Source organism: Pseudopipra pipra, chromosome 5, assembly GCF_036250125.1.
Source record: "Pseudopipra pipra isolate bDixPip1 chromosome 5, bDixPip1.hap1, whole genome shotgun sequence".
Taxonomy (NCBI): Eukaryota; Metazoa; Chordata; class Aves; order Passeriformes; family Pipridae; genus Pseudopipra; species Pseudopipra pipra.
Window position 1 is genome coordinate 31,520,331 of NC_087553.1, and position 54,772 is coordinate 31,575,102.

The 54,772-nt window shown below is 35.4% G+C and overlaps 2 protein-coding genes across 2 annotated transcripts; both read left to right on the top strand.

Annotated features, from left to right (window-relative positions):
• The first annotated feature begins 2,289 nt into the window (after positions 1 to 2,289).
• LUM (lumican) lies at positions 2,290 to 11,992 on the top strand. Its single transcript, XM_064655472.1, has 3 exons — positions 2,290 to 2,468; positions 5,336 to 6,232; positions 10,966 to 11,992. The coding sequence occupies exons 2-3, from the start codon at positions 5,356 to 5,358 to the stop codon at positions 11,118 to 11,120; spliced, it is 1,032 nt and encodes a 343-aa protein (XP_064511542.1). The 5' UTR covers positions 2,290 to 2,468; positions 5,336 to 5,355; the 3' UTR covers positions 11,121 to 11,992.
• A 12,821-nt stretch (positions 11,993 to 24,813) lies between these two features.
• KERA (keratocan) lies at positions 24,814 to 31,031 on the top strand. The gene is made up of 2 exons (XM_064656922.1): positions 24,814 to 25,699; positions 30,791 to 31,031. Exons 1-2 carry the CDS (start codon positions 24,814 to 24,816, stop codon positions 30,961 to 30,963), a joined length of 1,059 nt encoding a protein of 352 aa, XP_064512992.1. The 3' UTR covers positions 30,964 to 31,031.
• The last annotated feature ends 23,741 nt before the right edge of the window (positions 31,032 to 54,772 follow it).

Below are 54,772 nucleotides of genomic sequence, written 5' to 3' on the forward strand. Positions count from 1 at the left end.
GAATATGTCTCAGCTGAAGTTTATGTGACTCAAGCTTTTATCACATGTTAATTGCAAAATACCGTCACATTTGCTTAAGAAGATTTTTTATACAAGTTATAAAGATATGCATGTTTCGTGTTTCTGTTAATAGAATGAGAAGAAGGATATATACTGGATGTACAGAAATCAGTGTAACAAAAAACTGGTGCATAAATACAGCTGTGTCAAAAACATATTAAGAAGGATATATACTGGATGTACAGAAATCAGTGTAACAAAAAACTGGTGCATAAATACAGCTGTGTCAAAAACATATTAAGCCTAGACTATCCTGTACTTGCAGACAATGTACAATACTATTTGTACTGCAAATGCAAAATTACATCTATTACTGAAAGTTCAAAATATGTATTAATTTATCATAATATTGAGCTTTTCCTTCAAAACAAATCCATAAATGTAAAAAACTCAACTAGTGCCTTTCCCGTGATTTTAAAAATTCTCTTTACAAATATTATGCTCCATTCATTGCTCAGCTTGATGTACTTTCTTTCACAGAGAAAACTTCAGTATTGCCTTGAAAGGTCTCTTTCTGTGTTAAAATTATTTTCCTTATTCCAGCTGATCTTTTGCTGAGTGCTTCTGCTTGTTGCCAAATTTTCAGTCAAGTCTACAGTTTAGGTTTTCCTTGGTCAACTAAAACTAATGGAGTAGTGTTCAAATAAATATTGTTCTGTGTGTGAGAAATTCCATCTGGTCTTTGTTTGTCCACACACAGAACAACAGCAGCTTTGTCCAATTCTACATTTCTAGTTCTGATACCATGCACAGATTTTCACTTACTTAGATTAATTCACTGTTGTAATACCACTTCTTCACATTCACTTATTTGCACCACTCAAATAGTACTGTAGTTATGATCTGTCACCAACATGTTTCCCAATGTGTAAATGGTTCTCCCACACCAGGGAGACAGGCATTATGTCAGAACACCAAAAGCACCACATTCACTCCCTGTAAGCTGCACTGGTACTTGGCACTCTGTCTTGAGCAAATTTGTTTGCTAATTGCGGTATTGCAGAAGTACAGAGGTCTGTAATTGTTTGGTGTCTTTCCTGTTCTCAGGGAAAGGCACTGGCTTTTCTCTGCTCCCAGAAACCTTCACTGGTGTGGAGAGCGAAATGCATCAACGGCAGATTTTGGGGGACGCCCACGCCCAGGTTCCTCTTCTTCAGGAAGCTGCTAGAGTTCTCAGCCCAGCCACATTCTGTACCATAAATTTTCATAAAGATAGTGGGTTGATAATGGACAAAAACCCCCTAACTTCTACACCCAACAATTACAATCAAATGCAATTAAACATACAAGTCACTTTAAAATGGCTTGTGCATTTTAAACACTCACAAACATGTGCAAACATATGCATGTTTGACATTTGCCCCCATCCGACGTTTTTTAAAAAAAAGATACCTCCCACTAAAAGGGAAGATGTACACCTTTTAGAGATAAGGGAACGTTCTTATGGAAGTTTTTACACCCACTTTAAATAGTTGCTGTCTTAATGCATTATTTTTCAACACTGCTTTGTGAAAATAACATGTCATCCAAGCCTTAAGAGGAATTCTTGAACTACATCCATGGAATAAGAAACAGACAACATAAAGCTGAGTAGTTCCAGATTCTGAAAAGCAGGAGAAAGCTGTAAGTGCAAAAATGAACAAATGTATGAAGGGAGTTTACAGTAACTGCTGAAAAACCATTCCTGGGATGTGTTTTTATTAAACAAACACACATTCAACCACCAACGAAAATCTCCAGACCAAATCAATTCCAATGATTTGCAGAAGAATCTTTGAATTCAGTATGTAAAGTGGAAAAGGTTATGATTGGAACACAATGCTGCATCTTTTGGATCTGATCCTTAAACTAAAGCTTCTATTAAGGATATTTTACTGTGGTCATAAGATAGTTAAAGAAAAAGGCAGAAAAATGAATGAGTCACTTGGCTGAAGAAGCCCAGCAGCATTGAGGTCTGACTGCTATGTGTTAGTTCATGTCTAGCAGTATAAAATAAGTTGGAAAACAAAAGCCTGTTTGCAATTTGTTTTACAATCTGAAATGTTTTCCCTCTAAAATACAAAAATTACTGCATAAGCCTATGGCTTATAAACTTTCTCAGGTTTGTGAAATATCATTCGGTCATCCTACAGGAATAACAGATGGGTTGTCCTTGTACGAAATATGGTATCCACCTGCACTTCATTAGAGAGCTGCATTTTTGTACATGCGACACCACAAGATCACCATGATGACATAGCAGCTTCAGAGAACAGCGTGACTAGGGCTTTTTTTTCTTTTCCCCTCTTGTAACACAGAGGATCTGGCAGACTTTTATCTCCTGACACTGTTAAGAGCATATATTGGTCGATACAGTCTCTTATTGCATCTGCTCTGGGAATTAAGGAAAGCAGCTTCAAGGCAGTAAGGTAAGTGCTGCTGCATGTTTTTACTGTAATGTTCAGCTATTTAACTGTAGCTGCAGTGGGAACATGAAAACATGACAGGATAAGTTTGCCAATTTGTAAACTGAGCACAAATCAGCAGTTGCTTAGTGGATTTGCTTTCTCAGTTTCCTTAAAACAGCTTCACATATTTTGTAGATCAGTGTTGCCTCTTTTTACAGTCTGTTTCATTCTATTTCAGAACAAGAGTTGATATACAGTACAAAGAAATTTGTAAGAGTACTCATCGTGTATTTTTTCATTCATAATCTGTTAGTAAGAGCTCCATAAACTCCATTTGTTAAATCATTCTGCTTCATTCTACAAAGAAGCAAGGTATCCTGATATTTAAATAATTAGTCACATAAACAATGAGAGGAAAACTATAGATATTTTGAATTTTTTAGTTAATTTTAAGGTACATTTTAACTTTACTGTTGAAACTTTTGAAAATATAATCTTTTTCAAACTGTGTAAGAAGTTGTGCTACAGAATTAAGGTTGATTTACTTATAATTTTATATTTCTTTTTTTTCCACAACAACTTTACAATTAAGGTAGTATAGAAAAGATCAAAAATAGTTTGAATAGGATGTCTACTCTAATTTAGTGAGCATTTTTCCAGAATCATGGATTTACATTTAGTATGATTTGACAATTTTCCTGAGCTACTTCACAAATATTTTCACAGGTATTTTACAATATAACTGCTTAGAGCAAACACAGGCAATTATTACAATCACGCTTATGTTGTAAGATAACTGTCTAAGAATGTATTCTGATTTTATCTTTTGGATTCGTGTAATTCAGTGCAACAAACAAGCATATGTACATAATCTATTAACCTTTTACACTTCTGAGAGACAAATTTTTAGATACCTGAATGAGAAATTCATTAATAAAACAAATTAAAAAAACTATATATGTACTTTGTTATTTTATGCCACACGCATGCCCATACGTCCTTGAACCACAGAATTGTAACATACATTCTAAAAGGTTGTTGATAAATTTATTCAAAACACTTGTTATTTTAATTACTTCCAGGGATCTTCAGAAAAGTTAAACTTTGTACACTATTTAAAGAACTGTCAGTCTATGATATTAATAATGAGACTTAACACTACAAATAAAATTTGAAACTACAAAAGCAATAGAATTTGAATTAATAATATCTGTTATTTTATCTTTAAGGCTATAAAATTACATAGATGTGTAAAAAATACCACCCAAAGAATGTAGTCCTAGAGGTTCACTATACTCTCTTTTATACTTTGAATACAGAAGCCCTTGGTGTCCCTTCCTTAATGTTTAGTACCTGAATAGGACCAAATTATGAGCTGAATTGTGTTACTGCATTATTTGCTTTTGTACCAGCTGTACTTGTTTATACCAACAGGGGACTGAAGGTTGAGTTTGCATGTTCTCATGCAGTAATGAAGAACAGACAAAGGAAGTTACACTGATAACTAATATTTCAATGATTATCCTAGGATTTGTTATTGGTTAAATGTGATGGGACCAACACCATGGAAAAAATATGCAATCATATTCCTTATTCAGGGACTAACTTACTCTGTGGAAGATTGCCCAGATCTGAAGTCAGTATTTAGTGGTCTGTTTGTAGGCTTCACATACTTTCTGAAATTACTTGGGAACAAAAAGTTTTAAGGATTTTCTTAATCCTCTCACTCTCTGAACAGCAGCTGAGTACCTGGAACCTTATCTTTTACTGGTGAAAATCAAAGCAAACTCACTGACTTTACTGATGCTAGATGTACTTTACCAGCAAAATATCTGTCTAAGTAGTAAGAAATATAAGCAAGATACTAATCTGCACAGATTAATCAGCAACTTGTGGAGTATTTGATGAGAAAGATATGCTTTTAAAAAGTAAGGTGAGACCACTCATATTGAATCTCAGCAAAATATCCCCAAGGACATTGAATTTTTTCACATACTTTGCTCTATGTGAACTGGAAATCTATGTGAAGCCAGAGTTTCATTGTTTGATTGATTTAGAATGGACACACAATGTAATCAACAGATTATACAGAGAATCTTTAAGGACATTTTCACTATCTGAAAATCAGTTGTTTCAGATGCACTGTAGATTCATATTTGATGGAGTATCCTTCTGCACACATATGTAATATGGGTTGTTTGGCATGTCCAAGATATTATGCTATTTATTTCTATTAGTTTGTCCTCTAGGTGAATATGAAACTTAGTGGACCATGCTTTACTCCACATGATCCATGAGAAAAAGATATTTCAAGCTATACATGTCTTAAAAACACACAATGCAGCAGATCATTACTGTCAGTTTGTAACTTCCCTGTCTCTTTCAAACTTAAGTCAAATAACCACATGTTTAGATATGAGGCAACTCAGTGCATTAGGATGCTCAAAAGAATTTAAATGGCGGAAGTGACTCAGAGCACAGCCTTCAGCAAAACTGAAAATTCTTCTTTGTCAAGTTGAAAAACCTTGGGCTTTATCAATTTTCTTGAGACTTAATGAATGCAGAAAGATATAAAGAATGTTTTACTTACAACAACAGAATGGCCTGCAGTTTTGCATTACAAAGGCAGATTATAACAAGATGGGCAGTAAGTTTATAGTAGCAACAATGTAACACTAACAAACCAATATTTTTTCCTTAATTAATAACTTTAAACAGGAAACCTAATTATTTTAAAATTATCATTAGTTTTTAATTATAATAATTTAAAATATAATTATATTTTAATTATAACATTAAAATTATAATTTGTGTGGTAAACTTTTACATATTGCCAAAAGAGACAAAAAATTAAAGTTATAACTTTTTTATTCCCTTTCACCATACAGGGACAAGACATATTAGAAAGATGACTTTAGACTCCCTACCTGTCTTGCTGTTACTGATCAGTGGCATTTTTTGCCAATATGACTATGGTCCTGGAGATGATTACGGTTATGATCCTTTTGGGCCATCTGCAGCAGTCTGTGCCCCAGAATGTAACTGTCCTTTAAGCTACCCTACTGCCATGTATTGTGACAATCTTAAGCTGAAAACCATTCCGATTGTACCAAGTGGAATAAAATATCTTTATCTTCGAAACAATATGATTGAGGGAATTGAAGAGAATGCGTTTGATAATGTAACAGACCTACAGTGGCTGATCTTAGATCACAACCATTTGGAAAATTCAAAAATTAAGGGAAGAGTCTTCTCTAAACTAAAGAATCTGAAGAAACTTCACATTAACTACAACAATTTGACTGAAGCTGTTGGACCACTCCCCAAAACTCTAGATGACCTGCAGTTAAGCCACAACAAGATCACAAAAGTCAATCCTGGTGCACTTGAGGGGCTGATGAATCTGACTGTCATTCACCTCCAGAACAACCAACTGAAAGCAGATTCCATTTCTGGGGCTTTTAAAGGCCTGAATTCACTTTTGTATCTTGACTTAAGCTTCAATCAACTTACAAAGCTACCGACAGGACTGCCTCACTCCTTACTCATGCTGTATTTTGATAATAACCAGATTTCCAATGTTCCTGATGAGTACTTCCAAGGTTTCAAAACCCTGCAATATTTACGTTTATCCCACAATAAATTAACAGATTCTGGAATACCAGGAAATGTCTTCAATATCACATCATTGGTTGAGTTGGATCTCTCCTTCAATCAGCTGAAGAGCATTCCAACTGTCAGTGAGAACCTTGAAAACTTCTACCTCCAAGTCAACAAAATTAGCAGTGAGTTAAATTTGCATATTTTCGTTAATGTTAACCACAGACTAGACACTGATGGTCAATGCAGGTATCTGAAATGATAGATGAACCACTCTGAAGAAATGGTACTGGTTAGACAGTTAATACACTGACATTTATCTGACTATTGCCCATGTTAATGTTAAAAGACAGACATTTATCTAATAGTGTCTCAAAATACCCTTAAAGAGAGAAATTTCTGGTTTTATACTAATGTGGAAATTATTGCTTAAATTCTCATCTCATGTAAATTGAGTAACTGCATAGAAGCCAATGGAGTTTTCTTATACAACTGAGGAAAAAACTGTGTAAAGTTTGGTTAGTGCAAAAGAATTCAGAATTCTTAAATCAACAAGAAGAGACAGATGTCAGCTAAGGGTATGCATAAGCTTTCAGGAAGCTGGTAGTGAAAGTGTTGGAGGGAAAGGAGAGGAAGAAGACAATAAATTTGTAAGGTATCAGGTACAAGACAGTGAAAAAAATACAACAAAGAAGCTTCTTTTCTTTCTTTCCTCCCTTGTCTCCTGCAGTATCCCTCCAAAGCTATCCTGAAATCCAAAGAGCTGCCCCGTTCTTTCTTTTTATTCCCATTTCACACATCATATGGTCAAGTGGCAAGCTTGTCTCCATTCGCTCATGATTTGAAAAGTGTTCCTTCTGGAGTCAATTAATGTCACACTTTGCATGAAATCACGGAGGTTTCTACTAAGGCAGGGCTTTTACAAGGCTTTCCTATTCCTGGGTCCACAAGGAGGTGTTGCAGACCTGGAGAGATCTCGTCATCATGTCAGAAGACCACCCCTGTCAGTGGTGGTCCTTGATGGAGAGGGAGATCTATCCAACATATCAGGATTTCTGCAGGAGGATTTACATCACCTTGCTAGCTGGCATAAAATAAACCATAAAGTTCCCCCTTTTGTTTGCCTGTTTTTTATCCATCATGGGTTTAAGAATATCAGTGCCAGCTATTCCATACAAAGCCAACTCCATAGAGATGTAGCCTTTAAAGCCAAATATTTTTAGTGTAGATCTTACCAGACGAAGGGTAAGACCTTTTGAAATGTTTTATATTTACTATGTTTCACATTTTCCTCAATGTTATGGTGGTTTTCTTTTCTACTGCATCTCAGTTCCTTGTTTTGATGAGGGAAAACAATGAGTTAATACTTCCTGCCTAAGGCACTGCAGCAACCTGTGGAACTCCATCTGATACTCTGCCACTACTAAAATAGCTAATAATGATGATTTTTAGTTTCTCATGAGATATATGAGGTAATTTTTGCTGCTTAGAAACATTGTTCTGAGCCTTCTGCAAGATACCTAGGTACTAAGCTTCTTTGATATTACCAGAAAGAAAAGAAATATTTCTCTAAATTAATGTCCATGAGTTTCACCAAGAACTTCCTACAATCATTATGCACTGGTATACACAAAAAAAAGTCTGTTTGAGAAATACCCTCATTTGAGTGACTGAGTTTTTTTAACAAGAGCTGATAAACATGCACATTAAAAATGTGTAGCAGAATTGGCTTCACTTCAGTATGTTCTGTCATCCTTTGTGTTGCAAGAAGCAGTGTGTAAAGTAGATAACAAACTGTAAAGAAGACAAATTCAAAGTAACTCCTCTACTCTCTATATTGAAGCACATCCATTATATTGAATGTGGCTGTCAAATATATATATCACCTATTGTACTTGATGCTGGTTGGACCTCCAAGCTAGCACAGGGCCATGGAAGATTTATAAAATTCTTTGCTTTCTCCATACCTCAAACCTAAACCATAACTTCTAAATTGAAATGTCTTTTAATATTTCCTATTTTTGGATTTTTCTGTATAATAATAGCAGTGGTTAGCTACCATGTTTTTAAGATGCCATTAGTATTATATACATACGTTGTGCACGCGCACAAACACACACACACACAAACACACACACTCTTGCAGGATGGAAAATATGAGAATCAAAGAGGTTTGGTGATACAAGAAGAAGGTCCAAAGATGGACTTCTCCGTAATTCATTTGTACCTATAAAGGATTAAGGAGAGAAATCTACTACCAGCAAGTAGATGCCATGTAAATGGAGTATAAATGGGGAAGTGTGAAAATGTTCCAGAGGATAGTTAAGGGGAGCTATATATTCTGCTTCTGTCCATTGACTGGATCAGGACCTGTAGCACAATTGCACTTATTATAAACAGAGTTAGTTGTGGAGGTGCTTGATGGTCCTTTATGTGGCTCACTCCATAAAACAATCGCCTGCTCCTACTTTGTTTATTTTTTTTCTCCCACATATTTCAGGTAGTTTGTTGGAATATCAGAATTTCTTATGACAACAGGTACTTTTAGTGTGAATATAATTGTTCAGATACAAATCCAATTTTCATCTAACCTTTCTTATTCTCAGTGTCCAGCTTATGCAGGAATCCTGTGTTGGGAAAATATGTGAGAAAAATTCCAGGTACACTGCCCCTGAACCTGATTATAAATTCAGGAAGACATTCCAACCCCTGCAACATGAATAAATGTAACAAAGGAGGAAGTAAGCTACTGAGATATTTTATGCAACAGTGCTCTGGTCTCACTGATTACAGTTCCTGTTCAGATCATTCTGGTAACAGCACATTAAGACCCTCTTATCTTATTTTTTGCTAGTGAAGACTGCAAGTAAAAAACCAAACATTTTTAATATATTTTAATACATTCTAATGACTGACAATTATATGAACTGGATAAAAAATTAATACCCAAAATCAAACAGTGGAGCAAAATCCCACTGAAGTCCATGACAGAGTTCATTTGACTTCTGTGAGGACTAGATCTACATCCATTTCCCAAGTGGTTTCAGTATCATAAATAGTCAACACAGATGAGTGTTTCAGTAACAGTTAAATTTTATAGTTTACAGGCATGAAGTTTACACCCTTTGAGTAGTTTAAACATCTATCCAACTTGTATAAGCATAACTTCTTTGCAATCAAACATTAGTATATATGCTCAAAAATAACAATATGGAAGAAAAAAACTCAACCAAGCAAGTAAATTTATAAAGTTTTTTAATGTCTGCCTTTAACAAAAATATACTTACCATGTCATTCCTGAATGACAAGACAATGGAAAAAATCTATATTAGAATTCATGTTTATTTTAAACTTTATAAATTAAACCCAAGCTCTCTGTAGAAAACTGGATCTAAATAGTTAACGGTATAGCCAAGAAAAAGAGTTAAAAGTTTCAGGAACTTAGGCTTCCATTCAGCAAAATTCCACACAGAAATAATCCCATAAACATCTCTCTGACTATATGATCTTAAATCATAAGATTCATCAGTTCATTTCTGCTGGTACGTTCTGAATCAGAAGAGTATCAGAATTGTTCTGAGGTCTTAAAATTTTACTATATTATGATGTAGACTGTTCAAAGGATGCTTTTCATCTCTTACCCTTCCAAAAGAAGGCTGCATACTAAACAAAATATAAGAAATTGTTTTGATTTGCTTTAATTAAATTGGTGATCATGATCTGATATTTGAATTATATATCCTTAATCCCTACTCAAACCAACTTCTTTTGTGAAAGAGACATGAGTCTTTACCCACTTAACATCATATCTCTGTCCAAAAATTTACCTAAGCTCTCATGTTTTAAAGAACTGCCTGTACATTTATACTTAGTTTGCAAAAGCCCAGTTACATCAGTGACAAAAGATTATTGTAATGCCAGTCCTGGAAGTACCCAATGGTAATCCAGAACTTAATGTGGAGGTACAAAAGCTACTTCCTTCACTTCCAGTAGTATTACAACATGAAATAGGTCATCCCATTTTCTTAGATGAGTTAAATAGCCATGTAGAAAAGAAACATAAGGTGGTGTTTTCAAAAGTCCACGAATGACATATGATTGGTAGTTAAAATGGCATCCAATTTTGAGAGTGCTAACTTGACTTCTCAGAAATTATGAGATCTAGTGCTTTGCAACTTAAAAGCAACTGAAAACATGAAATCTGTTTGCTGGTATACAGGTTCATCGAAGGAGTCCCTTCATCCCTTTAAAATATTTTCTGTATGAATTCACCTCATGTCAGTGGCCTGAAGAGGGATCAGTTTCTCAGACTGCTTCTTTAGTAGTCATGGAGCTTTTCATTAGACTAATTGTCTGTCTGACTCAAAGAAAACACAGGTGAGAACAAAAGATCATCTTTGCAGAATTGCACAATGTTGTATGCAGGGGACATCAGATTTATTCACACACATTGTCTCTGGAGACTAGGTCTTTGCCTGAAAGAGATCTATAATATGTGTATGTCTGTGCTTATGTATACTGAGCAGAGAACCTCAGTGATTCATCTAATTTCTAGCTTACACTTAATACTGATCATAGTTTACGAGACAGATTTCTATTCGAGATCTCTCTGGTGGTATGTGAACCAAATAATACTTCAACTGAATAGAGATGATATATATCATGATATATATTCTGAACATCTCACAACTAATAGAAAGAACATCTCCTAACACAAGTCTACCAAGTTCCAGTAAACTCATGGGGATTTACATCACTGTATATGCAAAATATTAAAAATAGTATCATAAATTAAGGGCAAAATTCCCAACTAAAATTAAAAAAAAAACAAAAACAAAAAACAACAGAAAAAGAATGGCTTTGTCCTACTTGTCCTAATTATTCATGTTTTCTCTTGTTCCTGTCCTCTTTGATTCAGAGTTTCCATTGAGCAGCTTCTGTAAGGTAGTTGGACCAACTACCTATTCCAGGATCACACATTTGCGCCTGGATGGAAACAACCTCACTCGGGCTGACCTGCCACAGGAGATGTACAACTGCCTTCGGGTGGCTGCTGAGATTTCACTGGAGTGAGATACCTGGGATTACCCAATTCCCTTCTAAGGGCAGTAACTATAGGAATAACACATCATGATAGTGCTTTAAAATTAAGATATGCCTTAAAAGTGTCAATCTACCTATTATCCATTCTGTTTTTTAATGTTTAGCATGCACTTGGCAGCCTTAAGGAAATGTGTGTTTATTTTTACAAATGTTTGTATTTAGAAAGCACAAGAATGACCAGATATAGTGCAAAATATGCTTTCATCTGGCTCGGTGAGTGAAAAACACTCAGAGAAATCTATGTCCATGCGTGCAGTACATGTCAGCTGGTTCCAGACTTACATGGAAGTCATGTGAGTTTCATCATGGGTTATACTGAAAAGTATGAGCTGGCCTGTGTAAATACAAGATTCCTCTCCAACTTTATTAATTATCATACCTTTTATATATTGCTATCAATGATAAAGAAAAAAATGATTTAACAATCTAAGAAAATTTAAAATGTATGAAAATATCTTTTCAGAGCCTATGACATTATTAAATTAATGGAATACGTGAAAGATAATCAGGGAAAAAAAAGGTTAAAAAATTTTTACCTTTTCTTTTTGTCATACTTTCATTTAACTTGCATGGTAAGATTTTTATCCTTTACTGGTATAATTGTAATTTCAAAAAAAATCATATATACATATATTTTTATTCAATTAATTGCATGCTACTCTTAACCAGTTTGTAGGAAATAAAAGATATCAAATAGTGTTCTTGTGTCCTTATCATTGTCAACTATGTTTCTTTCTCTTATACATTGCAAAAAAAATCAGGTTGAGACAAGATAATCTAAGCTATTCTATTATTATTAAAATTTATTGTAAGGTTAAATAAACTGTTTTCTCTACTTTGAAGTTTCAATATGTTTGTAAATGTAATTTAGCATGCTCCATTGCACTTATGTTGGCTAGTAAGTTGATGCATTATGAAGTTTGTAGTATGGGAATCAAGGTACTATGAAAAAAACAGAAATTAATGTTTTAGTATCGTCAAAACAACAATGAAATCTCTCAGGAACCACAGACAGTGAGTAAAATGCAGCTACACATGGTAGAGGCATGGTAGTATATTCTGCTCAGGAATGAATAGTCCAAATATTGTCAGCATCCTGGAACACACTAAAATAAATATGTAGTAGCTGAGAGCCATAAGTGGCTTGCTTGCAAGCACAGATCATCCCATGGGTACTATTTTCTTTTCAACTGCTAGGCTATTAAATACTCAAACATAAACTCTGCTAGTTTCTATAGCAAAAGCAGAAACCATCACCTCTCAAAAACTCCCAAACCTTTAACCAATCCACACCAAACCATTTAGTCTGCACTTTGCCAGTTCCAGATGTTCAATATCAATGCACAGTTCACAAAGAAACCTGGGACTAAAACAAAAGGAGAGATGCAGAAACAATAGAAATACTTCCCTCCTCATTTTTGTCATTTTGGAATTCATAAGTGTTACTGCTTTTTTTTACCCACATACAGGAAGGATTGAAAGGAACCTTTGTTGCAAGTAGGCTGGAATTTTCATAGAAGAATGAAGTCTAAGTCTGGGACCTTCTGAACACATCAGAGTGGGAATCACTATGGAATGGTACCTAGGCATAATAACATAGGAAAAGAAGAAGTAAATGCATACAAAACTTCCCAAAGAATAGCAAAATATAATGGAAACAGTATTTAACCATTTCCAGAGATATTTTAACACAACTGTCCCCTTCACAGGAAAATATTAAGACTTCTAGAGCAGAAACTGATAATGAAATTTGTCACCTCATAGCCGTAATATAACAATACAACAGAAATTTATTTTCCTTTTCAGCTTGTTTCAGCAAACTAGTCATCTTTATGCAAAATGAAACTGTGTGAACAGTGAGACTGAGAACAGTCCACCTCAAGATAGTTTAGAACCATCCTGTTGAATGCTGTTGAAGGTATTTTCTAAATACCCTTATGTTGCAAAGAAAGCATCCAGAGATGTTCACAAGATATTTTTACGTTCTATTCAAGGTATACAATAGAACGAAGCCCTTTGTCAAAGTAGCAAACAGTACCAATGACCTCTCTCAGAAACTTGGAAGTCTTTACCTTTCAATGAGCACTTGGACAAGTAAAATAAAATGGCATTTGGCAGTACATCTTTATCTTGAACATCTCTTCCTTGTGGTTCAGAAATTCATGGTTAGTTGGGAAGATATGACATTGTGCAGCAAACTCCTCACTACAAAAAAAAACAGAACACGAAGTCCTTCTGCCAAAGGAGAAATGGAACACTGTATGTTTGCTTTCATATTATGAGACACAGAAGCCCAAGTTTCTGCTTCTGCATTAATGGATTGTTCTAAATCACTATAGAGACTAAACTCCCAATCTCTACATATCTTGCAAAAACAAATAGGCAACAATATATATGTTCTTTAGTTCTCAATTTATGAAAGCAACATGAATTATTTTCTAGACACTATGCAGAAATGTAGATGTTCAGGAATACTTAACAGAGCTAAGGCCCTGAAAATTGACTCACCATGTTACTTAAAAGTAGGCAATGTGATAATAACTCAGTTTCAGTAGCATAGAGAAGGGGTAAATTAGTCAGAATTTAGGGCAACATACTATGCAACCTATAGCATAGCTGTACAATTTACTTACAACGTTTACCTCCTTTCAGGTCGAAATTGGTAAACTTATCATAACACTTTCACATGAAGTTTTATATGGAAGAATTTACAAAAAATAAGAACTTTTGGAAAGACATAAATTTGAAAGCAAACATAAAACGGAAACTTTGCCTACAAATATAATGAAAAAAAACAACAATATACAAATGCAGCAGACAAAAATTTTAACCATGAAATTTCAGGAACTAGTTTGCAAGTGTGCTGCACAGCCATTTACAAAGATAGAGTTACCTTTCAAGTAGGCAAGCACTCTCTGATTTAAAAGATATTTTTCATATTAGATTAAATTACAGAAGTTCCCTAGAAGGAACAGGCAGTGTCACATGAATTTTTGGACTGGAATTATAAATCCAACATGCACTCTGCTGCTTTTTAAAGTCCAGCATAGTCAAATGGATTAAGAAAGGACTGAGCAGTTGTTGAATAGAGCTGTACTTCTAGTGCAAGGAAGCTGGCAGGGTCCTATCTCTACTGCAAATCTCTGGTTTAAGTGAAAGGGAATAGATAGCTAGTTCCTTAACATGAACCAAAATATCTAGAAAACAGACAACAAAAAGGCAAAACATAATTCAGAAAGGCAGTCTAAGCTGTTATATGGACAACTGCAACAACCGTAAACTGAAGATGATAGAAACTGAGAGATTATAAAGCAAAATGAAGTTTTGTGGAGAGCCACTAAGATGTAAGGCCACAGAGAGAACTTCCCTCAGCCTTCTCCCTTCCAGGAAATGCCAAGTCACTTCCCTTAGCCTCTCTAAATATACCATATGTCTCAGTCCATGTTTTATTGCTGTCTGCCAGTGTCTAAAAGAGTGCTATAGAAAAAGAGTCCAGTTTTGGGACGCACAATGAAAGGGCAAGGTGGCAAAGAAAAAATTCCAGAAAGAGAAATTTGAGCTGACATGCGACAAAATTCTTCACAATGAGTGCATAAAGCACTGTCATAGATTGCTCAAGGAGGCTGTGGACTCTAAATCCTCAGAAATTTTCATAGCTTGCATGACCAGTGCCCTGGGGGACTAATCTGTCTTTGAAGTTAGCCTTAATTTTAAAAGGAGGTTGAACTAAACAACCTTCAGATGTTCCTTCAAACTTATTTATAATTTCTGTGAATCTGTGATTTTAAAAATACTAGTAACCAATGGGGGAAAAAATTAATATTAATAACCAGCTCTACAGCTGAAGAGTTTAACATTAAATTCATGTGGAAAATTTCAGGTTCCAGTCCATAATTCCAACTCTCATGATACTCACAAAATCTTAACTCAGCTAATATTTAGATATAGATTCCATTGAGACAGAAACTGTGGAAACTTTTTTTCAATGCCTTAATCTCTGCAGCTGGCTTGTACAAATCTGCCCCCATTTTTACACTTGTGATCTACTGAGTAGTGGCAGTGAAGTCAGAGATCCATCCCATCTAACTCTCCCATGTGGGATAGCACTGGCAATCATGCTTAGAGATCCACACAATATAAGGGAAACAGTCTGCGAGCTACCATCCTAATGGACAGAGTGCTCATAAAGGACATTTTGGTTTTGAATTTTTTTTCAGATTTAGATATTGGTTAAAAGATTTTTGATCTGTAAGAAAAGAACTTAATTGATAGGCCTTAAGGCTTTAATCTATAAATAACTCTCTTTTCTACTTAGTCTGAACTGCTCAATATCAGTTAACACAGAGAAAGAAAAGGAGTGCTACCTCTGTACTGTAAGACACTCATCTGGAATGTAGGAAGGTCAGGTTCAAGTACCCTGGCAAATTATCACTTCATTATGTAAAACAAAGTTTTAGAGGCTGGAGCACTTTACATCACACTGCACTCTTCAGCTTCTGAGATCATATTGTGATTGTGGGTCAGACAGGTAATAATAGTGCCCATATCTACACATGCTGAAACCACAAGAAGGATCCCATCAGTTCTCTCAGAGTGGTGGCCTGCCTGAAGTGCCCAGCTTGAATGAGTTCAGAGGTGAGACTAAATTTCTGAAGAATGTGACCACTGAATAACAAAATCACTTTGCTTTGAAGATTTCAGTTGCTCTCAGTTTGGACCCTTGAGGTTCCATCTGCCTTTTTTTTTGGGGGGGGGTTTAATATATTTACTCCTCCATCAATTTATATAAGTATAGTCATATAATCAGGACTTGAGGGTTTCAGTGGGCAGCAGCATATCTGAAAAAGTATGTATTGCTACTCTTTGGTGTTATAAACACAGGGGAAAGCAAACCCGTCTCATAAGGAAAGATAAAGGATCATGAAGCTTTTTGTTTCCTCCAATAAAACAATCTTCAGTGATATTTTGAATTACAGTGTCTAAATCCATTCTTATGAGATGTCTAAAAATATTTTAAAATGTTCATGAAAAAAATCCCACATTGTTTAAAATGATTGAAATTTAGCACGTTCATTTGCCAGAAAACTTAACTGGCTGCTTTACAATAAATATTTGCTGATTTTAGGCTTCTGTTCTTCATCAGACATGCAAAACCTCCCACATTTCCTGTCTCTTGTGGAGATGCTTGTTAGGTCCACCTCTAAGCATAGCTACATTGCCTGCAAGGCAATTAACAAGAATTTTCTTAATAGGCAGATGGACTCCTTGATGGGGTTGATGCTCCAGCACCTAGCAGAGAAAGATACTACTATAGCACTGATGCTACTATAACACTGATGTGGAGAGCTTCCATGCCAGGAGATCCATGCCATTATGGAGGTTTCTGCCTCTGTTAGCTTTCCTTCTGCAGCTCAATCAGTTCTTTTGTTGTTCAGTTAGCACAAGCGTTTATGACTGTGGAGGTGACTGAGTTGGCATGTAGCCTTTTGACATGCAGCCTTTGGACCTGCAAAGAGAATGTGCTGTTAGATTTGAAAAAAATGGGCTGTTAGATTTGAAAAAAATTTGAAAAAGAGTATTTTTGTCTTTATTCCTTGTGTCCTAATGTGGAGCAAAGCATACAAGACAGTCATGCTATCTGGGTAACCTAACTAAACCACATATTTAAATAATTACGAAGACACTTTGGAATATATTAAATAATACCTATACAAATATATTTCTATTGAGGATAATGCTTTCACTAAAAAGTGCATAAGACTTCAGGCAGAAGTACTGGAAGTCTTTAGAAACTTCATACCTTGTAAACTAGTTTAATAATAAACTGTCCTCAAGATGAACAAGGCCAAGTGCTGTCTTTCAAAATTCCTGTTTTCATCTTTCCGGTATCTCATCACATGAATTTGCCATCCATCTTATTACGTAGACTGGTTTTCAAACTATACGAACAAAAGTTTCCTGAGCTTTACTTTTAGATTTCCTCATTACAACCATTTTGCTGCCAAAAAATTAAACAGTAAGATTAATAAGTTCTCAAAATTGTGTGAAATGTTGCATTGATTTCAAGGAGAATTTGTGATTCCATGCATAAAAATGAGACTTTTTTATTCAGGTTCCTAAGTTTGGGCAAGAAAAATCATCACTTGCAGTATTTTTATTCCCACCCCTGATTCAAAAGGATGAGAGATATGTTGTTCCTAATGAAAATCACAGCCATGAGATAAGGTACATATCATATACAGAATGCAGAAGGGGACTAGGCATTTTCCACTGGGATTTACAGCAGCCACCATGATGAGCAGGGAGTCATCCAAGAAAAGAGCAGGCAATGCTGAACACAACCCTAATTATTTAGGGCCTCTGGAGTGCTGTGTGGTGCTTGGACAGGGGTGGATGATGAATTCTCTCTGGAGCTGGGTTCCAGAGCTCTCTTTAAAGGAAAAGGTTGTGTCAGTTTGCATGAGAGTGCTGGATGCTGAGGAATTTCATCTATGGTATAAAGACTGAGTTTCAGCATGTTCCATCTGAAAGGATAATCAGTGACTGGAGTACCCACGGTGAGTGAGATTCAAGCTTCAGTTCAGGACTCTGGAAGAAAACTCAAGTGCTTTGGGAAATTCCAACTCTTGAAAGCTAAGATCAATATCACAGTCTGAGAAAATAGAATTCACATATTCTAATGTTTAATTTCAGCATTTCCCAAGAGTATCTGCATTAAAAATTAGACAAAAAATTACTACAATTAAAGGAAAATAAAATAAGAGCTGTTTTCATATATCTTATGCCATTTGGCTTTTCTTTTTAAATATTAAAAAAGCCCCTGGACCTTGAATTTCTCATATGGCAGAACCACTATAGCAGAGCTTTATTATAAGGGGATTAAAATATTTTTTTTCATTAAGGAGTTCTCTTTTATGAAACTCTTGTCATTTGTTTTAGAGGATAGAATCTTGTGTAAGTCTAAGTTTCTCAGAATTCATTGTGGGTATCTAAAATGAAGATGAATTCAAATATTTTTGGACTTCTTTAACAACTGAACAAAATAAGAGAGTAAAAGTTAACATAAATTAAGGATAAGGATATAATTAAAGGATAGTGAAAACACAGCTTGTTTTCACTATCTTTATGTTATCTTAGAATATTTAATCCATGATGGTCTACTTTTCATAACTGCAGGTCTACAGAATGGACATCAGATCACTAATTCATGTGTTAATTTACCATTAGTTGTATGGAAAATATAATCATCTAAATAGCCACATTTGGGTCCAATAGCTCAATATATGTCTGCAATTGATAAACACATGTTAGATATTTAAGATATACTTAGCATTTTAAAAATTGAGTCCTTGGGTAGGATAGATTTGTTTCAGTCTTGAAATTGTTGAAAGCAAGAAAACAAACTAAGAGATTGACAGCATCATTTACACAGTAGGTAAAGTAAACCTAACAAGCCAAGACAAATACCAGATCTTGGCATTGTGTCATGGAACCTTTATGGTGTTACTGTGGTAAGGATTGCGAAACAGAGAGAAAGGGAACAGAGAGCCAAAAAACTCCTTAATGAAGCACATTCAGGAGAAAGTATATTTTCCATAAAAGCTAAGCCCTTTTTCATAGTTATTCTTTTCTGAAATGTGTTGTTCTGCAAGGATCTCTATAAGCTAAGCTACTCAGTTCTCACTGTGGTTTTCACCAGGGGGTAAAGATGTGCAGAAAGTAAACTTAGAATTTTGTTTCTGGACTTTTAGAGTGGGATGTCATCTTCCTAAATCCTATATAAACAAGAGGTCAGGTGCATTTACATTTCACAGATTAAGCCAGTCAAACTGTTTTTCAGTGTTTCTTTAAACAATGTCTTCTAATCTAAACTGAAAGCTCCCCAGGTAAACAAAAGTGCCTATTTAAATAAAATATGCAGTTTCTTCCACTGAGCGGTCTAGGCAGGTAATTCTAGGCTTTTAGGTGAGGTGCAGCATTCCTGCTTCTAAGTCTGTTTTTTTGGTGGGTTTTTTTTTGTTTGTTTTTTTGGTTTTGTTTTTTTGTTTTTGTTTTTGTTTTTGGTTTTGGTTTTTTGTTTTGTTTTGTTTTTTTTTTTTGTTTTTTTTTTTTTGTTGGTTTTTTTTTTGTTTGGTTGATTTTTGGGTTTTTTTTCGACTGGGAATGATATAGAGTAAAATACATCCATAGCAGCAAGGGCTGGAACATCTGGCCTGGTCCCTTTGATCTTTCTGCATTGTCCCTTGGGCTTGTCTGAAGGGCTCAGTCATCCGCTTTTAGACTCTTTGATCTTGCTGATCTTTTTTGGCTCTTTTTAGAAGGAGCAGCAGATATTATTAATTGGGATATATCACTGTGTGGTGATCAGGCAACTGTTTGGAAATAGAAGTTCTGTCTTCTGACTCTGAGTAAAACTCAGAGCTTCCTACTGTTTATTTCAAGCAGCAATGTAAAAACAGAAATCACCACTACATGCCAGTCTTCAGAAGTGAAAGAGGCAGACTGAATCCTGAGTAAAAGCCAACATGCCTAAGTGTATGGAGCTACCAGTGAAGTATATGATACACAAACTGGACTTACTATCTTCTTCAGGTTTTAAAACATCACTTTTTCTCTAGTAACCACGAAGGCAATTCAAGAGAGAGATTCAGATAAACTGATTGTCCTGTGGAGCAAGATACATAGCATTTTAGTAAAATAGTACTCAAATTTAGACATCCTGGATTGCAGCCTTTGCTAAATGGAACAATCCAGAGGGCTAATGAATAAGCTCTGCTTGCAGTATACTCCTGGGTTTGCTGGTGATGAACTACACACATGCTTGATGTTTAACAGATATTGCCTCAAATTAAGTCTGAGACATATGGCAGCCATTACTGAAAGAAAGGAATGCATTTTTTCACTGTCAGCAACTCTGATGCTGAAACAGAACAACAGCTCCTAACAGTACTCCCAGTTGTCCATATCTCCTCCCAATGGATTTTTCTAGTCTATTACTTTATCTCTTCTAGTCTTTCTCAGGCTTGTGAGCTGTTTTAGTTTCAAGCAAGGACATTACTCTGCTGAAGGAGATTTTACCAGCCCCTTAGGTTGTGCTCCTCACTTTTTTATATTTTTTAAATGCAAACTCACTTGATTAACAGTGTGGGTTGCCAGAAGACATATGGAGTAAAAGTCCTGTAAAAGCTTAAGACATCTTTCTGAAACTAGAATACTCCCAACAGTATCTTTTAAAAGGTCTCCAAAATTCAGAGTGGGTATCCACAGTATTTTTACTGTAATAACTTTTCCACTTCCTTTTATTGTCGCGCGAATACCTTCCATAATGTTACTTTTTGGGAGGTTGCTCATGATCTCAAGAGCAGTTTGTATTTCACTGATATTTGCCTTTGATGGCTCAGTTCACAAGATAAAAGTTACCTCATTAACACAAAATTCTTAGCTGCCTCTTACTGAAAATAAGGTCCTGGAAAGCGTCTCAGGTTGGATATGCAAAACAAAAAGCCTCCCAAACCATTAGTCATTTTTTAAAATCTTGGCTGTGGTCTTTTATTGGTCTGTAAAACTTTATCACCATATAGTGCACCCTTTAAATAATAAATAGTAACACCAGATGATGGAGGACTGAACAAAACCAGTGCATGATGGAGAATATGTGCATAACCTTGAAGGTTTCTTTGGAAGCTGGCCTTTCTGCAAAGTCTGCTTGGACATCCAAGTAATCACCTGTTCCTGCAGAAATATTTCCAAAACTTTTGAGTGCACATGACAACACGTAATACAGTAATCATTCTCTTTCTTCCCGATTTTGAGGACAATTCTTGTCATTTTTTTCTGCCTTGTTTGCATAAGAAGAAATGAAAATTCACATTATTGAGAAAGTCTTAGAAGACATATTTTGCTGTTTTCTTCTCCAATGAAGAACTCCTTCTTTGAATGGATGGCAGTATGTGTTTGATAAGGATCAAATATCTGGCCTCTAAATCCACAAAGGGCAGACTGTGACCCCTTGCTGAACAGTATTTCATACAAATAGTGCCACTGCCTGTAACAAGGTAATCAGCAAGTCCCTTTACCACTGACTTCCATCTTAACAAAATGAATATCTGTATGTGATTAGCAGGTTAAATTAGCAGGTAAATTCAGATCCCCATGAAGAATAAGCTAAATCAATCTTTTTTGTTGTTGTTAAATGTAAACATCTGGGAAAATGAATTTTAACTGTGTCACAACAGATATCTGCCACCAGGACTCACTGTTTTAGAACCTTTGGTGTAACATTCATGATGGACTCAGCTCATTCTTTAGTGATGAACAGACTTCAGCACCTCCATATCCTGTTTACATACTTTGTGAAGATTTAGCAGAAATGCAAGTCAGTTTTATATTGCACTGCCTGGCTTTTACAAAAATCATAGATGCACTTTTCATGGTGAAGCCTTCTTAAATCACTCACAACTGGACACATAACGATTTTAAACTTCTTACAGTGGGGCCTCTGCCTCTCCCCATCTCTCTTCGGTGGACCCCATTGGACAAGCATCCTCAGCACTGTCACTAATGTGTGAACTGGGTCTGCTGCAGGAGGTTAAAGGAAACTTTACAAGTCCTAGGTGTTTAAAGTAGCACTCATGACGAAAAAGTTAAAACAGGACACCTAATTTTTTTCTTTATATTTAGTACATCTGCTTAAAACTAGGTATATATGTAAATTAATTTAATCTAATTTAAACTATTAAAATATTCTACTTAATACGCCTGAAGGAATCAATCTTATACCTGGTTTATAAGAAATCCCTAATAATTTTTAAGAGGTGAAGGGTCTGGAGTTCTAGTAGAGTGAAATGCTTAACCACTTATTTTATTTTTAAGCACATACTTAAGCCATGCAAAAATTACTAGTTGTAAGGATGCATTTTTTCCTAAACAAAAAATAAGGCAGTACAAACATACGCACATGAAAGAAAAATTATGATGTATTTAACATTAGCCTTACTGAAGTCAGTGAAATCTGCCCATGTATTTAAGGTTTGCTTTCCTGTTTTTGATTACTTTTTGTCTACTGTACATCTAAATTTCTTTTGAGACAATCTTAGTTTAAGAAGCAAAGTATTAAAAATTATGAAATAATTTGTTACAGGTTTTATTGTTAAAATCAATCACATGAAACCCAAAATAATTATGTAAACAAGTTTTAAAACTAATATAACCCATAAAAAGTAGCAGGATATATTTTATGTTTTCAGTATTTTCATTAGCTTTTTCCTTAAAATATTTATGCCATTGTTCTGGCTTTGAATGTGGATAGTTTTCCTGATATGAAGTTGTTACTCAAAGTTTGGATCAAAAAAAGAAAACAAAAATCTTCCAAAATACTTAATGTGAGAAATATGTGTCTAATCTTTGGATATCAAGTTGGTTGGAAAGAGTTTAGTTCAGATCAATGATAAAACAAGAGAATTGCAGGAGGCATTGGAGATAATTATAACTTTGTAGAAATATATGTAAATATCTCTCTGAACAAAAAGGAAAAGGTAAGGCTTAATCTTTAAAGAACTGAAAATATGTTATTAAAAAATTCTTAGCAAATTGCTTTTGCTCTCTTCTTCTCCTAATCAAGACTTTTTCCTTTAAATGGCATGACAGCATCTGCATTTGATAAAAATCAAATAAAATATTTCCTTAGAAACAGATGGCACTGGTTTTAATTCTTTGTGGCCAGTTCAGGTATTATGAGAATGAATTATGACGTAAGTGAACTATGCATGTAAAGTGCCTTGTAATAAAAGATTTGAATAAATCTAAATTTTGGGTTACCTGTTTCATCTATATTAGTTCCTCTCCTCTGCTAGAACATAAAAATCAAATGCCTTCATCTCTGTGGCTGCTTGATATTAAGGTCAGGATTTCCTTCTTTTCCTGCATAGGTGCTGAGGTGCCTTAGTTATTTTAGGGGTTAAAAGCTGTAGCCACTGATGCGTATATATGAGGCTGTATTCATAGAACACGGCTTGTAGCCTGACTCAAGCTATTACAGTCTAGCAACAAGGACCAATAGAAAGAGAAGAAGATCCAAGAAAGCTGAGGTAAGCACAAACTCTGAAGCAATGTCAAATTAGAAGCAATAGCTAATAAGGTGTGTATGGAAATACATCTGGGAATACTAGTATGTACTTCCAGTTTTATGTGCTGCTAATTCTGAGGAGGACAGGAAGCAAACACAGTGGTTAGCAGCCAAAAACTCTGAATTTACAGTGATTTCTTACTGGCTTCAGATAGCTCCAGGAACTTGACTAACAAGGTAAATTGCTTTATATTCCTTTTTTAAAATGTTATTAAGGTTATGAATATTTACACAGTAAATAAGGTTGTCATTTCACTGTGTAAAAGAGAGATGTTATTCTTTAGAAATATTTTATTTGCTTTTTTTTTTTTGGAATGTTTCCAGGTAGCAGTGTCTGGGGCTGGAAGATCTGTAGGATACTGCACTTGTTACTGTTAGTGACAATGTTGAAAACGATTAAATTACTACAGATCTTATGCAGCAACTTAGCTGAGCTCTTATTCTTACTGGTGCATTAATCCTATGAGAGTCTTTACTTTTTATATAAATACTATTTTTAAAAAACTAACCTAATTTTGACCAGAAATTTCACCTAGAAGTCTCTTGACTCAGTATTGTAAAATGCTTGTTAATTTTCATCAGGTAACAAGCAAGATAACAGAGTTTTTAAAGCATTGTTTTTGTGCTATGCAAATATTTCTTTTTGGATTACAGATAAATTATCAGTAATGATTTTGTTCATAATTTAATGGTGGAAGAGGTTAAACAAAACAAATAATTAAGCAGGTAAAATAGATACAAGATGCATGAGTGTATATAAAATAATTTGGTTAGGATTTACTTTTTATGGATATGATTTGCTTAGAACTTATTTTTTGTGTCATTTAGATAGGGCATTTGTTTTGTGTGTTTGCTTTAGAAAAGAAAATTTGTAACTTTGAATATGAGAGAGTGAATGAGGCAGGGAATGGACTAGCCAAACATATTCCCTCCAAGCTTTTTAAGAATGTGCCCAACAAACAGCTGTTAAAACACTATTTGATCTTTCACTTTTCAATGAAGAAAAAAGACTCTGGAAAATCTGATCCAGATGTCATTATAATTTAAAAGAGAGCAAAACTGAAAAGGAGGTATGATTAATTTTAAAAGGAGGGGCAGTCAGTACAATAGTATTTGTATCGTCGTGGTAAAGATATCTTTTCTGAAGATTGTTCATTATGTAATGTAGATTATAAGTCTGTACAGGAAAAGTTAAACAAATTTATAAGAAGCACTGATTTAATGTCAGAAAAATGATCCCTGTTTTCAGGTTCTTTGAAATGACTTGCATGAACATCGGTTAAACTGGTAGCCAATGTGGAATCTAAGTTGAATCAGAGAAATGTTCATCAACATATAGAACTGAATTTTTTATACCTCTTATGTTACTGTTTGTTTTTTCCTTAATATGCCATGGGTAATACACTAGAGGACAGAATTTGGCTGTTTGTAAAGGAAATATTATTTTATATGCAAAACTGCTTTGTTAATCTAGTATGCTGCTAGAGAATTCTGTTGAGATACAGCTAATTGTTTTTTTCCCCTTCCAAGGCAAACACAATGATCCTAAAAGTCTATTCAAGCCTTTTGCTCTTATTCTTGGTCAATTCTGTGTGGACTCGAACTGTGAGACAAGTTTATGATGATCTGGATCCTGAGCATTGGTCTCACTACACTTCTGAGTGTCCACAAGAGTGCTTTTGTCCTCCTAGTTTCCCCAATGCATTGTACTGTGATAACAAAGGACTTAAAGAAATACCTGCAATTCCAGCAAGAATTTGGTACCTCTATCTTCAAAACAATCTAATTGAAACACTTTCAGAGAAGCCTTTTGTGAATGCCACTCATCTGAGATGGATAAATCTGAACAAGAATAAGATCACAAACAATGGAATTGAGAGTGGTGTGCTGAGCAAGCTGAAAAGACTGCTTTACTTATTCCTTGAAGACAATGAATTGGAAGAGGTGCCTGCCCCATTACCAGTGAGCCTGGAACAGCTAAGACTAGCTAGAAACAAAATTTCCAGAATACCAGAAGGAGTCTTCAGCAACTTAGAAAACCTTACTATGCTAGATCTCCACCAGAACAGTTTGTTGGACAGCGCGCTTCAAAGTGACACCTTCCAAGGACTCAACAATCTTATGCAACTCAACATAGCAAAAAATTCACTCAAGAAAATGCCTTTAAGCATTCCAGCTAACACACTGCAGCTGTTTTTGGACAACAACTCCATTGAGGTTATACCAGAAAACTACTTCAGTGCAATACCCAAAGTCACTTTTCTTAGGCTGAACTACAATAAATTATCTGACGATGGTATCCCTCCAAATGGGTTTAATGTTTCATCTATTCTAGATCTACAGTTGTCTCACAATCAGCTCACTAAAATTCCACCAATCAATGCTCACCTCGAGCACCTTCATCTTGATCACAACAAAATCAAAAGTAAGTGTGTATTGGTGGTGTGGGACCCCACCAGGACATAATTATTTTAAAGTGTCTGCTTAACTACAGAAAATGCTCTATGAAATACAGTGATTAAAATCATAGAATCGTTGAATAATTTGGGTTGGAAGGGACCTTTAAAGGTCATTTAGTGCAATCCTCCTGAAATAAGCAGAAATGTCTTCAACTAGACGAGGTTATTAAGAGACCTGTCCAACCTGATCTTGAAAGTTTTCAGGGGTGGGGCATCTATCAGCTCTCTAGGCAACATGTTTCAGTGTTTTCCTGACTTTACAGAAGCTTTGTTCTACTAAGATTTGTCTCCTCAAATGTCTTCCAACATTTTCAACTTTGTGTAAATAGGGCAAGGTTTTGTACCCAAAGCAACAGAAGCCTGTTGTCATGTCATAGTTCCATTCCTAGCACTGCTTCTGAATTCATCCAGGTAGAGTGGGGATGTGGTGGTTATGAACATCACATATTTTATGTACTAAAATTAGCTGCTCAGTAAATCCTTTGTTTCATGCCAAAAGCCAAAAAAAGAGTGATGACTTTCTATTTATTACTGCACAGAAGGAAGCTAAGCATCTATATTTATCTTCCTGTCATGGAAATTTAGTTGAATACAGAGTCTCTTACCACTCTTTAGTGCCACTGTAGTTCACAAATATACTAAAAATAACAGTTTGGCTTTTGTATGAGACAAGGACCCATGAAAGGACCTATTAATAATTTAGGTTAATTGACTGCATTTTACAAAATAAATGTATGAAGTATTGTTAAAAAATTATTTTTGTACAACTGGCATATATTTAAGTGGCCTAAAAGATTTCTAATGTTAATTAAGAATTAGGGCTCAAGACATGTTGTTTCTGAACATATTTAATTACCCCCTGGTCATGAAGGGATTTATTTTCATTATTTTACTGCAGGGCCTCAGGTGCAGGCTTTATCCTGTCACTTTAGGTGGACACTAGATTCAAATCAATGGAATGTGGTCTGTCTAGTTTAAGAAGGGGCTTGTATCTAGTTAGTATTTAAAGAGCTGCCCAATTATCTTCCTTTGAAGTTTGACAAAGCTTAAAACCATGAAAATCAACTTGTGTAGTATGTGCAAGCTTCCCAGTGATACATGGGTACCTGTGAAGCTAAATCACAATAGCTTTCCACAGGCCTTATATTCCTTAATGCCTTTGCCACTTTTCAAAATTCATTGTCGCCTTAAGCACAAAACGACTTTTAACTAAAATAATAAAGAAAAGAAATTTAATTCTTAGTAACTGCACAAAAATAGTAAAAAAAATATTAAAAAAGGCAACCTGATACCTTAAATGAAAATTAGGTATTGTGTAAGGCATATTCTAGCACATAGCATAATTGTTAAAGAGGTAGGAGTTAATGACATAGTCTTCATGGGACACTGCTCTAATAGATGATATCTCAAAGGGCCTTTAACATTACAAACAATCAATATAATTTCATTGGGCTGGAGTAACAAGATGTGACATTACTGCAGATTCATTTTGCCTTCTTAAACCCTGGAAGCTGATGATCAGTCATTGCTTTAAGATGGCCAATGTAAAGTTTTGAAAGAAGAATAACTGTAAAATCCTGAATCTGGTTTCTCCACAAAAGAGTCCTTATGAAGGTTTACTTTTATGTGTGCAGCACAAACCCTTTTTGTAATATTAATTCTCATATATTCCTGCACAACTGCAACTTCATTTTCTCTTGGTGATTGATAGTTACAATGCTGGCATTGCAAGAGCTCAGACATCAACATTTCTATGTAAATATAGTTTGCCTATGTTTTGTTGTATGTTATTGTTTAATATCAGATCTTCATATAAGTGCAAGGCCTTAATTCTCCAGAGACCATTTATGAAGATATAAGGCCTTCTTCTGAAGCCCAAGGAAGCCAGTGATAGCCTCATAGAATCATAGAATCAGCCGGGTTGGAAAAGACCTCTGAGATCATCAAGTCCAACCTTTGATCCAACACTGCCATGGTTACTAGATCATGGCACTAAGTGCCACATCCAGTCTCATCTTAAAAACCTCCAGGAATGGTGAATCCACCACCTCCCTGGGCAGCCCATTCCAATGTCTGATTACTTTCTCTGTAAAAAATTTCTTCCTAATATCCAACCTAAACATCCCCTGGCACAGCTCAAACCCGTGCCCTCTTGTCCTACTGCTGGCTGCCCGGGAGAAGAGACCAACCCTCACCTGGCTACAACCTCCTTTCAGGTAGTTGTAGAGAGTGATGAGTCCTCCCCTCAGTCTTCTCTTTTCCAGGCTGAACAACCCCAGCTCCCTCAGCCTCTCCTCACAGGACTTGTGCTCCAGTCCCTTCACCATCACTGGTCTCAATGGAACAAGAATTTCACCTGTTGTCCCTTCCCTAAGGATCTCAACACATAGAGAAAAAGAAGTACTTGAAAGTTGGAAGTAAAATCAACATAAAATCAAAATTAATTATGGCTCCAACATTTGCACCACTCTTGTTCTATGGCATTTTAAAACACACATGCTTACATATTGATCTAGGAGATGCACCTTTGAGACTCTGGGGAGATGTTAAATAATGGAAAAGAGAGTGTTAAAGGAAACAAAGAGAAGGCATGAAATGATAGTGGAACAAGTGAGCAAGGGCTAGCAGGTGGTATTACAGTGCTATGAAAGGACAGGTAAAGAGGAGTGAATATTAAGTTCCCCAGAAGAACACCAGGAGGTTGGGATAGATGCTCTGAGCTAATGTTATTTCACATGTAGAGAAAAGGAGAAGTCCTTAGGCCAAGTAGCTAAATTATGTTTCTAAATTATGAGTTTTGCTATAGAAGAAACAAGGTCTTCTTCAGTTCTTCAGCAGATATACAGTATTAGACATTAACAACAACCTTTCTGCAGTTTTCCTTTACAGCAGCTCCAGAGTCTCATCTTTAAATATTATACCACATAATAATACTGTGGACAAGCAGCAAAATTAATTTTCTTTAAATTAACTATCCTAATTTTTTATCTAATTTGGGCTAATGTATCGACCAGCTACTCAATTAATGCAAAGAGATAGACAATCATCCCATCTTAAGGAGCTGTAAATCACCTTTTGCAAACATTCATCTCTCTCTCGGTTTAAAAATAGAGTGTAAATGGTTTACTCAGGCTGAAAATCTCTACATGGGTCAGTTTAGGCAGGGTGAATTGTACTCATGTAGAAGCATAGGCCTGTCCCTCCTGCTTAAACAAAATTCAGTAATATACACATGAAGAGGATTGAAAGACAGGAAGAGGGAGGGACTCTTAGTCCTCTGATAGTTTGGGTAGGATTTACTGTTTATGAGACGAGAAAAATAAAACCCCAAACCACTTCACACCATATGTCATCAAGAAATAACTTCTTCATAGGTAACCTGTGGTCAGATAACTGTTGCCTCACTTTAAGGCTGAAGAATTAACCCAGTGAAAATAAGTGCAGTGAGATAGTTTCTAGGTCAGAGAAGACCAAGATTTAGAACACACTTGAATCCATCTTGTCTTCTACAGACAGTAGTGCTGACCAGAAAAGGTGGATATTTTCTGCTACATAATGTTGATCGCCTGTAAAACTTGTAATAGCTGCTTTCATAATGAAAACTCTCAAGCTTTCTGCTTCACACATAAAAGTAAGCTGTAGCTTGGTTCTCCCAAGAATATCAAATCTTTGCCAATATTAAACAAATTTCACAAGACAGACAAAGACATTTTGATATGACGGATATGACAAAAGTTTCAGACTTGGGTCAGCTAGATGTATTTAACTAGTTTCCATGACAAAGATAAAGTCCACTTCCAAGATGTTGCAAAAATCTAGGCAGTTGTTCAAAATAGAGTAGAGGGTTTTCTTTTGGGGAAAAAAAAGTAATTTATGTTGTGATTTTTCAAAATAGAGTGGAGGGTTTTCTTTTCGGGGAAAAAAAAGTAATTTATGTTGTGATTTTTACATCATAACATTTTTCTTATTTGGGGTAGTGTAATCAGAAGATGTGTGTATGTTATCATTGTTAAATATAAAGGGAGAAAAATTTTGGTAGAAATCTGAGTTGCTAAAAAAATATGTTTCATAAGATCTGTTACATACACATTCTCCACTAATTTTTTTTTCATTTGATCATGCCATCAGACCAATCACTAAATACCATAATTTGGTCAAAGGAATTTGACATCTTTGATAAACAAACACCACTTCGGTATTTTCTAGAATGAGCCCGTTTTGAGACTGAAATAGGGCAGCAGCTGCCTAACTATTCAACAACTGAAGACAAAATATGAAAAGCATGTTAGCCAAGTGCAGATGTAACCTAGATGAGACAATATAAAGAGCCCAAGCCATTCAACACTTACAAATATGGATAATGATTTAAGATATAGTTTCAAATTTTATCTGAACAGAAACAAACTAAGTGTGATGCATAAAGAATGTTAAGGATTTGTTGGATTTCAGATTAGGAAGAAAAATATCCCATTGTAAAATTATATTCTTGCAATTAAAACCAACTCTACTAAAGAATGTGAGAGAACAGGAAAGTACAGATGTTAAAAGTTAAAAACACTAAATGAAAATTTCCTCTGATTCAATACTGTTATCATTTTGAATGTGGGATCTTCATTAGGGAATATCATCAGCCTAAAATTAATGTAGTGTCCTTGAAATAAGATGTTCAAAACCTCTCCACATTAATCTTGTCCTGCTCTCTCAGAGGGTAGAGAGCTATTTCTCAGTGCTTACTGTGGAGTGGCCTAAATTAGTGTCCTCTCTGTCCAAATTATGCATCTCGTGGCCTTTATTCATAGTCACAGCACAGTAAATATGTGATTCACTGATTCAGATTACATTATATTAAGATGTTTTTTGCTTCATCAAAAAAGTAGTTAATTGTTGGCATTTTACAAATCTGACAGAAAAAACTGTCTCCCGTACAAATATCAGTGGAAACCTGCTTTATTATTTTCATATGAAAATGAAATATTGTTATTTTCATAACAAAATGAATTTTGTTTTCATGAACCTTTCCCACAGAAATTACCTAATATGTCGATTTACATTTTCAGGTGTCAATGGTACTCAAATATGCCCAGTTTCAATTGCCCTAGAAGAAGACTATGGTTATTACGGCAACATTCCTCGCCTCCGATACCTTCGCCTGGATGGAAATGAAATTCAGCCTCCAATTCCATTGGACATCATGATATGTTTCCGACTACTTCAAGCTGTTGTCATATAAAGATATTGCAGTGTCACTCTTGTACTGTAAGAGTGCCAAAATACAAGTTTTGCTGGAATGAAACTTGTTCTAACTCAGAAATCAAAAAATAACATCTTTATTTGACTTTAATTTTTTCTTTGCTTTTATCTTTTCTACGGCTGACAAAGTTGCTCTTCTTTCAGAAGAGATTTTGTACGGACCTGAAACATGTGCTTAACACTTTACCGTAGAATTTCTAATGGGAATATATTGAAAATCATCTGCGTAAGATCACAAATATTCCAAAGAACCTACTACATGATTCTTGTCAAATGCAACATCTGTCCTGTTAACATCATTGTTATAGACAAATTATATTTCGTTCTTTTGTTCTGTAGTAACTAACACAGTGAATTTGGGTGCATTTGGCCAAATGCATATACTAGTAAAATCATGAGCTGCATGACTACTAGTAATCAGAACTGTCAGTGTCATTTAAGATAGTGACTAGTGGTGAACAACCACTTAACATATAAATAACCCATAAATTGTTGTCATCCTTTGAAGACTGATACTTTTAAGGCAAAAAGTACATGAGGCTCAGCATCCAAAGCAACATACTGAATATATATTGTCATAGGGATTCATTCAGTGAATTATTTCAGAATTGGAGTAGACTGATCCAACTTAAATCCAGGGACAAGAGAACATGAGATGAAATCCTGTTCTGTCAAAGTACCAGTTTTATGCAATTTCATTCTTCAGTATTCCATTTCTAGCTTGACACCATTTCTTTCTGTAACTTTGCAAAAGTCATTGAATATTTGGTTCATTTTAGTTTCCACAGAGATACAACCAACAGTAATTATTACATATTTCACAGACTAGGTACTTCACAAAAAATTCAATGGCTAGTTAGTGCAATGGTGATAAAGAGAAAATTAATAAATTAAGATATACATCCCTTCCCAGTTATTTACTGAACTAGCCAAATATTTGCACAGGAATTGTATTAGTTTAACCAAATAAAAGCAACTTACAGCAGTATTTAACTATATGTGATATACATGCACATAATAAAACTGGACTGTAGAGAAGTCCAGGTATTGAGAACACAGCACATTAACAATTCATTAACAAGGGAGATATCATCAGGCAACTTTTTATGAAATCTAGTTGATTTTTTTTCTCTTTTATAATAATGGGATTTCAATAAACGACTTGAATAGTAGAATCAGTTATTCAATGTGAGAGTATAACATCCTTATTTCTGACAACCAGCACAACAAACTATCCATCAGTCACATTATTTTAGTCTTCTTGCATTCATAGATAGAGGTAATTAGTTGCTCTTTGATATCTTGCATCTATTGCTAACATTTTAAGACTGGCCTCAATAGCAAGCATTTAAAGACTATGCATGTGGTATAATTTTTACTTTGAAGATAAGGTATTTTCTTAAAAGTAGATTTTAAAAAGTGTCGAGAACTGCAGTTTCTAACATTAAATATCTTTTTATTTGAAAATCAGACCTTATTCTGCCTCAGAGCACTTGTGGAAATAACCTAGTATAGAAATCCAGCATACAAATAACCAATTCAGAAATCCTATCCAAAAAACATTTATTTTTGCTGTTCTCTTTATGTGATTGCTGAGAAACTCTTGCCCTTCTACCAAAATATTTTCTGTACATCTCTGTTCACCCAATATGAAAAAATACAGATTTAAAAAGTCTCTACAATATGTGTGCATGTTTAGCTATGTTCTTTACTCAGTAATAGCATAGTAATTTATTTCTTTGAAAAAAAAGTGATGATACTACTATTTAAATTATACCAATAATTATGTTCTTGTACTTGGAAATCAATCTCCACTTTAAACAAGGAATAAATATGTGTACTCCAAAGTAAATATTCACAGGCATATATGCATATTATCAACATTATTTACATTTCTGGTCATACAGTAAAGCATCTTGAAGTTCCTGTAAAAAAAATATGACTCTTTTAGGTACTCTTAAAGGTACACGTTAAAGGATCTCTTCCCCAAAGAGATGTCTAGCTTACATATGAGAAGGGTTGATATGTAAAATCATAAAGGGACACTAGATCATCAAGGTACTCCATTTTCTGGATAGGGTTATTATGCAATGAAACAGGAGCACATGAAATAATTTTTAACAGTTATTTTCACCAGCTGACCTGCTATTTTTCCAATACAGTGTAGTGTGGAAATCCTTATAAATTAGTTCTTCAAAGGCCAGTACTGTCTTATGGAACAATCTTAGAACACATGCAGACAGATGCTCAAGATCTCTGTCAAATCCCATTTAATCTGAGTGAAGAGAAACATTCACGATATATCCTTGGACAAAATTCTATTGGGCTGAAGAGCTACTTCTGTTAAGTGCTTGCTCTACACCTTTGATGCAACCCAGTGACTCCACATCTGAGAACTATGTAATACAGAAAAAATCTTAAGTATCCTCACTTAGGCTAATTTGTCCCATCTTGACTTTTTCCACCAAAACCAGCACTATGAATTAGAATACTAAATAGTTATATTTCTGTAATGACCTTCACAAGTAAATCAACCCTGACTGAGGGTTGTGCTGCTTTACTGAATGCACATGTCCAATTGCAACAGTCTTAATATTCTTAAACATCCTGGTGTAATTACACCTGGTTGGTGTAATTTCTCTACAGACTACAATAGCGGGCCTGAATTGCATTCTTGTGTGGAACTAAACAATGTAAGCTTTTGGCCATTACACATTCGTTTCATTCATTGTGCCAGAAGACTATAAAGGAATATGTAAAACACAGTATCTTTTTCTCAGTGTAGATGGTCATTAATACAAAGTATAAAGCATCACTGTGCTTGAAAGTCTGATGTTAATTCTCTCGAATTCTAGATTGCTCTAAAACTCCCCACGGATATTTCTTGATTTAGAAAAAAATGTGGTCTCTTCCACTGAAAGGAGTGAGGAACACACCTCTCAGCTGTCCTGTCTGAACCCCCAGCTGCCATTTGTTTTGTTTATTTGTCAGAACACATTGAAAACACTTTTGAATAGAATACCATATACAGAAACAAAGATATTTACAAGTATAACGAGCTGAGAACAAAGCAGGTCACCACAAGCACGATGCAGTCATGGTCAATCACTAACCAAACCACAAACACAGTGCTTTTTGCACAAATGCATGTTACAAATGAGTTAATTTTGAAATTAAGTTTGTTAATACAGATGTGCTATCGCCTCAGTCTAGGGTATGCACAGTTGCTCTGCAAAGAAAAGCATTAAAGCAAAATGAGAGACTCAAAAAGTAAAAAATGCCCAGACATTTCTGACATGTCTTCCAGCATGACTGGAGGTTGGATGTTGGATCTATGAAAAGGCTGTGGGGTTTTATAAACACAGTTGGTTCTGCAGGAAGAAAAGTCCTTAATAGATGCTGCCAGCATAGTTAAAAATTCAGCCATATGCATGAATTTCCCTGCTCCATACTCTAGCATTTTCTGTTTCTTTCTCAATATCCAGTTTGTTATCACTTTCTTCTTCAATATTTTTAAAGAAAAACACCACAATAACAACCATCTGTAGATGCCAGTGACCGCAGCAGGCTGTATGATACTTGAAGGAAGAAACACAAATAGTAAGAGGTAAAAATTTGGAAGAAAAGCAGAAAACCAATTTGCATGTTTGCAGTTATAACTCCAACACATATTCTGTGTCATTGAAGGGATTTTCAGTCACCCTTGTTGCACCCAAATAGTTTCCAACATTTGCTATCTAGTTTCATTACCTACCTGGAATCAGATTACTGTAACATCTAGATTTCTGTGTTGATTGTTAAACAGCTAATATCCCTATTTTGCCATGTGTGGCTGAGAAACTTTGACATTGTTGAAGTCAGCAAGTTAACGTCCTTCTTTTGATTTAAAGCCTCCTCAATAATTGCATTTTTTTTACACAGAATTGCTTACTCATTTAAACATGAAGGAAAACTCTACAGGGCACCACACTGTCTCTATAGTGGTGTGCAGGAATAGTAGCAAACATTTCCAGGCAAGTGTATGAAGCAATATCCATCACTGGCATCACGTTCTACCCTAGCTAATTTACTATTTTAGTAGAAGTAATATGCTGCCAAGTCCTCTGCTTGCTCTATCAGTGTTAGTTCCAACAATCCTATACTGTAATGAATTTAAAACCTTTCCCAACACAGTTGTTACACTCCCTGCACTGTTGCCTGAATGTTCTTCTTACTGTTTTTATCTTGGTTTCTGTCATATTAGGAGTACAGAGGAGGGCCACTGAGTTGATCAGAGAGTTGGAATGCCTCTCCTATGAAGACAGGCTGAGAGAGTTGGGGTCATTCAGCCTGCAGAAGAGAAGGCTTCAGAAAAGTTGTGGATGCTCCATCCCTGGAATTGCTCAAGGCCAGGTTGGGTGGGGCTCTGAGCCATCTAGTCGAATGGAAGGTTTGCTGTTTATGGCACGGCAATTGAAACTAGATGGTCTTCAAGGTCCCTTCCAATCTAAACCACTCTATGATTCTATATCCATTTGACCAACCTATTTGCCTATCAGGTTGATTTAGTTTTGCTTCTTGATTGTTTATTAGCTTATGCATGTTAATGCACCCAGTGCTAATGTCTGCTTTGGTGTCAATCCTTTTCTGGTAGTTCACCTACATCTGGGTTCTCTGGGGGACATTCAGCATTGCCCTGACTGCCACACACCTGCCACACCAAACAGCACTCCCACCTCCTCCCATGCATGTGCTCAGACCCAGGCTGATGCTGTCACATAGAATATAGCTGGAAATCTCTTTTCCGAGGCTTTCTCTCCCCACTCTCACCCTTTTTTGTAGGGAAATTGGCAAAGAATCTGGAATCACATCTTCCTCAAACAAAAGCTGTTTCTAATTAGGGTCCGGGGCAATGAAAGTGACATGTGGAATCAGCAGCACTCAGTGAAGACTTTTTCATTACATCATTTATTCATTAAAATGGTCTATCACCATTTTTATTAAATGTTAGTGAATTCAGAAAAAAAAAAAAGCAAAGAATTTCAGCCATGGCAAAGGAAAGAAAAAAATTAAAACAGTGTTCATCCTTCTTATTTAATATTCTTGTTGCTAAGATGTCCATGTAGCATGTGGTGAAATCCTGGAATTTGTATGAAGTCATGTTCCTACTACTAGGAAGCCTATTTCAAGGAGGATAATCTCCTTCTGATGCTTTACTTTGTAACAGGACTTGAAATAATCACCGATTCTCTATCCTGGCAGTGAGGATAGGCTTCATGGTATTATAGGATCTAGATCCAAATCTTTTTCTGAATCAGAAGCAGATTGAATTGGAGTGTAGATTTATTCTCTGAGGAAGATGTTTTGAGCACCAGAGTAGAGGTTCACTCTATTTTGTGAATTCTAAGATTTGATTTTTTTAATGACTGGAACTGCTTCCAATGCAAAAGTCTGATGACAACCCTTCCCAACATTGCTTAGCAGCAGAGTAGGTGGGAGTTACACCTTAAATATCTCCACTAAGAAAGCTGCCAAGTAAAGAGCCCCCAGACACCCTCTGAATTACTGGCCAAATGGGGAAGAGAAAGCTTCGTATGAAGATTTTCTCTGAAGGTCATGGTGTTTTGAATCTTTTAAAAAGCTAGTTATTTATGTGTTTGTTTTGGTTTGATTCAAGTTCATTAACATTCAATTTAAAATACAACATATAAACATGGTGTGAGGTTTATTTTCCATTTCACTACAAGGAAGATTAAAATAATTAATTCTAAATCAAATAAATATAAATATTTTTATATTATTCTGACCAACAAACAAACAAACAAACAAACTGAAAATTCAGTTTTCTGTTCTCAAACCAAGATTTCCATGCTTTTCCTTTTTCTCCATTGTTCTTTATTTTCATCTACATTTTGTCTGGGAACCGTGCAGCAGACTTATCAGGTACTGAAGAACATTGAGAATTATTTCAGCTGCAGTATTATCCATGCTTCCCATTCTCCTCAAAGCATCACTAAGGCTTGTGCCTGTATTTTCCTACTTTCGTAAAGTCTGCATGCAAGCCCTCTTTTTTGTGCTGTTTCAACCACAATGGTGGTCAATGCTTGTGCAAGATCTTTTGCAGGAAAAAAAGTGGTCCCAGGGATTTAAGGCTTTCTGTGGTGCCTGCTTTCCTCATATTTAAACATCCTCTTCTTACCTCCTGACACTCTCTTGGGTTTTATATCTGGTGGTTTAATGCTACCTCCATACTGTCATTTTTCCCAATGTTAGTACTGTGAGGCATGGAGTGGGATAACTCCTGTTGCTGCTGGGCTGCTTCTAACATGGCCCATCTGGGCCTGATGGAGGAATGACAGCTTGTGTGTCTTGTGTCTGAGGAGCTGAAACAAGTGACCAGCAGCTCAGGCTTATGAAGACATTGAATTATGTGGTAGGAATCAATGCAAGAATGGGGCTCAAAAACTAAAAGATGTCTATTTTACCACAAACATGCAGAGCAGAAAATCATCCAGTGCAAAAGAGATGGAGGTGAAGATGTAATTGGGGCAAACTGTCAGACTTAAAAGTATATGCAGTTTCTTGTATAGGTGAGAAACAGAGAGAGAGAGAGAGAGAGAGAACAATTAGCTCTATCTGGCCAAGGATCAACAATGATTGGAAATCACACTGTTTCTTAAAATTTGTTTCAAGCCTGAAAGATCCTAATAGTGACCGAAGACCAAAATCCCACTTGATGTATTCTGCTTGACACATTAGCCCTGTGCTGCTTTGTTTTGTGTGGAGTTAATTTTCTTCACAGTAACTACTATAGGCTGTGTTTTGGATTTGTGTTGGAAACAGTGTTTATAATATAGAGAAGTTTCTGTTATTGTTGAGCAGTGCTTACACAACATCAAGGCCTTTTCTGCTTCTCACCCCACCCCACCAGTGAGGAGGCTGGGGATGAGCAAGGAGTTGGGAGGGGACACAGCTGGGACAGCTGACCCTGCTGACCAAAGGGGCATTCCAGACTATAAGGCATCATGCTCAGTATATGAAGCTGGGTGAAGAAGGAGTGATAGTGTTTGTCTTCCCAAGTCACCATCACACAGGATGGACCTCTGCTTTCCTGGAGATCTCTGAACACCTTCCTGCCCATGGGTTTCCTTGTATTGCTTTGCTTTCACATTGATCTGCTAAATGACACATTTTGTATGAAATATTTGCCTCCCATTGAAGTGAAAACACTTGATATTTCTAAATTCTCCCTGCTCTGTTTGTGTGTAGACATGCATACAGTAATTTTAAGAGTGGTTTCAAATCCAACAAAATGTCTAAAGAACTGGGAATCACCTGAGCTGCTGACTCCGGTCTGTTTTCTTGATGGGAATGGAAATACCTATTCTTTCAAGAAGCTAAGCCCTTAGACTGAAGCCTTTTAACCTGTTTAAAGATGAGTTGAACATACCGAAGCCTTGTGCTTTCTACAGCTGAAAAAAAAGCTAAAAGCAAATTATACAGCCCTTGACCAGGATTCGGTGGTGCTTCCTCCTCTGCATCACAAGATCATGGAGATCTGTTGTCAGTGGTTGAACTGGGACCAGATACGAAACGTGTAGAAAGGGAAGTGGTGTGGTATGAAAAAATGAGAAATTAGTCAATAGATTACAGTCAAAATGGCTGTGGATGGTATTCTTTACTTAGAAAGGTATATTAGTTTTATCCATATTGATGGTCTTTTCCTCTTAAAAAAAAAAAAATGCCCTTTTGCAGCATCATAACTGTGGAAAAACTGCCTGCTTAGGGGGAATTCTTAGAGATCTCAAAAATCCGTGCAGGAGTCTTAGTTGGTATCAATTTTTCTCAGTACTTCCAGACATATGAAAAAGCTCTCATTGTAGCCAGTATCTGAACAAGTAACAAAACAATTTTATTTGATATTTGTCATCTCACCAATAGAACCATAATTTGATAAGAAAGGAGAAAAAGGAAGTCAAATACTAGAAGAGAGAGGATGACAGATGTGAAAAAGATGACTAGGAAGGGGAGAGAAGAAGTTTGGTATGAGGAGATAAAGGAGGAAGAAGGAAAAATATTTGGAAAAGAAGGAAGACTGAGATATGCCTTTTTGAGCATCCCTTCACATGAGAGTAAAAGAAGAGAGGAGACACAAGGAGCTTAGATGCTTTTTTGGGAGGAAAACTGAGAGCCTTGGAAACTACTGGTCCTCAATGCCTCTTATAGCACTGCTGTGGCCTTTCCTAAAGCCTGAGACTTACAATGCTTCAGCCTAATCTAGTGTTACTTTTTCTGAGAACTGGCAGGACAACAGCTAATAACAAGTGTTTAGTATTTGTAATGCTGTCCAAAGTGCTGTGATTAATACATAGTCCAAACACAAAGAAACTGTGCAGATGTGTGAATAACATCTATGAGCTTTCTTCAAATCATGCATTATTCTATTCTGTGCACTGTTCCATGCTGATGTGAAGTTGTCTTTTAGAATGAATTCCAGAAGGAATATGGTAATATGCCACAATCATCAATTTTGTTAGTTGGAAACCACATGAAGGGGCAATGTCAGCTGGCAAATAAACTCTGGCAGATTCTCAGGATTAGCCTTTATCCTGGAAACCATATGCTCCTCCAGGTTTTTATCAGCTTATATGCTTAGTTTTATCAGCTGACGTTTCAGACACTGGCTGATATAAGATTCAGGGTGTACTAATTTTCAGAGGTGTGGTAACTTCTTGGATTTTACGGAAATGTTATGGCCCCTTTCAGGTGCTGAGTCATGGCTCAGATGTACCACAAGCTAAAAAGGAAAGTTTTTCTTCTTGCTAGCCTCCATTTAACATCATGAAAAGAAAAAGTCTTATTTTTTTCTAGGAATACTAGAGAAAAGTTATCCACGCCGAAGGAGAAAAGTCACTATTGGATGGTTGTATAAAAAATTTTTAAAGAAATTCTAAGTGCAGTCCAAACACTGCTTCATCATAAAACCTTTGGCATCCATATATTTATAAATAGGATGGCTTTGTAAAGTCATCTTACTCATGATACTAAATACTTAATCTTGATTAATATGGACCAAATTTAAATTTAAATACTGATTTTATAAGATCAGAAATCCAACTTGCAAGATTTTTTTTCACCAGAAAATAGGTTTACCTTTCAAGTTAAACATGTTTTAGTCTTTTTTTTCTTTTTTTTTTTTTTTTAAAGGCAGATAAACTTGTCTGATCTTACTCTCTCTGAGGTTCCAGGAATCTAAAAGTTAATTTCTTGTTACAGAGATAGATTGGGTTACATTGGTCCCAAATAGATTTTGGTCGACAGTTTAACAGTGAGAACAGCAGCACTGTTTTGAAATGGCCATGACAGCAAAAGTAACAAAATTCAGCTATTCCCTCACCCTGGACTATGAGGTCAGTGAAGCAGTCATTTCCAGACAGTGGGGGTGACCTTATGGGTCCCTATTAAACAATTAAAGGAAAAAGAATGGTTAAAAGGCAAACTCTGTGAATTTCCCTAAGTCCTTTTTTACTTTAACAATATATGGAACAGTACAAAAAGTTATTAACTTTGAAGTTGAATTTCCATGACAAAGAGGAGGGAAAGTTGAGAAGAAAGTACTCAATAGCTCTCATACCAAATCCCTCTACCCACAGTATTGCTTTTTGGCTCAACCTTAACACATTTCTATTTCAATATATAATCAAGTTAGGGAAAAAAATGTTGTTCTGGATCCCTCTCCACACCTACACATCTTCTTTCCAGAATCCCACAGTGTCAAGATTGTTCTGTCAATAGCTCGTGACTGAGTGATACATTTGCTCTTTTCAGTAAGTTTTTTCCAATTACATACGTGTAGCATACAAAAGAAATATATTGCATACACATATAAGACACAGGGTAGAAGAAGAGGCACAAAAGTGAATAAAAGATATTATGAAATGAAGGCTTTCATGAAACTGGTTTTAGTTAGAGAAAAATGAAACTTTTAACCATAATCAATGCTTCAAGCTATTCCGGAAATAATCCCACAGAAATGAAATGAGAATGAGGTACATGAAAGCTTCTGGGTTTGAAATAGTAACAGCTGTATCTAGAGAACCTGGACAAGGGGGCTTCCTATTCAAATATGTCTGTTTTAAATGGTATTTTTCATTCAAGCACACATCTCTGTCCATTAAAACAAAGGAAAAAAACAGGGCTAAGAACACAGAACAAACACCATATGATCTTCGATAAACAGCCTTATAACCAAACACCATGTAATTACTTCAAGAACTGAATGCCAAAAATATGTTGAGACTCCATGAAATGTACCCTTAAGGATTTGTGAAAAAGAATAGATATTCTAGGAGCTGTGCCCGTTTCTCCCATTTTGTTCCACATGAAAAAATTATATTAAATCAACTGAATATCTGGAAAGAATTAAATCATCGTCTCTCATTGGCAAACCTAAAGGAAAAATTCACAAGAAAGCACAGTTTTATATAATAAAAGTTCTCATGTTTCATGGAGTAAAAGGGAAAAAACTAACTGCCAAAGGGAAAGTTTTTGTTGCCTTTGGTTATTCTTCTTCTCAGACGATATATTATGGAGTTCTTGTCTCCTCCCTTTTATTATCTTTATGCAATGATTTAAAATTCCAGACATAATGAAATGAAACCATTTCGAATGTTATTGCAGAAAGTCCTACAGGATTGTAGCAGCTGACACAGTAACAGTCACTGGCACTGTACAGTAACAACCAAAGCTGACCGGTCTCCTCAGCAGGATTCTTTTTAATGATAAAAATGTCTGACTTATTCACTGTCCTTGAATTCTATTTAAAGTGGAATAAAATCTGCCTTTGTTAATGGTGTTTCAGAGGTGTAAATGAAAGCAAGAACTTTCTCAAAAGACTAAGCTCACCACAGGCTTCAAGTGATTTACCTCAGAGATGGCTTTAGTTCAGTAATGCTGTTTTAAAAGTCATGCTGCACTGCTCTTTAATTTATATTTAGTTTTGGCATATCATGTTTGTGTATTAGCTATCATTAAGCCATCATAAAATGTTCAGGATTCAATTTTTATTTAATCTACACTCTGACAGGAAAATCTGTTGATTTTCACCAGCTGAGGCTGTGTTCTTCAGAATTTACTAAGGCAAAGACAATTTATGAATACTAGAGATTACAAATGAGAGGCACACTTAAATCTCTGCATAACAGAGATAAACTGAAATGTCTGTTTTCCTTCCAGGATTGTGTGAAATAGTGGTGGTTCAGCATCTTATTTGTGGGTTTAGCTGCAACATCAGTAGCTGGGTGTCCTCTTATATCTCAGACCATTCTTCAGTAGCTCTTAATCTTTCCTTCATTTTTTTCCACTCCCTGCTGACCTCCCATTGCTCATTTTCCTTAGACAAATTTATTGATTCACACTACTTTAACCTCTGTGGTAAGCATTTCCCACTTTCCTGCTGAAGATTATATTAAAGAAACTGGAATTTTGAATAGGAAAAATGTAGCTTGCTCTTTTTCTTCTGTTATTCTCCATGATGCAACCTATGTGTTTTTCTTACTGATATTAATTTCTCACTCACTCTTCTTTTGTATTCCTTCTTCTTCCTTCTGTGGTCTAAATTTTGTCACTATCTGCTATGCTGTTTCGTATGCCTGAAATGTTATTTCTGTGCATGACTTTTGTCAATATTTTTATATAGCTCATTTATTAGAATATCTTCTTTCTGGTCTCCAGTACAGAAATTCTTATTTTTTTTCCTTCTCTCCTCACACATGTTCATTCAGATACACTCCATACATTAAAAATGCAGTTTCAAATACTCCTCCTTGACTACCATCTTGACCACATCAGGCTATAGATGAACATTTCTACCTATTCCATCTCCCCAGATGATAAAACTCAAGCTGCTGATCTTCATGTAGAACTTCTTCATTTGGAGCAAAAATCTCCGTTACTTGTTCTCACATAATCTAATTCATGCATTTCTGTGATTTTGCACTAAAACTACCGAAGGCTGTTCATCATCATGGGACAATTGTTCTATTGCTCTTACAGTTAAAAAACTTTTAAGTCCCCACCTGAATTTATACGTGGCTGACATAAGACCGTTTGCCATGGTGCCAGCAGATAATTTTTTCCCTGGTTACTTACAGTGGACCAATTTACTACCAAAAGGAATCAGCAAAATAACTGTGGGTATCTGGGCAAACAACACTATAATCACTGCATTGCTCATCAAAGGACAGAAACGAAAACAAAGCAACATTTATATAATGAAATTTAACACTGTGTTGCTTCTGCCTGGGTGGGGAATTTTTCTCTGCACCAGAGCCGTAGTTATTCCTTAACTCTAAAGATGGATGAATCTGGATTAATCTGAGTTTCCTAACTTCAGGAAACTTGTACAAACTTAAACTACCCCATGAATGATTCCCTCACACATTCACCAGCACAACTTTGTGTGAAAACAGGACATAAGCAATCTTGAAATGGCACCAAGACACAGTACAGTTGCAGTTATGTGGAACCCTAACTAACATTTTCCTTTTCCCTTCTGTGTGTCATCCAGTCCTTGGGTATTTTCCCAACACTTGGTCAGATCAGGTGCTCAATTTTTGCTTTGTTTGTCTCTTCTGTGTGATATACAGTAGTGAAATTTCACTCAATGGATGATTTTACCTGTATTTTAGCTATGTTGAATGTGCTAGATAAAGGGGCTTTCATCAGCCTATCCTGATCCTGTTTCTGTTAGTGGCAACATAGAGATGACAGAGATAGCAGAGCAGAGACCACATGGTAATTTGAGGCAGATGGTGAGCTAAGTAAATGCTGATTGCAGTTTAATTTTAAGCAATAAGGGTCAATGACACACTGTGCAGGCAATGAAAAAACAAACAAAACCCCCTAAAAGACAATCCTGAAAATCAGAAGTTTAAAGGCCATTTGATTACACTATCTCGAGATTCTTTGAACCTACTAGGATCTCTGTGCATGTGTGTGTAAATTAGAAAAACACTTTTGGAAAACATATATATTTCAAATAGAACTTAAAAACAATGTTTTAATACTTCTGTTCAACCACAAATAAACACAGAGTATTAACTTCGATATTTTTATTGGATATTTGGATTTAAAAATATGTCTAATATATGGAATATGTGGTCTGTAGAATAGTAGAGGAATTCACATGCTGCTCATCAACCAATGATAGTTTCCTTTATTGTCATGCTAATAGGAATCTGCACTTTTGCCGAACTGCTATCTGTGTTGATATTTTCTAAAAATTTTAAAACATGTTTTCCAAATATTTAATTGATATAAGTAAAGATCTGGCTGAAAACACATTTAATTCTTGTTCACAGGCACATTTTATAGGTAACAGATAAATCCATAGTAATTGTAAGAGCTAAAGCAAATTAATATTTTTCCTTAAAGTCTATGAGAAAGATCAAAGTTCTCACATTCTTTCTGCATTAGTGTCTCAAAGAATATGTTCCCAAGTCTATTCAGAAAAGAAACAGTTTAAAGAAGAAATTCAAAACAAATAAACAGAATTTTTGGCTGAAGGATTTTGTGTCTCTTATTTACAGTGTCAGAGGTCCTGGAGTCAGGCTGTGGTTAGCTCTGGCACAGACCAGCTATGTCTGTCTCACTCTGTGCAACTGGCTCACTCACTTCTGCCCCAAATTCCCTGACTACAGCACTCACTTCCCATGCTCCCCACTGAGGGCCACAGCTCCTTCTGTACCTCTCAGCTGTGTCAGTCAAAGCTTGTTGGCAGCTGTTAAAAAAGCTGGATAGAGCCCAAATTCTGTGTTGCAGTCAGGGTTGGATCATCCAACAAGACTCATACCCACAGTACTTGGAAACACACCTTTGGTTTTGGTCTGGTGGGTCCCCCATCAGATGGTGTGGATGTAGCCATTGTATTACTCAAGCTACCTGCATCCATCTGTGAAGCAGGATAGTCCTTGTTCTGTCACATGAAAAATCCTGTGAAGGCTGTCTTTTGCTAGAAGGGGAATTAAGGAGGGCTACTAAAGCTAGCATACCTACTAAAGCAGGTTTACCTTCTCCCTTCCCCATCTTCCCACTCCCTCATGCCATGAGACACCTCATGGGCCACAGTGGTGAAACTGCTCCCCTCTTTTACAGCTTGTCCAAAATTCTTGGTGCTATCCCACCCACTACACAGCAATGCTCTACCACAGCCTTTTTTTTTTTGAATATCAAGTATTTCAAAGTCAGAAACTGCTATTAAAAGGAAAGAAAACTTCCTATAACATGGAGACTGTTATGGAAAAATCTGTGCTAAAAGAAAACCTAACAGCTTACTCTACAGAAACATCTGTAATTAAAAAAAAATTACCTTGTTATTAGAGTAAAGGGAAGAAAACAAATTGTGGACAGTCAGTTGTACTGGCCATAGCAATCCTGCTGAGGATCAGCAGTGACAGATCATTTGCAGCTCTATTTTTCATTGTATGTACTTTGATTACATTAATTAAAAAAACAATCTTCTTGTCAGACATTCATATTTTGAAAACCCTACATGTTGGGTTACAATTTTAATATTTTATAAAATCCTATGAAATATATTCCAATACTTTATGCATATTTTATGCCTGGCTTTTGTAATAGGATGACTTCTATTTGAAAATAATTTTTAATATGAAAACCCCAATTTCTTTGAAAACATCTGAAAAAATAGTTGAGGGGAAAAGGGAGCTATTTTACCCTTTACAAAGAGCATTTTTCCTTTTTTTTTTTTTTTTTATTCCAGGGAAAACCACTCTTATATTCAATCCTTGATTCCATAAGAGATTAAGAGAATTAATATATTTCCAGAATACTAGACCAGACCAATCTAGTTTAAGATCAGTAGAGCTTCCCTTGAGATCAGTGCTCTCAGAGCCACTACCTTGGATACTGCTAGAAGAAACAATCAAAAGGACACAATGCATATATGCCATTGAAGGATGCAACTGATATTATGAGAATACAAATGGCACCTGCATGTCTGACACACTGATGCCTGAGCAAAGTCTGAAAATGACTGGTTTATACACTGCACTAATAATTCCCAGATTATATTCTGCAGTTTGGAGTAATTCTAATTGTTTGGATCACTGTAGATGAGAAGTACTTGCTAGTGAGTTGTACTGTTGTAAAATTTAAGTTACTACAATTAATTAATATGCATGCATTTTGTAACAAATTCAGTGAGAGCAGAGAATGTCTTTATGTTACAACTGTAGGATTAGTGGAAGGGATTCAAATCTAAATAGTCACACTATCTTCTTTACAAACATTTTTAACATTTTGTAAACATATATAGAGGGTATAAAACACTACAATATATGCAATACAAAATACAAAGGCCAACCTAAGAACACACATAAAATTTCATATTCAAAATTCATAGGATATTGGGAGAAATTTATGTTAATGAGAAAAATAACTTTAATTCACGACCTCAGTTTCAAATTTGCTCAGGCTATTGAGGAAATTATGTTACATGAAATCTTTTATAGTCTCTATCCACAAATTAAGTGTAGTACAAGAGTGTTCTTTTGAATAAAACACAACAAAAGCCTGTGCTCTAGTGAATTCCAAATCCTTGTCTTACTGAACTTTGTTTCTGGTTAATTTTTGAATCCCAAGGAACATCATTCATCTTTTAGCCATAAATATGATAACCTAGGTCTGAACTGTACTTGCTTAGCTAAGCAAAACTGCTCAGAAGTCTTCCATCTCTGGGGCCAGGAACTGCATTTTCCTGAAAGGGTCTAACACCACCAGTCCGCAGGCTGGGCTGGAACAGCAGACAATAGCTTTGTATGCTAATAAAAACCATTCTGCAATACCACATGCTTGCATACTCAGCAGTGCTCTCTTATATTCAACTATGTTTAAAGAAAGAACAGAGATTTCTTTCCCTGCTCCTTCTCAAAACTGATGAAAATTATACCTCTTAAACAGTAAACTGTAAATTTGGTTTCAGAAGAATGACAGTCTGTCTAATGTGAGTGAAATGTAAGCCAAGTATGTGAGTCTGAAGCTCTGACTCTCATCTTTGGCTTCAATGGGAATTCCTGAAACTGCCTTCATTAATGAACTGTAGTATAACCTGCATGTGTGTGCATGCATGTACCTGATAGACCAATCCACATTCGTTGTAATCCAATTAGTTATGAAAAGAGTAGTAAAAAGGTAGAAAAAACCTGACCCATTATGGTTTCTCCAGCAAAATCTTCAGAAAGTCCGTATCTCTTTCACTCCTATGCATGTTTACATAGAACAAGGAAAATTTTTATTGTAGGCACCAAACTCAATTTAGATTATATTTCAGTACTACCTGTCAGTTGTTTCCAAATCAAAATTACTAAATATCTTTAGAAAAAACATATTCTCCTGAGACTTTTTAATCAAATAAAAAGAAGTGCAAGTAATATAATTTGTTATAGAGGATATTTCAAACCTGTTTTAGCAAATTTTGAGTACTAAGAGCATATAGTATATATAGTAGCAATCTGATGAGGTTTTCATCTGCTATAAAATTTATAACATACAGAAAGTGTGAACAGTATGCACTGATGGATTTAACTTGTGGGCTGATTATACCAACAAATGTCAGAGATTTAAAATTAGAAATGTATTTAAGGAGGATCTTTGCATTTTACAAAACAGTCATGACAGCAAGCCTAGCTTAAGATGATTAAAAGCAGTAAGTTTGGATTTTGCTCATAGTTTACAACAAAGCTTAATAATTTCAGAAGCAGATATCGAAGATTCTAAATCACCATTTCTGAAAGAAAACTGGGATCTATCCATTCCTGTTGCTGTTACTATAGATTTGTTATTTGATTTGGCTGTAAATGGTCTCTGTTAAAGTTAATGCTTTTTTCTTGAAAGCTACAAAATTTCAAGTAGACCGAATGCAATGGTGAACCAGAGACTATATACATATGGTATTTTTTTCTTACATTTTTTACATATGTAAGAAAACAATATTCTGGGTGCTCATTTAGAAAAGCACAATAGCCTGATAGACAAGACTGCATGAAATTATTCAGAAATTTCACTATTAGTAATCAGTATTAAGCAGATCAAGCATATGCCTGACAAATTTTAAATAGCCATGTTGTTTTTTCTAGAAGCTTTAAAAAACCCTAAACAACCAACCAAAACAACCAAAAAACCCCCACAAAACCCCAAAACCAACCAGCTGGACAGGAAGTACCAAAAAAACAAAAAATATTTGAATGGTATTGGGGGAAAAAATCATACTACAAAATTTGACACTTTAATCTGCCTACATCAACCATGGAAGTAAGAAGTGACAATGAAAGTAAATGTAAAGGAAAAGAATAACAACATTTAAGTGTATGTGAATTGAAAGGAGAATCCTCCATCAAAAACCAAAAGTCAGGCAAATGTGAGAAATAAGACACTTGAGCTGATTGCATATGCATTGTGTACACATAATGGGTAGTTATTTCTGTGATTCTTTAGAAATCTTTTTTTATTCCTTGCATTCACTGTTTATGCAGAAATAATTAAATCTAAACAAGACTTTGGTAGTAAAAACAAATGCAGCTATTTCACATTTTCTGTTTAACTCTCTTTTCCCTCCTGTTTATGGTGATTTGCACACGGGATGGAACAGTTGGAGCACTCTAAATCCCTCTTTTGTACTTCTTTTAACTTTGATGAGCAAAATGGAAATGCTAATCCCTTCTCCAGACATGTGATTTCCTTCCTTTCTCCTTCTCTCTGAGACGTTTGTTTTTCTGTTCTCCAGCCTTTGTTCCCTAGTCCCAGCGAGGTTCTTAGGATGCTCCCCTTTTCCCAGGGCCCTAGGATGAACAAGGTTCCACAACCCAGCAATTCATGAAATACAAGTGATACTGAAACAGGCAAGGGATCTATCAAAGCAGTTTCCTACCTTTCCATCCTCTCACTCTGTCTTTAGAACAAACAAACAAAAAGAGTCAGAGTGTTTGGTATCACAGAAGGAAACATTCTACAATGGCCTGAGTTTTAGCCCTGAAACTCATTGTAGTAATTTCAACGATTTTAGGATTTCACATCATGCTTTCTCCTTGTTCAATATAATTCTGACAACATATTTTAAATTGGAAAATAAATAATAAATAATGATTCAGGAAATAATAAGGTCACAGACCAAAAACAAGGTGAGAAAAACTTTTATTTGGACATGAAGCAGACTTGCTGGTACAGTATGTAACATTCATGAAAATGTTGGAGGATTCTAGTGTTAAAGGCCTGGGAGAAGTAGGATTTCAAAGGTTAATCCAAGTGCAAAAAAGGAATGCTCTTTGTTACGCACCTTAGTAAAATTCTTCATGAACATTCAATGGCCATAGTTTGGAACACTAAATACTACTTTTATTTAGAAAACTTAACCCAATCCATTTGGATTAGGTTGTTGTACATATGTGGAGGTTAGAGAATATTGTTTGAATCATATTTTAAATTCTAAAATAATTTAAAAAAAATTCACAATAATAAATATCTTTCCAAAGAATTATGAATGTACATTGAAGGAGTTACATCTACTTTGTAGCAATTCTCTACAACAAAGTCAAAGAAAATAAACATTCTTTGTAGGAGGTTTTTTAAATGATACGTTTGCCACCAAATAATCTGAAACCTAAAATAAATAGATAAGAGTTTATAGGCACTTGAAAAGAAGCAAAGATTTGAAAAATAAATCGTATATATAAATTATCAACCAAATAGTGCATGATGTTTTATTACTTCAACTATGAATTCTCTCCTAGTATATGAAAAATGAACTACATCTTACACAGGGCTTTTAGGGAAACAATACAAACTTGCTTTTTCTAGAAATAATCTTTACATAAATTAAAATACATAGGGAACCAGACAAAAATATAAATTTTGAAATTTAAGACCAATGTTTTCTATACCCAGTGAGGTGATATTCTCTTAACAACTTTATTTTACAACTTTATTTTACAATATGACTCTTGCATCTGCTTGGTGAGCATATTCTGTAGTCTTTGGTTTATGCCCAGTGCTTGGTACCAGCTCAGCCTGACTATTTTGTGATATTTTCTTTTGTAAGTGTCCTACACTTGCTTCCTCATACTAACATTAACAAGCTCATAAGGTATAGCGTATCTCGAGAAATGAATACTCACAGACCTCCCTCTCCTGAATAAAACACAGCTGTCCCTGTTACACAATGTGAGCAACCCTGTTTTGTTCATCTGACAGATGCATTTCCGATCACAGAATGTGGAAGACTTGGAGGAAACTGAATGTGACTTTTTAAGAGACTGTGTAGCCCAAGCAGCTGAACTTCTATGTCACTATTACTGGAACACTCATGTATTACATCCCCTTTTGTAGAATTACTTCCTCTTCTGTAGACTGGCCCCTGGGCCAGGAGAAGGTGATCTTTTATTTTGTTACTACTGTTTTGTATGAAAATACATAAACATCTTTAATATTTTGCTTTATTACTCTTAGTCTATAGTTTCAGACCAGGAACAACTTTTAGCCAGGTGCCAAGGTGAAACAACAAAATGAATGAGTCATTTTGGGGCTCCCCTGTCACTCCTTCCACAGCTGGATATTATCTTGCTCTTCTTATAAAAATCACTACTAGACCTTTCCAGAGCTGACACAGCACGCTGAAGACCTCTACTTCTCTTCAGGGTGGCAGACTGAGAAGTTGACAAGAGGGAAACCTGGTACTATACCCAAATTCTTTCTGAACCTATGACAGAGGGTCAGACAGGATTTTTCATTTTATGGCAAAGCTAGCATTTATCCCACACATTCTTTCTTATACAAGTTCCTGGGGATGAATCTGTGAGGACCAAAAGAAAAGAAAGCAAAGAAAAACTTATATTTATATCAAGTGAATGCTGACAGTCTGAATCAAAGGCTCAGTGCTTTATAATCAAGGTTTTGGAAAAACAAGAATAAGACAACCCTGAGGCTTTGGCACTGAGTTCAAGAACACAGTTAGGAGTCACTGCACCTCCAAGAACTAGGAGAACTGAAATGGAAACAAAGCTGTCTCAGAAAACAGGGAAATAAATTAATTCATTTACTGCTGCCAGAAATTATGCAGTGGGAATGCATTTTAGCTAGGAATGTGTTAGGCAATGGTCAACAGCTGGATATGCTTCCAGATATAGTGCTCCAAAAACCACCGAATAAGATAGAACTCTCCATTAACTCTAGTGAGCTTTTAATCAAGACCAAGACAGCAAGATCTAGAGGCAATTGAGGAAGTTCACAAGACAGTAACTTAAACTGCACAAGGCCAGAGGATCTGGAAAAAACCCAAATGTCAGTGAAGGGACTAATTAGAGGACATAAGAAATTCACTCCCAAGTGTCCTTTAGTCAGACTCAGGAATTTCATTATCTTCTGTGATAACAGGATTCAGAAAGCACAAGCAGTGATCTGAATAAGGTTCTAGCTCAAGCACAGGTTTTCTGTGAGCTTTTTTTAAATGCTTGTGTTTTTTTCTCAGCGATACCACAAGGTCTATAAGTAGTCTTTTTTTTCTTTTATCTATTTTTTTTGTGTCTCTTGGGTTTCTAGCTAGTCTAGCATTGCTAGCATCAGGTCTTCTAGCATCCAAGATCAAACAAAATGCCAAACGTTAATTTAAGCATCAACTAAGGCCTATCCCCTACAGATATACCACTCAATCTGCAAGTTCTGGTTCTTTAAAGCATAAACTGAAACAAACAAAACTGTTTTCTTATTTGTGTGCTATACAAAACATCATGCTCATAAGCTTGTAAAATTCTTTGTGTAAAACATTCTTTTCAGATAAGTTTCCACAGCCCTAAAAAAAAATAGAAGACATTTGAATGTTTTTTAAGTCACCATTTTCCTTCAATTAATTTTACTTGCTTATTATTTCTGGAAAACAGGACCGACAAAGCATATTGTAGTCTGACAGGAATACAGTAAACCATTAACATCAAGATCTAGACACAAAGTGGTTTGAACTTCATTGGTCTTATAAAACAAAAAAAGCCAACCCATAGACAAAAAGATAGAAAAGTTTCAGGCCCTAGGTCTTGGTACATCTAAATCAAGTTAGTTGTGTAAGAATGAAGAACAACATTAATAGATATATGAATAAGTTGTTGTAGATAAGAGTTTTCCTTAAAGAATTGAAAATTGGGGTCTTTTCTACAGGTGAAAGCAATGAATACTAGACATGCCTAGAGACAATATGTTTTGTAAATAAAGGAGACTTGTTGACAGCGAGGATTTAGCACAGTAAATCCTAAATTAGCAAGTACAGCAGAAAATAATATACCTAAAAGTGGAATAATGTTAATTACTTACAAATGAAGCAGCATAACAATTACCAATTGTAAGCAGCAAGAAAGTGAAATGATGAATTTTGCTGCAGAAGACACAGCTATTTGCTTTCTTGTCATGAAGGAGCATACACAGGCATTGCAAGTAACTAGATCACTAACTTAGGGAGTAAACTGAGGGTACTGACCTGAAGAAAATGAATAGCAACAGGACATAATAGTGTGGTGTTTCCACTGTACTTACTGCCCTGATTCTTCATGGAAGAGGATGCATTTTGCAATGGGAAAAGACAGTGAATAAGGAAATTAAAAATATCTGATTTAAGGACTCAAGATGCCTGTTTTTATAGAAGCAATTCATGCTGAACCTTCCTTAGAAAGAAGTATGTCATCCAGGAGTAGTCACTGCACACTTGACTCAACTGCCAAAATAGTACATGACATCTAGTGCCACTTGATATGTCCCACAATATCCTATCCTCTACCTATCTGCTAACAGAGCTGTTGTTCTTCCACCCATTGACTTATCTGCCAAACCCAGTCAAACATCTTGAATTCCCTAGGCTAGCACTAGAAATTTGATGTTGGATATTCAAATTATTGACAAGCGGCTTAAAATTCTTAATGTGCTTTCAGTGTCTCATGCAAATTTGGCTTTCTAGGATAGTCTTCTTATTTGAAAAAAAATTAATGCATAAATTGCATAAAGCAAAGGGAATAAAGTGTCCTTAGCACATTTTAAGCTTATACATTAATCTTATATTACCTCCATAGAATACAGAATCAGTTATGTTGTTTCCTAACTGTTAATATAGGATGTTGACATTATTAGGAGGCATATTCCATTGAATCAATTCCATGATCAATTAAGAAAAGAGCTAGTTTGACTTATGCTAATAAGTCAATAAACCTATTTCTGCTGTAGTAGAGCACATGATACTACAGTTTATGCCTATCATTTGCAGCATATGATAAATGTTCATATCTATTAAGGAACTGGTATTTCCTCTAGAAGAAAAACATACTGAATAGAGTGTATCCTATGAGTATTGCCTCATAAGTATTTATAGAAAAATAAAGGGGAAAAAATACCTCTGAATGCATGCTAGATAATACCCACAATAGATGAAAATTCATTAAACATCATTACATATAATAAGCCACAAAATAGAAATGTTATACATGGGAAAAATTTTAACATATAACCCAATTTGTTTAAGCCTTGATTTTGGACACTGGAAAATTTGCATTTCTAGGCTATCATGTCACCCAAAAAGTTGTTTCCAGAATGGAACTGAAAATGTTACTGTTATATTGGTATTAGCAGTAAGAAATTTGAGGGGAAGGGGTAAAAAATTGTGACGTGAAATAAATGCCTTTTTCTTACAACAAAGCTTTGTTTGAGCTTCCTAAAATTCAGTTCAGAAAAATCACATATAAAGGTGTTTGAAGTCTGAGAAACTCCCTGAGCTGAGGTCTCCAGTTGAGGGTGGAAGCTGTACTACCTCCCACAACCCCAGAATGCAACTGCCATTCGTCCAGGTCTAATACCACTGGCTCTGCATTCCAAGTAACTCCATCCCATTTGAGAGAGTGGAAGCTAAAGGTAAGTTTTGGTACTTCTCTCTTAACTGAATTTTTATCGCTGGAAATATTTTTATAGTGTTTGTTTTATTTTATCATGCATAGTACTGATTCAAAGTCTTGCAGATTGTGGAGACTATTTATTTTTCCCTGGATATATCTTAGTTCCTTCCTATGAGAGGTGTACATAATCTTCTCAAAATATTTGATCTTACAGCTACTGTAGATGCCAATATCATTACAATGTGTTTCAATATATTACACATAAGGGAAATAGAGATATGCAAACCCTGCAAATAAGTGCAGATACTATAGCCATAAGTAAACAATTTTTTTCACAGATGTTATGTTTGCTGATTTTGTCTATATACATATACACAATTTAATACTTATCAAGCTATATACTCTTTAAAAACCTTTTTTACTTTGCAATTTGATATGAAAATAATTTTGAATAATGAGCGATTTTTTATTTAAGAATTGTTTATTTGGAGGAAAAAGTACACCAGATATGTTAGTACTACATTTTGGGTTAATAGATTATATCCTTCATAGCTGAATCATCTGGGATAAATGACACACAACAGAAAAGCAAGACTAAAACCACTATTGTCAAAAATAGGCAGAATAAAACATAAAGATGGAAAAAAACCCCAAGCTCTAATATACTTGTTTATTACAGAGAGTGATTACATTTTTATTTTGTTTCATTTTTGTAATGAAGCAGAATATCTTAGTAATATTGAAAGCTAATACTGAAAGGTGCAATTCATGTAAGCCTTCTCAAAGAGAAGCTCCAGTGACTCTAGCTTCTCCCTGAAGCAGCTGAAGTCTTTCTGAATAAAGCAAATGAGAGAAAAATGAATGCCTTGTATTACT

Coding starts and splice junctions, on each gene's coding strand:
- LUM (XM_064655472.1), top strand. CDS start 5,356: ATGACTTTAGACTCCCTACCTGTCTTGCTGTTACTGATCAGTGGCATT. Junction 6,233..10,965: donor CCAAGTCAACAAAATTAGCA/GTGAGTTAAATT, acceptor TCTTTGATTCAG/AGTTTCCATTGAGCAGCTTC.
- KERA (XM_064656922.1), top strand. CDS start 24,814: ATGATCCTAAAAGTCTATTCAAGCCTTTTGCTCTTATTCTTGGTCAAT. Junction 25,700..30,790: donor TGATCACAACAAAATCAAAA/GTAAGTGTGTAT, acceptor TTACATTTTCAG/GTGTCAATGGTACTCAAATA.